Source organism: Protomyctophum bolini (genome assembly GCF_963924005.1).
Source record: "Protomyctophum bolini genome assembly, chromosome: 6".
Lineage (NCBI taxonomy): Eukaryota > Metazoa > Chordata > Actinopteri > Myctophiformes > Myctophidae > Protomyctophum > Protomyctophum bolini.
In genome coordinates, this window is record NC_137867.1 from 8,150,021 (window position 1) to 8,222,109 (window position 72,089).

At 43.8% G+C, this 72,089-nt stretch overlaps 3 protein-coding genes across 3 annotated transcripts; all 3 read left to right on the forward strand.

Annotated features, from left to right (window-relative positions):
• Positions 1–9,582: 9,582 nt before the first annotated feature.
• Positions 9,583–10,764, forward strand: LOC308316866 (kelch domain-containing protein 3-like; the record flags this gene model as incomplete). Its single annotated transcript, XM_080765654.1, has 1 exon — positions 9,583–10,764. The coding sequence occupies one exon, from the start codon at positions 9,583–9,585 to the stop codon at positions 10,762–10,764; it is 1,182 nt and encodes a 393-aa protein (XP_080621780.1).
• Positions 10,765–15,982: 5,218 nt separating this feature from the next.
• LOC308316867 (kelch domain-containing protein 3-like) lies at positions 15,983–17,146 on the forward strand (the record flags this gene model as incomplete). Its single annotated transcript, XM_080765655.1, has 1 exon — positions 15,983–17,146. The coding sequence occupies one exon, from the start codon at positions 15,983–15,985 to the stop codon at positions 17,144–17,146; it is 1,164 nt and encodes a 387-aa protein (XP_080621781.1).
• Positions 17,147–41,336: 24,190 nt separating this feature from the next.
• On the forward strand, positions 41,337–42,475 carry LOC308317209 (C-type lectin domain family 17, member A-like). Its single transcript, XM_080766062.1, has 4 exons — positions 41,337–41,485; positions 41,598–41,731; positions 41,901–42,010; positions 42,277–42,475. Exons 1-4 carry the CDS (start codon positions 41,362–41,364, stop codon positions 42,410–42,412), a joined length of 504 nt encoding a protein of 167 aa, XP_080622188.1. The 5' UTR covers positions 41,337–41,361; the 3' UTR covers positions 42,413–42,475.
• The last annotated feature ends 29,614 nt before the right edge of the window (positions 42,476–72,089 follow it).

The window sequence follows — 72,089 nt, forward strand, 5'->3', positions numbered from 1 at the left end:
ATTAGCATTGCCAATTACTTTCTTTTGTCGAATATTTGGAATTACATCTTTGGTTTGACTACATATATGTGATATGTCACAATTTGTTACTCGACTGGTTTTTATGTCATATTGGCAAATTAAATGAATAGTAAAAAAAATGAAGAAAAATAGACACTAAGCTCAGGATAGAATTTAACAACCCACCCAATTAGTCATTTCTGGCCTCGGGAAAGGCCTTTTTTTGTGACCAAATCGTAGTCAAACAGAGGCTGCTGTGTCTCAGCCAATCACAGTATACCATCCCCTCGGGCTATGGGATGTAAAACGACACTGCCTGGTGTCCATAGTAGCGTGCACGGCAGAGAGAGAGAGAGAGAGAGAGAGAGAGAGAGAGAGCGGCAGTACTGAAGCATGTTTATGTTGGTCGCATGCTTATGTCTCACCTCAAATGTTTTCAGATACACATTTTAGTGCATTGCTGAAGTTTACACTAATCTTGCACTAATCTTGAATTAGGTAGAGTAGCGTCCTCTCCATAATCAGCTGTGTGTGGAAGAACATGAGCTATGGGAATCACACAGCTGAACGAAATCATGATTATTCATAAGGGCTCGCTGATGACACAAAGTGATTATATTTGCGGCATCTATTGTTAAATATATCTCCATTATGACCACAGATATGCTCTAAAAGTCTAAACGTTTGAGAAACATGTGTTCGTTTCATGACTGCTTTAAGAAATGTGCGTTTTATTATTTTTGTTAAGAAATCAACATTGCAATCATGACAGTTGTCCTCTCTCCTTTGATGAAAAAAAAAACTATCACGACCTGTTTGTCTTCAAGAGGTCAGGAAAATAAACCAATGTATTCATGTGAAATGAACCACTCATATAGAGTAGTCCTACAGGAGGCTCCACCTTTTGGTTTTGGCAGTGCCTTCATGTAGTTCTGTACGTGGTTCTCAAAGTTTGGTCCAGGGACCCTATAGCTGCTCGGTTCCTTTAACTCTGAGAGTGTACAAAATAATAGTTGGGACGGATGGGCGATATGCGACACGGTAGAGCTCTTCACGGGTCCAAAAAGAAAGGTCCCGAACCCAATAGGTGAGCTCTATGACAAGATACATGGCATGACGGGCACGGAGTAGGAGAAAAAGGGCTCCATTTCCGTCCATTTACTATTTTGAAAAACATTTTTGAATAGTTCAACTATAGTCAATCTACATTGACACTTCGTGAGCTTGTAGACTGACCATTTTAACTATTCAAAAATGTTTTGCAAAATAGTAAAAAAATAAAAACGTTCACTCAGCCCCTTTTTTAACGCTGCAGCTGTTTCCAAAAAAAAAATAACGCAGTGCTCCAACTGAAAACAATTCAAAATATTATACGCTATAGGCTCTGAATGGCGAGGAAGAAAACATCTTGGTGGACTGGCAATGGTTATTACATTTGTGTGTATTTCATTTCAAGGACGCTATACGTAACTGAGTGTGCAAATGGAAGCCAACTACAGTGTAACTCTGTGTGTCTGTCATTCTGCTAACACTGAAGAGAGAACGTGGGGATTAAAGCCACCTGTTTTGTTTTATTGTAAATTAACATAGAGTTGTTGTTATGTTTTTTGGTTAATTAACAGAGTTGTTATATTTCGGTTGATTAACGGAGTTAATTAGCCATGATGAGTAAAAGAAAAAAAAAGGTTCACTCACGCATTGTCTCGCTGACCTGGAACTGTATTCACCAATCAGAGTGCTAGGCAGTAATTTATGTGGACATTAAAGAGCGACTGTACAGCAATGTTAATTATGTGGACATTAACGAGCGACTGTATACAGCAGTGTTAATATGTGGAAGTTGTTGTATGGGTGTAACTCCGTGTATATATGTCACAACATGGTACCATGACATGAAGCAATGTTTCTCAGCAGGAGGATATATTGCAAGTCCCCGCCACCTATAACAAATTGACAAAACAGTGGGAGCCAACTTGTATTTCGCTAACCGATAACAGTGCAGAGGAGCGACGTCAATGTTCTCTGTTGGGAGCATGCAGGCGGGTGCTCAGATCGGTGAACCAATATGATCCGCCGCCGTGTTTTCGCCAGCGCCCGCCCCTCTCTAGACCACACAATCACACAGGCTTGCGGCAGGCTATGTGCACGGGCCCTGATCCAGACAAAGGTTGAGAGCCACTAATTAGATCAACGAGCCTCCTGTTCTTTTCCTAATTCATGGGCTTGGGCTTGGCTCCCTCCTATTCTGTCTCTCTCTCTGGACTATTTCCAATTATATCGTTGAAATCAATTTTTCATTTGTTATTATTTTATCAAGCCGTTTAACTGTACAAGTTATTCTACTCAAGCACTGCCGAGTAGTACTATAGTGTCCACCCCTGGAGGATATTCTGCATGAAATAGCCTACGGACTTTGAAGAATGGATAAAAACGCAAACAAAACATGTCCACAAACAACGTAAATAAAACATTGTAAACAAAACAACTTGTCCGCAGGCACATTAAGTTCCTATACATCACTGTTTCTCAATGTGTGTGTTTTTATAGGACCAGCGTCCAAATGGACCTGTAACTCTCTTAAGGTCCATTCATTTGGTTCCATTTGTACATGTGTACATGTTAACACCTGTGATTTATAGTGAATAAAAACAAATACAAAATCTGTAGCCTAATGCATAAAACCCTTGGCATTAAAAGGTTTGATAATCACTGAAACCATATCTTCGCGGTTAAAAAAATCAAATAAAAGCACTACGCCAAAATGTCCCGTAAGGGTCCATTTGGCTACATTTGTACACTTTCTGAGTTACAGGCTAAAAAAGGTCCAGTTTGTGGTCCCCGCTGCAGTCAATGTTGAGGAGCAAAGCTATATTGTTGCTGTCGACTTCGTCATACTATACTTCAGTCAGTACAGTGCCTCACAAAAGTAGCAAAAAGTGAAATTGAAAAGTAACAGTTTTGGACATACAAGGTTTCCACCCGACAGTATGCATCATTGAGATCAAACAGCAATTTGTTTTGTGTTCGCCGACATTCTAAACCTTTATATTTCGGGTTAAAAGAGGAGCAAGAAGCAAAACTCATCCTGTATTGTGTTTTTCTTTTTATCTTGATTTCATTTAATTTCTTTTTTTTCATTTTTTTTTTTGTTCTTTCTTTCTTTTTTTTTAATCTCCTCAGTCTGTGTGTCAAGCTCTAGAAAAATGTATTGATTGTGCGACGGTAAAGTGGAAGGCTATACAAGAGAAGAGGGAGGAATTATACAACTGTACAGCCAAAAGAAAAAAATAAAAGAGAGAAAAAAAGTTGTTGCTTCAATGAAAAGCTCTTTCAGTTTGATCAATAAAAAAAGATGTCTGTGAATTGTCGTATTTTTGTTGTTTTTGGTTATTTGCAAAAGCTGGGTTGAAAATGCAGCGGGAGGTGAGTGATGTCAGAGCACGGCACAGGCGTAAACAGCACTTCCGCGTACGTCTATGCCTTGGCCACCTGAATGGGCGCATATTTTGTGCACCTCCGTCTCTCTCAATTGTAATATTATATAAGATACAGTAACTATAAGTAAATAGTAGAATTGAGAAAATGGGAAAAGAAAAGAATGTTGTTTTATGGTTTAAACATATATTTTTTAAAGATAGTGTAATATCTGGGAACCAATCATTCTGGGACAAATGTGCCTTGTGTTATTTACATACAGTAGACCTATTTTAGCTCATCCTGTTTCCACCTACGTGGGTGTCGGCCTGAGACCCTCTTCTCCAGGGTGATGGTTTGTTTACACTCCTGGAGCCTCTCCTGTGGCTGTTTGTATGGCAAAGGAGTTTGTTGACACGAAGAAACAGACTGGTTGATCAAAGGACTTGTCTCCAAAGTGTATGCAATTTGTGTCAACACCCCTACACCCATGTAAGATGCTTAACAAGCTAACCAGAATGTTAACGGTCAGTCAGTTGTGCGTAAGCCTTGTGTGTGGTGCGCGTCGGCCACTCTGGCTGGCGTGGGCCTTAAACCTGTGTCGTGCTGTACTTCGCTGAAATAAACAACAACATCTCATCTGCTCCGTCTGCCGTGACAAACTTCATTGGGTGCTCTCCCAGTTTTAACAGTATGATATGGACCAGATACAACAATAGGCTTACAGTTACAAACAGATTCAGGGTTGGGGTTAGAGGTCATGTTTAGATTAGAGTCTTGTGGCAATATCACACACCCAACAAATTGGTATGCTCAACATAAATATAGTATTGTAAACCTGTGTGCGTGCGTCCGTGCGTGAATGTTTGTGCACGTGTGAATGTCGAATGTGTGCGCATGTGCGTTGGGATTGGAAGTCACTGTCCATTAATGATTCAATTATTGAAGAGATTGTGCAGGGGGAGATAATTGCCTCGTAACTCAGGTGAGAGATGTTTCACAGCAATTAAAGGCTGATCACAGAACAATCAGTTTAGTCTGTTGTCCCATCCATTAAAGCATGATCACTATAAAGTGTCGCACACTCAATAGGGCTTCTGCTTAATTGGAACTCCTTGATTCAAGTAAATCGGATGTTTCAGCAGGTCAGTTCGTCCAACCCGGGTAGTGCACACGTCACCCCTTATGTCCGTGTACCAGGTGGCAGGGTAAAGGTGGAATAGGACCCCATGGCTACTGGGTCTCAAAAATGTCAGAAACTTGTGGGGCTAGTCATCATGTGAATCTAGAGTGTGTCTGTTGTGTTGTATCTGCCGTATGTGAGTTCAGTTGTTGTAACAGGGAACAGTATAAATGTGTATGTGGCTCTTGATCACTTCAATAATCCCATGAGTGAATTTGCTATTTCCATTTGGTTGGAGATAGAGCTTTTGGGCTTTGACATAACAGCCATCGATTCCAATGGTTCATTTTCAATAGAAGGCTGATTGACATTAGTTTATGTACGTTTGTTTCGTGGTAGCTGAGGTTTGTTGTGAGTCGTTGTGTATTGTTGTGTATTGGCATGGTGGCAAAGAATGTCCCTATGTAGGTATTTTCTTTCTTTCTTTCTTTCTTTCTTTCTTTCTTTCTTTCTTTCTTTCTTTCTTTCACATCTGTCCCCTCCTCCCCCCCCCCCCCCCTCCAAATCATCTAAAAGCTCAAAATGCATTGCGTTGGGATTGTAGACCAGCCATTTCTGCCAAGTTTTCACCTATGATTATGGCAAGACTATACTGGCACTATAGGGATCATGCAGTAACTGGATGTTTACCCTAGTCTGCAAGCAAAAGCACTGTAGTCTTAGCCTGGCTAATAAGCCAGACTGAATCAGCCGTTGGCAAAACGCCCCCCAGAAAAAAACGACATGCTATATAGTTCATGGTTTCGGAAGACAGACTATAGTCTGTCCCCCCAGTGTCCCCTCAATGCCCCCCCAGAGCCCCCCAAGTGTCCCCCCCCCCCAGTGTCCCCCCAGTGCCCTCCCAGTGTCCCTCGAGCGAGCTACGCAAGTTACGTTCACTTCATGGGGCCAGTCCAATGGTGGAGACGTCTATTGAGAATGGGGACAACCAACTGGGACAAGTCCTGGACCGGAACTAGGCATACATGCATTGGACTCAGGCAACAGCCCAGCTTTAATGATCTTAAATCCCTTTATTTTAGATTGTTTTGTAGTAGTAGTAGTACAACATAAACATTAAAGAGACTTTAGCTGTTACTGTACAATACTTTAAAACAGTTTGCACTGCACATGCTTAAAATAGCTCTTATTTGCGCCGCCCGCATTGAAAAACAATGTATTTCCAACTCCAGCTTGTCTCAGTTCAGGCTGCATGAACAGCGCTCGAGCGCTCGATTTCTGCCCCCTCTATATCGTAACTCTTCTATCAAATGGCTCTGGCGCAACATTACGCACATGATGTCACTGAACGTCCGTCCACCTCCATGAACGTGCTGGGGGTTTGGTTGGCTCCCATAGTCAGTCCCAGGTGGTCGTTTTCACCTCCTGAGCCGCTGCCAGTTGCCACCCACAATGTCCCCGCGATGAACTTTTGCCATTTTAGCTTTGCAAGTTGATGAATAATTTAACAGCCCCATTAATGTGTCACCGCAGCATGTCAAAGCAGCCTGGAAGGAGACCAAAGTGCATTTATTAACAAGGAAGCTTAAAACCCACAGAGAAACACCATGCTGACCCGGCAGAAGACAAATGACACATCCAGTAAGCAGTAACTAATGAAACTATACTGTTTGCTTTTTGAGAAACGAGCTGTGGTCGATACAAGATGTATTTATATCAACGAGATGAGTGACGTCTTGTGTTGTCATTAGCCTAAACAAACTTTAAAGTCCGTAGACTTGGCTTTCATAAAGTATATTTTATTTGACCCTAAACATTAGACTTTGGTTGTTTCAGACCAAACAGAGTGAGCGAGTGAGCGTGCGTGCGTGCGCATTTTGCATTAATGCTCTACTTACAGTGACACCTTCCCGATTGCTATTCAGCTATGCACAGTTTGTGCTCTTTTTATATTGTAATATAGCTACTTTTACTGAAATAAAGACAATAATAATAATCAGAGTAGTCCTTCCACCGTAGGCTATATATAGCGTGACTTACGTTGTAAACACTTCCGTTCGTCCCATGGGTTTTAGAGTGTTTTCTGCTGTGTGTGTGTATGTGTGTGTATATTCTGTTGGGAGCCTGTTTTCTGGCAGAACTGGGCCAGTCCTGTGTGCACCCTTCACCTCTCTAATGAAAATGATGCACATGTTACCGTGTGTTCGTTCACTCTTTGTGCCCGTTATAAAATGTTTCAAGTGGAGCACAAAGTGTCATCTAAACAAAGAAGCTTGTGAGACCATCAAACTAAATTGTGTGTTTTATTGAGGGCAGCTCCATGTGTTCCCCTGTGACATGTGTGTGCTTTGATGTATTAGTCAGAAGCAGTGATTCTCAAACTTTGTCATATCAAGATAAGGACCCAAATTAAAAATTAACGGGATATAAAAATATATTCAATGTTTAAGGTTTTCAACCTAATTCAAGAAACCAACCAGTCAACAAATGAAGCCAACTGTGGATAAAAAAGTTGGGAAAAAAAATTGACTTGAGTTGGAAAAACTGAGTTGTTTCCTTGATGGAAAAGACTTTACAATGAGTGTCCCTCACTTCACACGGGTGTGATTTATTTTCCCAATACGACTACTGTGCATACAGAGCCTATTGCAGTGGAGTGGAAAAAGGACAACATTTGCCCCTGAGATGTAGTGTACTGATAAATAAAATTAAAATTAAAACAAACAAAGTAAAAAAAAAAAAAAAACTCAAAATTGTACTCGAGTATACATTACTCGTGGTAAATAATATACTTAGTTACTTATTTCCGCCACTGGGCTTGATGAGGCGATAAGCGAGGAGACACACAGGAAGGTCAGTCTAATGGATGTGGAAAGGTCATCCTCTGGGGTATCTCTGTTTCACATCAGATGAGCTCATAATTATTCTCACAGTGACCTTTCCATGGCCATACATTGTGCGAGTCGATCTCTCCATGGATGTGCATGCATGTGCATGTGTAACGCCCGGGGAATTGAACCCCCGGTCTCCAGCCTGGGAAGCCAACATCTTATAGCCACTACACTAGAGTATTTAAGCTTTTGGTCATCAGGCACACATCTCACAGTCACACTTAATGGACTTTAATAAAATAAAAAATAAAGAACACAACACTCATGTGAAGTGAGGGGCTCCTGGTTTGTTTAAGGTGCTTTAAACAAAGTCTTGGCTAATCTATTCCGCCACATGACGTCGCATAAACAAACACCAGTAAGACGCCCTGAGGGTTCCTGAGCGCGACCTCACCCTTGCCTCCGCCTGGGTGACGGCAGACGGAAGACTGCTGGGTGAGCACTGGTGCTTTGGCATGGGGGGCCAGTTCAACATGAAATGAATGCATTATGTACTGGCCAGTGGCCGAGAAGTGATTGGAGCGTGTCTTGAGTGTACAGGGTTTGATGAGGTCAGATCAACATATGGAATGTCAGAACAGGACGGACGGGTGGTGAAGGATCAACATATGGAATGTCAGAACAGGTCAGCTCCATATATGGAGATCTAAGGGTTTGAGGTCAGATGTAGAGTTGCTGGCTGGCTCCATATATGCAGATCTATATGTGAGTCTTCTCCATGTATGGTGGTTATCCAGGGTTAGATGAGGTCAGTGTCGTGATCTTCATTATGGAGATGGCTATATACTGTATGGTGGCGTGACGTGCCACGAGGCGTGACCATATATGGAGGCGTGACGTCACGAGGCGTGACCATATATGGAGGCGTGACGTCACGAGGCGTGACCATATATGAAGGCGTGACGTCACGAGGCGTGACCATATATGGAGGCGTGACGTCACGAGGCGTGACCATATATGAAGGCGTGACGTCACGAGGCGTGACCATATATGGAGGAGTGACGTCACGAGGCGTGACCATATATGGAGGCGTGACGTCACGAGGCGTGACCATATATGAAGGCGTGACGTCACGAGGCGTGACCATATATGGAGGCGTGACGTCACGAGGCGTGACCATATATGGAGGCGTGACGTCACGAGGCGTGACCATATATGGAGGCGTGACGTCACGAGGCGTGACCATATATGGAGGTGTGACGTCACGAGGCGTGACCATATATGGAGGAGTGACGTCACGAGGCGTGACCATATGGAGGCATGACGTCACGAGGCGTGACCATATTATGAAGGCGTGATGACATGAGGCGTGACCATATATATGAAGGTGTGATGTCACGAGGCGTGACCATATATGGAGGCGTTGGCTAACTAACGGACGGATGGACGGGAGACTCATAGTAAATGCGACAGTAGGTCGCAATTAAACGTCTATAGACTTGGCTGCCATATGACATTATTCCGAAAGCAAGGCGTTGGAGGGGATAGCCGCCCATCAAAATGCGAAGTGACTTATAATCATGATGGACATGTACGATGATGAAGTCAAGCTAGGGTACACAGTGCACTGAGCCACATCATTATAGGTCACCCACTTCCCATTGACTTCACCTGGACATTTGTATGGAAGAAATTATCCTGTAAAAAGTCCATAGACTTTTAGTAACACATGATGTCACGGGTGGCACACACACAGAGTCACACTAGCGCCGCTAAACTATAGCTCTATATGTATTCTCTGGTGCAGTGGTTCTCAAACATTGTACTGTCAAGGACCACAACGGATCGCCGTTTGAAAATATAAGATATTTAAAGAAAGAAATCTCACTTGTGTGACGTGAGGGGCGCGCTGATCATCATGCATCACATTCTGTGCTCAGCTGTTTGTGTGCTCCTACACACAAACACACTTAAACTGTGCATTCCGGGCCCATTCTGCCATTCTGTCTGTCTGTCTTTCTGTTTACATACCACTAACCAACTTTTCCGATTGGCTAACACAACCCGCGAGCTTTGCTGATTGGCCAAGCTTTGTATACCATTTGTGCCCACGTAACCAATATAAGTGAGGACGCGTGTGACAGAACTCCCTTTCTTCATAGAACGAGACAGCTCCAGGTCCATTGTGCTTTGCTGTGGTAGCCCTGCTGCGAGATGTTGCACTGCATAGTGCACCTGAAGGGAGGACCGAAGAGAATGCGTCATGCTGCGGTGGCAGTGGCCCACAAGGTGTACTCGTTTGGAGGGCACGACATGGAGAACATCTCCGTGCATGTCTTCAACACAGTGTTCTTGCGCTGGGTAAAGCTGCCCCCAGTGGCGACCGGAAGACAGTATCCCATCGAGGTTCCATCCAAGCGATCGGGCCACACAGCCGTGCTGATAGAAGACATCATCTACATCTGGGGCGGTTACACTTACACACGGGAGGACAACGCACTCTACGCATTCGACGTCGACACCCACCGATGGTTCCAGCCCACGACCTCTGGGATTGTCCCGGGGGCGAGGGAGGGCCACGCGGCCTGCGTCCTGGGGAAGACCATGTATATCTTTGGGGGATTCAACTATAACTCTAATTACACTAATGACATCCACATGCTGGACACCACCAGCATGGTCTGGTCTTTTATCGAAACCAGAGGCATTCCGGCAAACACTTCGTTGTGTCACTCCGCCACCATCATCGGGTCGATGGTGTTTGTGTTCGGGGGTAGAGGGGCTGAAACGAGGGGAGGACAGTTGGACTACAACAACGACATAAATATGTTTGACACAGAGACGAACTGCTGGCTGAGTCCCCAAAAACAAACCGTCTACTGTATGCCAGAAAGGCGCGCCTGTCATTCTGCCTTTGCCTACAATGGAGAGCTATACATATTTGGTGGCCACAACTGTCTTCTGGACAGGACCTTCAATGATCTGTGGAAATTCAACACAGAGACGTTTGCGTGGAAGAAGCTCGAGCTGAAGGGTGAAGTCCCGAGTCTGTGGATGTCTAGGATGTGCTGTTGCATGGTGGGAGATCGTATCATCTTCTTTGGAGGATACAGATACACGTCGGCACCGGCAGATGCTGAAGATCTTGATGAGGATGATGAGGTGTCTGACCTGTACATCATAGACTTGATGTACAGGTCAGACACCTCATCAGGTCTGAGGACCTTATGCAAGCTAGGAGTCATTCACTATGGTCTGGAACAGTCAGACCTTCCAGAAAGCGTCAGATGGGAACTAGCTGCCATGACTACCAGAAGAAATAGCATAGTGCACAACTTAGCAGCGAACAACTTCCAGGCAACGGAACAGACGGAAAGGAGGATAACAAGGCAATAGCCACACTTCAAAAGGATCCCTTCATTTGCATCGGAAAGAAAGCAGAGCACAGGAATGTGCTCAGTGATACCCACCAGGAAGTAAACAGCATCACACAGGAGAATAGAGAAGTCTACTACCAAATGAACTGTACCAGGACACACGCGAAGATGAGGATCTCTAAGAATAAACAACTCCTACACCCAGTTGATCTCGTGCCTGAAGGAACGTAGGAACAAAGATGCTTTGGGCAAAGGAACGGACAGTTAGGAAGGAGGACTGATGGTTTTGTTTTTTTTAAACAAAAAAAGGAATTGACGTTGAGGTGTTGTCTTTAATGTTTTTTTTCCCCTGTTTTTATTGATTTACTGCTTCTGTCACGCATGAGCCGATTTAACGAGCTATGAGATCGGAATTCCAGATTTATTAAATTGGTAATGTACACTCTAGTAATCCAAATATAGTAGGCCTACCTCTATATTTGGATTGCTAGAGTGTACATTCAGTACATTCAACACTTACTTTGACAAAAGAAAAGCATTTACAGCATTTTTAAAACATGCTTAATAGGCTGTCAGGATCCAAGAAAAAGTGCCTAGAAAATGAATTCCGTTCCCACGTCATGGGCACTAGACCTACAATTTCACTGCATCTTTGTATAGACAATACCCTTCTGGACTTTGGGTTAAAAGTTCTCTTCATAATGCCCTGCAGTATTCTGTCACAAGCCAGTAATGCATAATAAAGTGTATAAACAAAAAACGAAAATCTTGTGCTGCTGTTTTTGCTTGTAAAATGGGTTGAATTGGGTTAAATACAATATGAATATATATAATTACATGGGTTAATACAATGCACTGCTTCATCTCTCTCAGCTAAGGGGTCCTTGACCTGAACAACGTTGAAGACACTTGTTCTATACATTTTAAGTATACAGCATATTTTTTCAAAACAGCATTCTAACTTACTGGTAGAGTGTTTCCCTCTCCGCTCTGGCATATACATATACATATACATATACATATACATATACATATACATATACATATACATATACATATACATATCTCAGAATAGCTCAATACCCTGCAGTCATGCACACTTCCAGGCCATATCCCACATTGATATGTGTGAACCTGTTATAATGATTATAGGAAAATATTTACCACATGTTTGTAGTTACTGAATAGAATACCAGTGAGACGCCTGGGGGGGCGAGAAGCGACCTTGAGGTTGCGTACACTGGCCATATATGGAGCGTGGCTTGAGTGTACATGGTTTGAGGAGGTCAGATCAACATATGGAATGTCAGAATAGGTCAGCTCCATATATGGAGATCTAAGGGTGACGGCGGTGGCAGTGTCTTGGGTGTACAGGGTTATGAGGGCACAGGTAGGGGCTGGGCCTTAATTCTCAGGCCTGTTGAGAACTCTACTTTTCGCGGCTGCACAAATAACTTTGGGGCAGGCCCGTCTAGAGTTTAAATGAACAGGTATCAGTCGAAAGGGAGATATTGAAGAGAAAGGATGGATGGGGAATGATCAACATATGAAATGACAGAACAGGTTCTGACATAATATCCATATACTCAGGCATGCAAAAGTGTAGCTTTTCGGCGAAAATCGCCGTTTTTATCCCAAATATAGGACCTGTGTGATTAATGCAAATCCGTTAAAAAAAATGTTTGGGTGGGGTGAGGGGGTCTGTGGGTGGGGGTGGAGCCCGAGCCCACTGCCTGGAGAATTATCTGACGAGACTGACGGACTAGTCTCGTGAGTCGATCACTAATGATTCTGAACGATATTTCTGCTTGCATCTGAGCGGCATGATGTGCGCCGCCGCTGGTCGCTGCGCTTGTGTGGACTCAAGACTCGGCGGGAGTTGGGACAGACGGTCCAATTTTGACACACAGTGGCTGCAGCCAGACATGAGCCTAAAGAAATCGTAGGCGCAGACGTCTCGGCGGTTTTTAGACAGCTGGTGGATGGAGAAAAAGCTCCACGTCCGCCGACGACTTGCGCGCAACGGCCAGCCGACAGCTGACGCTCTCCTCTGCGGCAGAGACAGCTGCCGACAAGCGTGTGTCACCCGGCAGTGATAGGCACTAGCCAATGGAACAGATGCAGCCGCAGCCCATCCACTGGGCGGGTATTCACTTGTAGTTTTCTTCTTTCACGGAGTCAAACGCCCCCTGGGCAGTGGGCACCTCGAAGTAACATTCTGTCCACTCCAAATTGTTAACAAAACATTGAAAAATCGTCTGAAGAAATGTAAAGCAGTGGTTCTCATGTTTGCTTCAGATCACCCCTGTAATCTTTTCATCCATGGCACCCCTGGCTGAATTACATTGTCATTTACTGTAACCCTGATCCATGATGACATTGAAAATAACTTTATATTTATAAAATAGCGCGTTCACTTCACCCTCCACTGCCCTTCTCATCATCAATAACCTCATTCTCCGTGGTGTAGTGGTTAGGATTCTGCGCTCTCACCGCGGCGGCCCGGGTTCGATCCCCGGTCAGGGAACACTGTTTTATGATGAATTCCTGTTCTGTTCTTTAACTATATAGAAGTGTCTATTTATACGTCTCTAAATGTTTTGATGAATTGAACCATGTGGACCCTGTTGTAAACAAGTGTAATGCTTAATTGGGTCGTTCACTCACAGTTAAGAGTATTTGTATTGAGTTTGTGCTTGAAATGTATTGTAATTCTGCAAACTGTTAATAAATATTTAAATCAATAAATCAAAAATATCCTTCTCCTTCTCACCGCCGGGTGACACACTTCATTTTTATGCTTGTCGGCAGCTTACATCTGACGCGGAGGAGAGCATCAGATGTAAACTGGCCGTCGCGCAAGTCGTCGGAAAACAAAACTATTGTAGCCTCGGCAGGGAGGCGAACCAGGGTTGCCAATTCCAAAGGCATATACATTAACCACTCGACTAGAGAGTCATAACTTGACAGCCATGTTGCAACGCAGCAGCATATAGCCTACACTAGAATGCGCCTTTGTGTCAACATCTTGTCACTCACTCACTTGTCACTCTCACGCCCACTTCGCCAACCAAGAAATAGAAGACTACATGCCATTGAATAGGCTTCCGGGTGCGTCCCCTCTCGGGACCGCCCACTTTCCGCAGAGTAGAGCGGAGACGTCTGCGCCTACGATTTCTTTAGGCTCATGTCTGGCTGCAGCCTGTCTGTGACTCGCCAGTCAGTCCCATAGTTTAGCTGCTACAAGTTAGCATTAGCAACGTTAGCACCTTGCGTTATACTGTCTGTGGTTGTGGACACGCCGGCGTCAGTTTCTCTCGCTTTGTGTGTGTGTGTGTGCGCTCGTGTGTGTGCATGCATGCGTGCGAGTAAATAAATAAAGCACGCGCACATGTGTGTGTGTGCGTGCGTGCGTGTGAGTAAATAAATAAAACTCTTGATACATACAACTTGTAGTCCTACATCCCCCCCAGGGCTTATACTAAATGGATATATTAAAAAAGAAACCAGCAGCTACTGTTGAATAAGGAGAGGAGGTTACTCTACATGTCTTAAATTGACTAAGGCTAAAATATTTAAGTAAACATTTTATTTGTATTATAATTTATTATTTTTCCAGTGAATATAATTTCTATTTTACATGATGTGAAGAGTGTAACTGTAAGGGATTTTGAGATGGGAGTGCGAGTGCTGGACCTGTTTTTTTTAAATCACACCCGTGTGAAGTGAGCGGCACTCTTTAATATCATCATACATCATCCATTCATTGTCATTTTTGTGACAATGAATGTGTAGGATTGTGTAGGACAAAAAGCCGAGATATGACAATCATTCTCCATTCATTGTCAATGGCATTTAGGACACAAATCTACTGAATATAGGAGGGGCTAGTGCTCCTCGAGGGGCTAGTGCTCCTGTTGGAGTAAATTAATTGTTCTATGACTATCGGGACATGAATGTTAACATCTTGCTCAATACTGACTATAGATTTGTACTGATTTAGTAAATAATCATCTGTCATTTTTGAGTGGTGCAGCCACTCAACCACACTATAGACAGCTACAGTATGTGTGTGTGGCTGTGTCCCTGGCTGTGTCATTGGGTCTGTTCCTGGCTGTGTCCCTGTGTCATTGGGTCTGTCCCTGGCTGTGTCCCTGTGTCATTGGGTCTGTCCCTGGCTGTGTCCCTGGCCATGTCATTGGGTCTGTTCCTGGCTGTGTCCCTGTGTCATTGGGTCTGTCCCTGGCTGTGTCCCTGTGTCATTGGGTCTGTCCCTGGCTGTGTCCCTGTGTCATTGGGTCTGTTCCTGGCTGTGTCCCTGTGTCATTGGGTCTGTCCCTGGCTGTGTCCCTGTGTCATTGGGTCTGTCCCTGGCTGTGTCCCTGTGTCATTGGGTCTGTCCCTGGCTGTGTCCCTGTGTCATTGGGTCTGTTCCTGGCTGTGTCCCTGTGTCATTGGGTCTGTCCCTGGCTGTGTCCCTGTGTCATTGGGTCTGTCCCTGGCTGTGTCTCTGTGTCATTGGGTCTGTCCCTGGCTGTGTCCCTGTGTCATTGGGTCTGTCCCTGGCTGTGTCCGTGTCATTGGGTCTGTCCCTGGCTGTGTCCGTGTCATTGGGTCTGTCCCTGGCTGTGTCTCTGTGTCATTGGGTCTGTCCCTGGCTGTGTCTCTGTGTCATTGGGTCTGTCCCTGGCTGTGTCCCTGTGTCATTGGGTCTGTCCCTGGCTGTGTCCGTGTCATTGGGTCTGTCCCTGGCTGTGTCCCTGTGTCATTGGGTCTGTCCCTGGCTGTGTCCCTGGCTGTGTCCGAGCACGAACATAGCGTTATAGCATTTGTTCACCACCAAGTGTCACTGTTGCACAGCCTAACACACAGACACACAGGCCGTGTGTGTGCGTGTCCGTTTCATAACGTACTATGATCTTAATAATTATTAATATATATTTTTTAACCTGGCCTGCACGCACTATGTGCGGTGTGTCAGTGTGTATTATTAGACTTCAAAGCATGAACAGCATACACTACAGCACTTTCAGTCTGTCTGTCTGTTTACATACCACCAACCAACTTTTCCGATTGGCTAACACAACCCGCGAGCTTTGCTGTTTGGCCAAGCTTTTCATACCATTTGTGCCTACGCAACCAATATAAGTGAGGACGCGTGTTACAGAACTCCCTTTCTTCATAGAACGAGACAGCTTGAGGTCCATTGTGCTTTGCTCTGGTAGCCCTGCTGCGAGATGTTGCGCTGCATAGTGCACCTGAAGGGAGGACCGAAGAGAACACGTCATGCTGCGGTGGCAGTGGCCCACAAGGTGTACTCGTTTGGAGGGCACGACATGGAGATCATCGATGTGCATGTCTTCAACACAGTGTCGTTGCGCTGGGTAAAGCTGCCCCCAGTGGCGACCGGAAGACAGTATCCCATCGAGGTTCCATCCAAGCGATCGGGCCACACAGCCGTGCTGATAGAAGACATCATCTACATCTGGGGCGGTTACACTTACACACGGGAGGACAACGCACTCTACGCATTCGACGTCGACACCCACCAATGGTTCCAGCCCACGACCTCTGGGATTGTCCCGGGGGCGAGGGAGGGCCACGCGGCCTGCGTCCTGGGGAAGACCATGTATATCTTTGGAGGATTCAACTATAACTCTAAATACACTAATGACATCCACATGCTGGACACCACCAGCATGGTCTGGTCTTTTATCGAAACCAGTGGCATTCCGGCACACGCTTCGTTGTGTCACTCCGCCACCATCATCGAGTCGATGGTGTTTGTGTTCGGGGGTAGAGGGGCTGAAACGGGGGGATCACATCAGTTGGACTACAACAACGACATAAATATGTTTGACACAGAGACGAACCGCTGGCTGAGTCCGCAAGAACAAACCGTCTACCATATGCCAGAAAGGCGCGCGTGTCATTCTGCCTTTGCCTACAATGGAGAGCTATACATATTTGGTGGCCACAACTGTCTTCTGGACAGGACCTTCAATGATCTGTGGAAATTCAACACAGAGACGTTTGCGTGGAAGAAGCTCGAGCCGAAGGGTGAAGTCCCGAGTCTGTGGATGTCTAGGATGTGCTGTTGCATGGTGGGAGATCGTATCATCTTCTTTGGAGGATACAGATACACGTCGACTCCGGAAGATGAAGATTCTGATGAGGATGATGAGGTGTCTGACCTGTACATCATAGACTTAAGTCCAAGTCTGAAGACCTTATGCAAGCTAGGAGTCATTCACTATGGTCTGGAACAGTCAGACCTTCCAGAAAGCGTCAGATGGGAACTAGCTGCCATGACTACCAGAAGAAATAGCATAGTGCACAACTTAGCAGCGAACAACTTCCAGGCAACGGAACAGACGGAAAGGAGGATAATAAGGCAATAGCCACACTTCAAAAGGATCCCTTCATTTGCATCGGAAAGAAAGCAGAGCACAGGAATGTGCTCAGTGATACCCACCAGGAAGTAAACAGCATCACACAGGCGAATAGAGAAGTCTACTACCAAATTAACTGTACCAGGACACACGCGAAGATGAGGATCTCTAAGAATAAACAACTCCTACACCCAGTTGATCTCGTGCCTGAAGGAACGTAGGAACAAAGATGCTTTGGGCAAAGGAACGGACAGTTAGGAAGGAGGACTGATGGTTTTGTTTTTTTTAAACAAAAAAGGAATTGACGCTGAGGTGTTGTTTTTAATGTTTTTTTCCCTGTTTTTATTGATTTACTGCTTCTGTCACGCATGAGCCGATTTAAAGAGCTATGAGATCGGAATTCCAGATTGAATTAAATTGGTAATGTACACTCTAGTAATCCAAATATAGTAGGCCTAACCTCTATATTTGGATTGCTAGAGTGTACATTCAGTACATTCAACACTTACTTTGACAAAAGAAAAGCATTTACAGCATTTTTAAAACATGTGCTTGTCGTTCCAAGTGAGAGAGTATATGAGAGGCCCCCCGGCTTAGATGATTCAAAAGTCAGAGATTTGGCCACATTGCTGTGTCAAGGAAATGTGGAATGCTTGTACATTTAAGGACGTCATAAACCAAGCCATGAGAAGCTGTTTTCTGTGACCTGTGACATGTGTGGTCTGGAGGTCTCTGATGTCATGTGTACAAGACCCACCCACCCCTGGGGTGGGGGGTAATAATGTATTTAAGCTGAAACCTGACTGAGATGTGTTGAGTCAGTACGGTGTTCCATTGTAACGCTCCACTGCTGTCTCCGTATTCGAATACATTCTATTCCAATACTCTGAAACTCTGAATTGTGTCTGTCTCATTATTGATGTTTCAACTATGTTATGAGTGCTCACCGACAGATTTCTTTAACAGCTGCGTCATGTGGCGGCAATCAAAGATGCTCAAAATGTGGGGGGGGGGGGGGACGACATGATCTATTAAAATGCAAAGCAACTGATGACGAGCCGAAATGTTGCAACGGCAACCTTTAGGGGATGCCCTCACTCTGAGAGGGCAAAGCGTGTTCAGGACGTTAAAGAACAGCATAACAGTTTGTATGCGGATGATGCGCTAAAGAAAGTAGACGGGAAAAGTGACAATAAGTCTCTGTGTATGTTGGCTCTGCTCAGATGTTCTGTAATGGCAATTTTAATTTCAACTACAGTGCCAGATATAATGCATTATATTGTGTATTTATCTTCCTTCCATTAAGTCTCTTTGCTCACCAATGTGCTCAGTCTGATTCATGCAGCTGTCAATCTAACAGCTGACCTGACTCCTCCACGCTGTCAGCAAAGGTATACTTATTTGTGTGTCGCCCTTATCTTTAGAACAGATCCTTATATGACCAGTTGGTATAGCATCTCTGTTAGGACAAGACTATAAGAACTGTCTGAGAATGGGGTTGGGAAGGCTTGCGCCCGGAGGGGCTGCTGGAACAGGCAAGGAGGAGGCCTGTCCTTCACTCTCTGTATATTGTTTCTCTGCTGAATCTTCTTAATAAATTATCTTTTCATGTAATTCACTTTAGATAGTATGACGTAACTCAAGTCTCACCACTTGTTTAAGATTAGGTTTAGATGCCAGAAAATAAGCTTTTGAAGCCCATTTGGAATGGTAATACTGGAATTTTAACTTACTAGATGCTATTGCACGTTACTAATATTTTAACTTACTACGCTAGAGTTGCTGAGGGAACATAGGACTGGGGGGACGTAGGACTGAGGGAACATATAGCTGAGGGAACATAGAACTGAGGGAACATAGGGCTGAGGGAACATAGAACTGAGGGAACATAGGGCTGAGGGAACATAGAACTGAGGGAACATAGGGCTGAGGGAACATAGAACTGAGGGAACATAGGGCTGAAATAACATAGAACTGAGGGAACATAGGGCTGAGGGAACATAGAACTGAGGGAACATATAGGGCTGAATGGAACATAGGGCTGAGGGAACATAGAGCTGAGGGAACATAGAACTGAGGGAACATAGGGCTGAGGGAACATAGAACTGAGGGAACATATACAGTAGGGCTGAATGGAACATATAATAGGGCTGTTGGAACATACAATAGGAGCACTTTATTTGCTCCGGTTGGACGAAGCTAGAGTGGCATTCAGACTCTTAGTTTTGTTTTCAGCACAGACACATATTTCACCTCTATCATACCAAATCTATATTTCAAAATGTGTAAAAAACTTGTCTAACACACACACACACACACACACACACACACACACACACACACACACACACACACATTAATTCAGCTTTGAAAATAGTTCGCTGCCGGTGATGCCAATACTAATTTGTTTCTCATTTGGAAAAAAAATAAAACAGGGACAGATTTTTCCATCTGATCTTTCATTTTGGCAATTTGTTGTGATACGAAAAATGACTCGCACATCATTTATTCATGTGATGACAAGCTCTTGAATGCAAAGGCGGCTTCTCCGCTGTTTCATAAGCACGCCAGATGAGCCCATCAGGAGCTATAGAGACTGTAGCATCGCCTCTGTTTGCCATAGCAGACAGACGTACGCTGGCGTGTGTGTGTGCGTGTGTGTGTGTGTGTGTGTGTGTGTGCATGTGCGCGTGTACACGTGTACACTTGCATTACTATACTTGTGAGGGCCATATGTCCCCACATTAGGTTCGCATATAGTCTAATCTCGGAAACAGACATCATGTGAGATTCCCCACAAGATAAATGGTTGTTTTAATATTGATAAATATTTTTGATAGGTTAGGTTTACAAAGGAAAAGGATACCTGGCTAATAAGCTGTATTATGCCTTAAAACGTTATAATTGTCTTCTATAACTAGTCCTATAAACCCAGGGATCTTTTCAAGAAAAGATTCAGGTTGGGGCTATAGAATTAGGAATTTAGAGGTTAGGTTTAGGGGTTGGGGTTTAGAATGACACCAGATTTATATACTTTGTCATGCACAAAAACTAACCAATATACAAGCTCACATGGCATGTCAAGCTGCGACACATTTTGGCTATTTTCCGCTTTAGCATCGGGGTTAAAAATGCAAAACAAAATGGCATTGATACAATATTGCTATAAAACATTGAGGTCTTCAAACATGTGTGTGCATGTGTGTGCGGTCACGTGTGTGCGTACACGTGTGCATGTGATTGAGCATATATATGTTTGCATGTTAAAGTAGGAAAAAAAGGGAAAGCTCAAACAGACGAACGGTAGCTGCGGGACTCCCCTCTCGGGGGGATCATGTGTGCTACATCTCCCCCTCTGATGGCGGGGCCATGTGTGCTATAACTTCCCTCTGATGGGGGTCATGTCTGCTACAACTCCCCATGTGTGCTACGGTGCCGTGTCATTAGTCAGAAGGTTCATTGTTCCGAAATAATCTTCGGACTAACGGGACTTCGGATCTATGGGCAGTCCCTTGTGCTACAACTCCGCTCTGATGGGGTAGGGGGGTGTACAACTTCCATCTGATATGGGACATACGATAACATTGTTAAATTATAGCAATGACGGACTACTGTATAATTGTCTCCACCAGGCCAAAGGCATGGGGAGAGAGTATGTTTTGCACTCCGTCCGTGTGTGTTTGTGTGTGTCTGTGCGTGTGTCCGTCCTTCCTTCCGTCCGTCCGTCCGATACCAGCTAATCTCCGGCACCATTGGCCCGATCCATGCCAAACTTTGCACACACACTCCCTGGATGCCAACGACGAACCTCTGCGCCAAATATTCCTCAACGGCATGTTATAGCGCCACCATGAGGCCGATTTAGGCAAAACACATTTCTGTATATTACTCGTACACATTTTATCCATACATCACACAATTCGGTATACACTATCTCCATAGTCATGTGATCAACACGGATTTCCAAACTTCCATCACATTTCCACTAGGCCGAGGACGACATGCAACTTTTTTTCTCCAAATCAGCCTCATGGTGGCGCTATAACAGGGCAATTCCTGTTTTTACCTATAACTGCATCGATCTGTATGCAACTTATGTACGTACACTCCCTAAAGGCCATGGAAAAACATTTTCTCTGCATCCTTCTACATCTGCCGGTTATAGCGCCACCATGAGGCCGATTTCTGCAAAACACATTGTTTATGTTAGTCGCACAGATTTTATCCAAATCGCACGCAAATCGGTACACAAGAGAATTGTTGCAAACTAAAAAACATGTTTATATACTCTTAAACATTTTGCGAAACAGCGGTAAAATAGGAGTATGAATCTGCCCTCACACAGACCATGCAAATAATAGCCTACTGTACTGTATGCAATACCCTGACTTGCGGGGTCCCCCAGGGCTCCATACTTGGTCCTATACTGTTCTCTTTATATATGCTCCCCCTTGGCAACCTTATCAATAGCTTTGAAGGTATTTCCTACCATTGCTACGCGGATGACACTCAGCTATATCTCTTCTTCAAATAAAACAACCTCAGTAAACTCACAGTCATGCACGACTGCTTAAAGGGACACTTCACCCTTTTTGCAAAGAAATATATGTTAATGACGTTTAGAAGCTTTAGATCACTTTCCTGGGGGGTTTTATGTGTGTAATATGTGGTTTTAGATATTTTAGATTGTAGCAGTGAGCCTGTCATGGAAACTGGTCTCACTACCTTCCTGGACTACAATTCCCATAATTATTTGGTGCACTGCTCCTCCTTGTGGATAGGGGGGAGAGCTGTCTTACTGAGACAACATGTAGTCCAGGAAGGAAGTGAGCCCAGTGTCCATGACATCAGAGACAACAGGCTCACTGTTACAATCTAAAATATCTAAAACCACATATTACACACATAAAAGACCCCCAGGAAAGTGTTCTAAAGCTCCTAAACGTCATTAACATATATTTTTTTGCAAAAAGGGTGAAGTGTCCCTTTAACTGCCATTAACAACTGGATGGCTCACAATTGTCTACAACTTAACCCCGATAAAACGGAAACACTCATCATAGGCCCAGAGACTTCTTCAAACGCAATTCAGCTGTCCCTCGGTCCACTCGCATCAAACGTAAAATCTGTATAGCAAAGAATCTGGGTGTGTATTTTGACAACCACATGAACCTTGAGTTCCACGTTAAGAAAATGACCTTGCACGCTTTCATATCCTCCCCTCTGGACTATTGCAATGCACTCTACACCACTCTCAGTCACTATCCCGACTTCAACTAATACAAAACTCCGCAGCCAGAATCCTCACAAACACAAACCGCAGGGCACATATAAGTCCAGTATTAGCCGCACTACACTGGCTCCCTATTAAAGCCAGAATTGATTTTGAAATACTTTTAATTACATTTAAAGCTCTACATCGTGCCTCATCGTGCCCCCCCCCTTTTCCCCTCACTGTATATGTTTATTTTCCCTTTTTGCTTCCTTTATGATGAATTCCTGTTCTGTTCTTTAACTATATAGAAGTGTCTATTTGTACGTCTCTAAATGTTTTGATGAATTGAACATGGTGGACCCTCTTGTAAACGAGTGTAATTCTTAATTGGGTCGTCCACTCACAGTCTTTGTATTGAGTTTGTGCTTGAAATGTACTGTAATTCTGCAAACTGTTAATAAATATTTCAATCAAAAAATCTATCAATCAATCAATCAATACTGCCTCCTAAAACCATGCAATGTCAGACCTCTCAGGTCCTCCAACAAAGGTCTGCTAGAAATACCCGCGTACAAGTTGAAAACTAAGGGTGAGCGGGCTTTCGCTGTGGTAGTTCCTATACCCTATACGGAATGCCTTGCCTCTGGCATTGAAAAATGCTGAATCAGTCGACTGTTTTAAGAGACTCCTAAAGACTAATTTATTCCGTAAATATTTCTCCCGTGTACCTTTCACCTGATTCTTTTATAGCCCTATGTCTTGATTCTGCCTTGTTTGTTTTTGTTCTGCTCATTTTATATTGGCACAACTGTATTTGTTCTGTATTTTTCTGTGCTTCTCTTTGTTTTTACTGTGTAAATTGTTCAGCACCTTGTAGCTTTGCTTCGAAAGGTGCTTTATAAATAAATTGTACTTACTTACTTACTATGCACACAAGAAGAAAGAAATGTATTGTATTTCCATGGTTTTACTGAAAATATTGCACCTGGCTATACAGCTGCTATTGACTGTGAATACATACCACCAACTTATAGTGATACAGTTCCTCAGTCCCCTTAAAAAGAAAAGTTTATTCTATAATCTAAACAAAAACATCCTTAAAGGTAGAGTAAGTGATTTCACTTAATTCAAATATCACTTATTTATTTGTTTTGTTGTGATAATCCTCTCTACTATAGAGTGTGCTGACCATATAAGGAGTTCCTCCCTGTCCCCAGTTAACCCCTGGGGGGTCAAAAAACCGTAGGTTTCGTTTTTGACTCTCTATCCTGATTGGACGAATGCACAAGTTCATGCCTAAGGTGTTAAGTGGTGCGTTAACGTTCATGTTCAGCACCCCTTTGGCAGAGCCCATAGATCGGCGGCCCTGTTCGGCACCCTAATAGCCGGGGAGCCACAGGCCCAAAAGCTGCCGTACTTTAAAAAAAAATAGTGCTACGACCCCCTGTATAGGGTAGGGGGATATGACATAATAATGAGGAGACAAAAGAAGATTTGTTTATTTTCTCTCCTTTTTTTTCTTTTGACAGAGACAAAAAACTTGTCAATTATTTGTTGGTTCAAAGAAATAATGGCTTCAGGGTGTCTGTTACGTTGAAGACAAATTCAAAGTCCCTACAAAGTGGAAACAATAATACAGTTATATACTAACCTCACTACGCTAACTAACAAAAATGCAATAAATGGTATTCAAACAAAATAACTATATCAAACACCCCTACGGGATGCTAAAGCAGGGTTTCACATTACATGGGATAATACCAAAAGTACCTACAATAAATAACTTAGGAGCTGACGATCAAAATAAGAGCAAATTCTAGAGGTTACTTACTTAAGAACTCAGAACTGACATGAAACTATAACAAAATAGAACTTACTCAAAGGAACTGAAGAAACAAAATGGCAAAGCAAACAAAAGAAAAGGCACCATGGGTGGAGGACAAGAGGGATGGAGTCTCTGCTGCAGAATTAGCATGTCGTTCTCACAGCAGTCAGGACAGACTGAGCACTTTTATAGACAGCAGGGCCATTACCCAGCTGCTGGGAACCAATGAGTAAGAAGGGGCAGGTCCAGTTATAGGACCTGTCAATGATTAGCCTCGGCCCCAGGCTTACTTATCTGCGAAAAGAAAAGCCTGGTCACAACGTAAGGCAGAGAAGCTATCGGCCAACCCGCACCCGGATACAATATTTTCCCGGCCAATCACAACACTTGTTTAATTTGCGGAGAATGTAAACTGATATGTAAAGCATCAACGTCATTTCCTTGAGCGATACTTCGGCTAAAATCCGCAACTTCCGCCCCAAACAAATGATAGCCTCTACAGCGTAGGTCTTGCCCGCAGGGTGGTCAATGATTGCAGCCACCTGCTTTCAATGTCATCAGCACCACAACCATTCTCTACACTCTCCATTCACCTCCATTCATGACCTTAGAGAACACAAAAGGGAAACGATATGCCCTGTCTGTGGCAGACAGTGTGCATGTTGCATCGGACTGGACCCACAGATAGTAGCAGAAGTCATCATTGCACACGATGCCTGGACTACAATCAGAATGCCAGCCATTCGCCTTCCTCGCAAGACGTCATATGGCCAACTCCACCAAGGCCAACACTCTGCAGGGGGGGCCGAAAAAGAGGCTGAAGGACCAACTAAAGACCACGTACCGTTAAGAAATGTGGAATCAAACGCCCTTCCCTTGAGGATGCTGTCAACAAGTATAGTCCAATTGGCAGAGGAGGAAAGAAGGAAGCATCGCCTGGCAAAAAGTCAGAGAAGGAAGGCTGCCAAGTCTGCACCTGCCCCATCGGCAGGGGGCGGCCTTAAGGATCGGGAGGCCCCGTTCATGACGTCATGATTTTAATAATTAATAATTATTACAAAAAAAAAGCATGAACAGCATACACAGCCAAGTAGAAAATACACAAAAGCAGCCTGCTTGATTTTTTTTTTTTTTTAACTTTAATTTTAAGGTATAACTGTAAGGCAGCATGGGCTATACAATGATGCAATCGCAACTGTCAGCGCTGCTAGTGCAGTGAGTGCACACACTGGGAAGTGGGAACAATTACAATTACTACTACTACTACTATTTATTTTTTACAAAATAAATAGTAGTAGGCCCCTGGATGCTCGAGGCCCGTTTCAATTGAAACGATTGAAACATATATAAGCAAGCAAGTAAAAAGTAAGTGCGTGCGTGCGTGTGTTCTCACCATCCATTCTCCAAGGAGGATGCCGTATATATACACACACTATGTGTCATCATCCTAGTGTACGTGATGAATATCAGCTTCACAGTACAGATGATTAGATTGTTAATTAATGCAAAATCAATAAAGAATCGGTCTCATATTACATTATTCATTCTCCTTCACGTGCCCTCTCTGTTTCACTGTACGCACGCACGCACGCACGCACACACACACACACGCACACGCACACGCACACACACACTTCCTACATAGACTATAGAATGCAGTGTTCTTGGCCTCGACGGCGTCTAATCTGATGCTGGCATCGTCAACCTATCTAATTGCCGCCGAGTCTGCCAGCTTGGACCAGTGTGTTCATCGCGCTGCATCCACGTGTAATTAAACTATTTTAATGGGGTAATTCCCATGGAAAACATTCGCCAGCCTATAGTGCACTCTGCCCAGCACCAGATTGAAGGGTTGTCCAACATGTGCACGCGTGCCAGTGCAAGGCACGGTGTGTGCGTGCGTGCGTGCGTGCGCGAGCATGAGTCAGTGCGTGCGTGTGTATGTATGTATGTGCGCAAGCATGCGTGCGTGCGTGTGAGTGTGCGTGCGTGGGTGCATGCGTGCGTGCGTGCGCAAGCATGAGTCAGTGCGTGCGTGTGTATGTATGTGCGCAAGCATGCGTGCGTGCGTGTGAGTGTGCGTGTGCTTTAATTACTGTATTAGTAAGGGCCAAATGTTCCCACAAGTATCGTAACATTTTTAGAAGTGAACATTGTGAAGACAATTTGGTCTTCTACTACACACTGCATGGTGAATACTGTGTTTGTAAAATGTTGATGTATTGTACAGTACAGTAAGGGACATTTTTTATGCACAGGCAAGCTAGGCAAATCATGCCTATGATCTGTCATAGGGCCCTGAAAAAAAGAAAATAAAAAAGTAATATTAATGACATCATCATACTGCTGAACATGCTGTATACCATGAGGCTGTATAGCCAGGTGCACACCTGTGTCAATGACACGATTTGAAATGAGTTAACTATAGTCTGTGTAACACTGTCTCCGTCTGAAATGATGCTGCTGTAAACTGCATGAACAACAATCAAACACTAACAAAATGTGCGCATGCAGGCTTTACCTATGGGGGGAGGTGGGTGGATCAGGCTGTGCCTATAGTAGGGCCCTGAGTATAGTGATACAAATGTAATTTTTGTTAAGAGTATACTTCTTCTCCCAGCGCTGGTGAAGGTTGACGGTGACGGATGCTGCAGTTTGATCGTCATCGTGTGATTGTTCTCCTCCAATAGCGCGTTATCTACCATCCACGCAACGCCACACACACACACACACACACACACACACACACACACACACACACACACACACACACACACACACACACACACACACACACACACAGAGAGAGAGAGGGAGAGAAAAATATGCTTTGGATTCACACACTTTGATTCAATGTGACCTTTTATGGCGTCGGCGAACACTTTCCATTTTCTTTCCCCTTGATTACATTTTTCACCTGGGTATGAACTGCATCACACGTCTATACTTACCAGTGGTGGACAGTAACTGAGTACTGTACATTCACTTGAATATCTGTACTTTACTCTCACTCCACTATATTCAAACAAACGCATACTGTATTGGCTATTGTCTGTCTGGCTCCCATGAAGGGGGACAAGTACATGTACAGTATGAGTTTAGGGCTGTGGCGATACATTTGAACGGAGATACGATATACGTATCACGACCCATATGGCTGACGATGCGACACATGGACGATATTGGTTCATCTATATGGCGATACGAGTCAATGGTTTTTTAAATTGATACAGTGACTATTTAGCAAGGAAATTAAATCTGTGTGAAACGTGTGGATAGAGTATAGGTTTTGAACTAAGGGAGAAATGTATACCAGAATAGTGCGCGGCTGCGGTGCGCTCGCGTCTAAAGCCCTAACCACGCCAAAAGGGGTCGACTCCTTGGGGTCCCAACGGTTGCAAGGAGTTAGCGCTAAAACCGTCTCGACCTTTTTGGTGTGGTTTGGGGCCATTGAAGTCCATGCGTTGAATCATATATATAGGGGTCAACGTATGGGTCAACGTGCAACGAGACATATCACACCGCAGGGACAACGCTAAAACCGTCTCGACCCTTTGGTGTGGTTTGGGCTTAACGCCACGCGGTCCTTGTTGTTGTTCCGTGAATATTGTGTGTCCGACTGAGACACACACACACACACACACACACACACACACACACACACACACAAAGCGTACATTTTGAACGAAGGCAGTGATGTGTCTTTGGCCACTGACCGTGTTTTTTCTGTGTTGTTCTGTGTTGTTTCTTCTCTGTGAATAAGAGAGAGAGAGAGAGAGAGAGAGGATGAAGTAGAGCAGCGAGCGATGTGTCTTTGGCCACTGACCGTTGTTTCTCCGTCAATTCCGTGCGTCCACTCACTCCGCTGTCGCCAAATATTTTGTATATAAAAATAAATTTAAATAAGTTTGTTTTTTGCAACTGAATGGCTGGAAAAGAGAAATGAAGAGTTTACATAGTACACATAGTGCATGCATTAACTTTCCTTAATGATTATATCTGGTTTCAGTATTTATTTATGGTGTATTTTCACTATTATTATGGTTCAGTCAGACAACTCACGAATAGATTGACCAATATTTATTACAGAATGAGTAACAAACAAGTGTGCATATATGATATTTGACTTGGCGTTCGGCTCTGCTGGATTTCTCCCTGCTCGGCACGATTAAGCAACAACATAAAGCATAAAGAGCAGGGAGATAGATATACAATAACCCCCCCCCCCCCCAATGGGGAGCATAAATAACAGAGCCCACCGGTGGTGCTGGGGTGGTGGTGGGAGAAAACATCACATACAAACCGGGAACCATGAGCACAGGAAGGCAGGAAGAGCATGCAGTTTATTGAGCTTAAGTATAGCCCGCCCAATTGGTCAGCTGACTGCCGCATCGGCGAATGACGTGTGGGACTTGCACACACTCATACGCCCACATAGTAATGGTAGCATGTTAACCCCTTGAGTATAGTATATGCGCCTTTGAGCACAGCATGAACCCCCCTCGAGTATGTCTGCCTGAACTGACTCCGCAGGCTATACGTCTCATTTATTGTAGCGGACAATTTGTATTGGGGGGGGGGGGGAGGGGGGTGGGGCGGGGGACACGGCCAAAGCATTTCTGGGGGTCCCCGGGCAAATACGTTGAGAACCCCTGAAGTAGACCACTTAGTACAATAGTATTACAATTGATTATTTGCATTGCAAAACAATTTGATGCAGATTATTTGCATTGCAAAACGATACGATACAAAGTCAAACGATACAATTATGTTTACTGTTCACATTCGATTCTTGAAATTAAAACAGGTTTTTTTCCGATGCAGTTACTATAGGCCTATATCATTACACCCCTGTGAATTACCCACTTCAGCACAATTTGTGTTGCCAATCATTTGGAAAACACGGCCCGTCTGTATTTCTACAACCGGTCCCAAAAAGTTGTTGTGGTTTTGAGTCTGTATTTCTACAACCGGTCCCAAAGTTGTTGTGGTTTTGAGTCTGTATTTCTACAACCGGTCCCAAAGTTGTTGTGGTTTTGAGTCTGTATTTCTACAACCGGTCCCGAAGTTGTTGTGGTTTTGAGTCTGTATTTCTACAACCGGTCCCAAAGTTGTTGTGGTTTTGAGTCTGTATTTCTACAACCGGTCCCAAAGTTGTTGTGGTTTTGAGTCTGTATTTCTACAACCGGTCCCGAAGTTGTTGTGGTTTTGAGTCTGTATTTCTACAACCGGTCCCAAAGTTCTTGTGGTTTTGAGTCTGTATTTCTACAACCGGTCCCGAAGTTGTTGTGGTTTTGAGTCTGTATTTCTACAACCGGTCCCAAAGTTCTTGTGGTTTTGAATCCATCGACCGATTCATGGGATACCATTCACAATATTTCAATAATAATTGATTGTGTCTCTTCCTCTCCTCTCCTCCTTTAACCCATTCTGACTTGAGATCAGATTCTAAAAATGTCTTCTACATCCTGACAGTTTTCTGAAAAAGCTGTTTCTATGTCAGTCGTTCTTCGATTTTTCAAAAATAGCAGACCTATACAAGCGTTACGAGCTTGTAGATCTGCTATTTTTCAATAGCTAAAGCACGACATCATGCTAACACCAAAAGGGGTTCCCGCCCCGAAATGGGTTAACTGCAATTATGGGCCTGCACAATTAAGAATTTCACCCAGAGCAGAACAAGACAACCATTGAATCGCCGCAAATACATATCGAATAGCCCTGGTCAGTGTTTCAGGGGCTATAGAGCAAATATACTGATAAATATCATATACTGTAAATCCTGTGACTCCCGCGTCATCCTACATTGTTGTTGCCCCTTTTACATAACGACTGTAATACAGTGATTCTGAAACGGTGTGTCGGGATCCCCAGGGGGGTCCCCACATGAGTTATGTGACAATGTAAGGACTTTTAAGACCTACAATTGTCAAATAATATAACTCACTTCACGATATGCATCTGTGGAACCAAGTCAAAATGCCGATCAACTCCTACAATCGCAAGTGCTTGCAGGGTGGAGGCGGGTAGTCCCCCGTTTGAATATATTTTTGGGGGTCACGGCCTGAAAAGGTTCATCTAAAGGTTAATTTAATAAACAGATCTACAGAAATGTGAAGGCCATCTAATCTCCCCCCTGTGCAACACCAGGGCTGAACCGAGATCAGTGCAGTTCGTGCAAAAGAGAAAACCAAAAGAATAAATCAATTGCTACTTGAAGGTCGGAATGTGGGAGAAACACACCCGAGAGAGAGCCAAGACTTTTGTCCGACATGATAAATTATCTATTTCTGAGATTCATTCGAGATTGCACAAGACCGGATTTCTCATTCAATAACCCATTTTAAGGATGTAGAGCATTTTCTGGATTTTTGGAAACGCCACATTCATAAATATTAATTATATTGAATTGATCTCTCTCTCTCTCTCTCTCTCTCTCTCTCTCTCTCTCTCGTTCCATCCGATGGTGTTGGCAGCTCTGTTTAGAAGCAACTTAACCTCCATCAAGATGATGGTTCAGTAATTAAATAAATACAAACCTTGTGCCCCCCGCAGCCTGTTTCCATGACACCCGTTATTTCCCCCCCCCCCCCCCCCCCCCCCCATCACGTCAACACAACAACTCCCCTTAGCGATGAAACAAACTGCAACGTCGTCCACATAATGTAATTCAATCCGAAGCTCGAAGCCGGTGGGTCGTGAAATGTTTTGGTTCCGCGTTTATAATAACCAAACGACGACGGGAGGTGTGATGCGAAATCGACGCCGTGGAGCCCATTACAATTTCAGTCATTTCACTGTTATTGCACCCGTGACGACCTTTATCATCTGCCCCTTAAATTTTGAGTCATGGCTCTAAGTTAATATTTTCTGCATGAAAAGTGTAACTTTCAGTCATCTAGGGGGAAGGCGAGTATTTATGTGCATATATGCTCTTGCGTTGCAACACCCCAATACACATGGATTTACCTATAAGGGATGATTCGGGCTGTGGATCATCCTCTCCAGAATATTTGGCCTGCATAATACTGTATACCATGTAGGTCTTCTCCTTCTTTCTTCGTGCATCGTCGCCACATGTCCAGCTCAAGTTTCACAACGCCACGCCATTGTCTCTGGTCCCACGTGGAAGGTGGCCAGCCTCTGAAGGAGGGTCTGTACAGTGGACAGGTGGTGGTTATGTGGTCGGCGGTCTGCTCAGGCTCGACACACTCGCATTCCTGCACTGTCTGCCCGGAACCCACTTCTTCATGGACGATTTTGCGTCAAAACCCCCGAGTACACGGAGACAGTTTAGCAGGGTCCAATGCCCCGGCGAGTAGGTGTTCTCCTTTCGACTCCATCTCCCGGGTCTTGGATGTAGTGGGTGCAGACGTGTTGGCTCAGCCGACTACAACGGAAACCACCCACTTCCAGGTGGTTCCCCTGTGGACGGGTCCCCCGCAGGGATTGGATCCATGAAAGCATCTCTTGTGCTCTCCTGTTGGTGGCGGGACTTGAGTCCGCATGGGGGCGCTGCCTTAGTTGTAGTTTCGTGCAGGATATGCCAGTCGTGTTCTTGGGCTTTCCTCGCGAAAGTGCGATGGTCGCGGCCTCTCGTCCGGAGGCAATTCCCGCTAGGACCGGCAGGTAGGACACGGGGGTTGGGCTTCAGGCAGCCAGTTACGATCCGAAGGCATTGTTGGGGACAGGATCAACCTTCTTCACGTGTGGACTTCTGCTCACAGACTGGAGCACAGTTACTCGGCAGCAGAGAACACCCTGCAGGGCTTGTGTGGAGATCCGGGGTATAGTGTCCTGGCGGAGGCTCCACGAGTTGTGCCAGCGAGGTGGCAGATAAGCGAGACCCTTGATGATACTTTGGGCTGTATTTTGCGTGTCTTAAGTACCAGGTCTTATTCCCTAACTTGAGTAAACTAAAGACCCGGAGGCGTGATCAATGCCATTTGGCTATTCTGAGTGGCCAAAGAGCATTGATCACGCCTCCAGGTCTTTAAAGCGGGTTTTGTTTGCACGTTGGAAATCTGTGAAATCAGTATTCTGATATTAACCTGTGGGCCACATTATTGGTAGCTGCTCGTAGAGAGACACGCATTTCTCATTAGCCAGATTCCTTTTTTCCTGTTTATTTTTTTAGCGCCCTATACTACTATGCAAGCTCCATGTGCCGCGCAATATGAATATTATTTTTCATAAAATCGATGCCCTACAACAGTACGTGTGTGTGTGTGTGTGTGTGTGTGTGTGTGTGTGTGTGTGTTTCAGCTTGTGTTAGATGTTATAGAATGGGGAGTTCCAAGTTTACTCATTTCTCTGAAAGTAAACTTCATGATATAGATTTTTTTTAGTATAATCCACGTCTGCATATATGGTGTGTGTAATACATACATGCAGAGGAATGCATGCAGTAACAGCATGATACCCTCGTGCAGGTTATGAATCGACAGGTCTGAAATTACAGCCAGGAAATTACTGTTTATACAATGTGTCAAATTGATGTTTCAATTTGAAATATGGAGATGAACATGTCTGCCATGGGGAACTATATGGAATACTGTCTGTCACACTTAATATGCATCCGATAGGAGGCAATGGCAGCAGGTGTGTGTGTGTGTGTGTGTGTGTGTGTGTGTGTGTGTGTGTGTGTGTGTGTGTGTGTGTGTGTGTGTGTGTGTGTGTGTGTGTGTGTGTGTGTGTGTGTGTGTGTGTGTGTGTGTGTGTGTGTGTGTGTGTTTCAGCTTGTGTTAGATGTATAGAATGGGGAGTTCCAAGTTTACTCATTTCTCTGAAAGTAACTTCATGATATAGATTTTTTTTAGTATAATCCACGTCTGCATATATGGTGTGTGTAATACATACATGCAGAGGAATGCATGCAGTAACAGCATGATACCTCGTGCAGGCTATGAATCGACAGGTCTGAAATTACAGCCAGGAAATTACTGTTTATACAATGTGTCAAATTGATGTTTCATTTGAAATATGGAGATGAACATGTCTGCCATGGGGGAACTATATGGAATACTGTCTGTCACACTTAATATGCATCCGATAGGAGGCAATGGCAGCAGGTGTGTGTGTGTGTGTGCGTGTGCGTGTGTGTGTGTGTGTTGTGTGTGTGCGTGTGTGTGTGTGTGTGTGTGTGTGTCGTGTGCGTGCGTGCGTGCACGATCACACACTCACACGTCACGTGCATGCTCTCACACATGGGTGTCCATTAGTCATTAGTGTATGCTTCAGTTGAGACAAACAACATATTGTACACACTGTACTTCAATAACACATCTATTGTACACAGTGTACTTCAATAACACATCTATTGTACACACTGTACTTCAATAACACATCTATTGTACACAGTGTACTTCAGTAACACATTCTATTGTACACACTGTACTTCAATAACACATATATTGTACACACTGTACTTCAATAACACATCTATTGTACACAGTGTACTTCAGTAACACATCTAGTGTACACACTGTACTTCAATAACACATATATTGTACACAGTGTACTTCAATAACACATCTATTGTACACAGTGTACTTCAGTAACACATCTATTGTACACAGTGTACTTCAATAACACATCTATTGTACACACTGTACTTCAATAACACATCTATTGTACACACTGTACTTCAATAACACATCTATTGAACACATTGTACTTCAGTAAAGCATCTATTGTATGGATTGTACTTCTGCAACCATCTGCTTTTCTGTCCAGGACCTTGTTGTCAGAGTTAATGGCGAACACAGGGTGTGGATCGGATTGACCGACAGGGACGAGGAAGGAGTGTGGAAGTGGGTGGATGGAACACCACTGACCACAACACCGTAAGACTTTACCTTCATTATTCTACTAACACATTTTAATTACATTAACCATACTTCTTTTTCACATTTTTGTCTAAATGGTAGCCTATTAAAACCTATAAATTATACTGTATCTGTTTCAATTCTCCAGTAAATGTAATACCAACAATAGCATAATTTGAAGTCACGATTTAAAAAACAAAACCTTTAGAGAAACAAAGCCTTGTTGTGAAGGTATTGTAATGTATTACACGTATCTACTTCTACAGGTACTGGTGGGGTGATCAGCCCAATAATGATGGCGATGAAGACTGTGCTATATCTGGTTATGGAAAATGGAACGACATACTATGTTCTCAACTTCACCGCTGGATTTGTGAAATAGTTTTCTAGAGTTATCTAGTGATGGTGATGTGTATTAGTTAAAGGACCACTTCACCACTTTTCAACCTATCTTCATATAATAGGTCCTCACTAATAATCATGAAAAAAACGGTGCAATTTTTTTCTAGGAGGGCTGTGGGCAGTTCAGAAACCGTCTTCCAGTGACATCATCGATGGGGAATACAAGCTAATAGAAACTGCAGGCTTTCTAGTCCTGAAAAGTTGCAATGCGAAAAATGCGCTCTCACGATAATTAAAATCTAAACATTTTTTAAACAACTTGTTTAAAAAATAAACCTAATGATGATGTCACTGGAAGACAGTTTCCTATGAGACACAGACTGAGTAGAAAAAAATCGTGCCATTTTATCATGATTATTAGTGAGGACCTATTTTATGAAGAAAGGTTGAAAAGTGGTGAAGTGGTCCTTTAAGTACAGCTCCTGATTAACCCTTTGTGGTGCCTGGTGTTGGGGTTACGACCTGGGGGGGGGGGTGCTGCTTTGCCACGCGGGTGCTCACCGATTCACAATCTATCCGCTTTTTGTTTTTGTACATCAAATACACGACCTGATGTGAGCTTGTAGATCTGCTATATTACCCCCCCCCCCTGAATAGGCATGCTGGGGTTCAAGAGGATATTTGATATATTCATTATAGAGGGTATATCTATGCGCATGACATCATCGAACCCGGAAGTTATACTGAGAGTCAAATAGACTACTTTATTAAGTTATGCGGGAACGCCTACTGACTGTCAAAAAGACTCCTTTCTGGCCTTGGCAGCCCAGACATCCAAACAGATCTGATTGCATTAACCCTCTAAGACCCGCATTCACCCATTCTGACCTGAGATCAGATTCATACGAGGTTTCCACTGGACACACACTAGTCTGATTAACCCATTCTGACCTGAGATCAGATTCTAAAAATGTCAGTCGCTCTTCGATTTTTCAAAAATAGCAGACCTACAAGCTCGTAGCGCGCCACTCGGTGGCGCGCTACGAGCTTGTAGATCTGCTATTTTTCAATAGCTAAAGCATAACATGATGCCAACACCAAAATGGGTTCCCGGTCAGAATGGGTTAATTTCTACTTGCAAAAAATAGATTTCAAGCTTACTACTACTTTGTACTACTAGGACTAAGACAAAAAAAGATGTTAAAAAAAAAAAATACATTTGGGGGATATATCTTTCACAATAATGTTCTGGACATTCTAATGATCACAAAAAAATCATATATTACAATTATTTTACCTACTTTTAGGGTCAAAAGTATTTTGCACAGAGTCCAGACATTTTTAATTTGTGTGAATTTCAGCCTCTGTGGGTGGTATTTATATGCAAATATCATGACCAATGGCATTGAAATGGCATTGCAATGAACATCACTGATGACGTTTAGGTGAAAAAAGAACAGAAAGAAATAATTAAGTAATGAATTAAAATATAATTGTTGCTGTAAAGCAACGCTGGGTCTTAGAGGGTTAAACAAGGTTAATGTTAAACTCACTGTATGAATGCGCATACCCTCTATTTAGACACATGAATAATAGCCAGCATCTGTTTTACTTTAAAATTTTATCCCACAATTGTGCAACCCATTTTGTTCACCCATTGTCATTATCTAATGTAATTCTGGACGCTACACTGACTCCCTCTGCCAACCTGGGGAGAGCAACGGACTGACCTCATGAAGATCCTTTATATGTTCCTTCTTCTGTTTAATTGTAATGCCACAGACAGATGGATCAATAAAGTGTTTGTGATGAAACTGGGTTTGGTCCAAATCAGGTTGTTAATTAAAACACTGAATGTTATAAATACGTACATGAACTCTAATTACTGACACTGTAAATTACTGTTTACATTTCTAACATGTAGAATTGATCACATCAATGTTGTGTTTGTGACACCAGGGAGTTGATATAAACTGCTGTACCTCATATGATAAAGAGGATACACTTTAGTAACTAAATTAATGTACAGGATGTGCAGTTGAATAATAAACATCCCTGAGTTTGGACTTCTTTAAATGTAGGTCAACAGATGAGGAACAACTTCAGATATTTACATACTAGTCCATATCTAGACAATACCTGTTTAAATATAATTATATGTAAATGACTTCAAATGAGAAGTTCTGAAAAGGCAGGCGTACAGAATTACACAGTGGAGGAAGTTACTACTGCATGGGGCAGATCAGCTGTTGTCACTATTTTAAATGCTATTATAAAATACAACCCTAACACACTAAGACAATTAATACCTGTTGTCAATTACACTAGTATCCAGTTAACCCATTTAGACCTGATGTCGAAAATGTCTTATTTATCCTGACAGTTTTCTGAAACACCTATGTTTCTATGTCAGTGGTGCTCAAAAGGTCAAGTACCTTCAAAATGATCTGTATTTGACCGCGGATCCCCATCTGAAAATATGTAGTCCCCGTCCCCCGTCCCCCCCGAAAGCAAAGATTTGAGTTGAAAGAATATATGCAAAGATTTGCACCACATCTTCGCACTATGAGCTTGTAGATCAGCTATTTTTCAATAGCTAAAGTATAAAGTCTGTGAAAAAAGATTTCACGTACAGTAAATTGCACCAGTGGCGTGCACAGACATTTCGAGGGGCAGGTGCTCAAGTGCAAAAAAGGGCACCTTGTGCAGCAGCGCGTGGAACCGGCCGGTTGCCTTAATTAATAGTGTGAGATTTAGAGATTTTGGGGCCTAAATAATATATTAGAAGCTTTTTATCAAGAATTGATCAATGTCACCATGGTCACCTTTTTCAAAAGGGCACATTGCCAAAAGGGCACCCCCTAGTGTCTATCTGTGCACGCCACTGCTGTACACAGACGGACGGACGGACGGACGGACGGACGGAGTGCAAAAAATACCCTCTCCCCATGCCTTCGGCCTGGTGGAGACAATGAAGAAGTCATTAGTCATGTTTAACAGTCTGTCTTATTGCTAGTAGCCTAAATGTAAATTAACCACCATCATTGAATTACGTTTCCTCTGACATTTTGTTTAGGTTATCAAGTTCAAGTATCAAGTTTGCTACCGTATACTTCACTATTCTTTCAAAGCATGCATGTCATTTTCCTCTTTTGTGACATATGAGTCTAACAACAAGTTTCAGAACCGATCAGTTTGACAATGAACTACAATGACTGAGGACGTGTATGTCAACACCGGGCCAAATCCCACCAAGAAGGTCAGATCTGGCCGAGGAGAGATGGAGATGCAGGAGAGAGGAGAGAGAGAAGAGGAGACAGGCGACATCTATCTGATTCCAGACGACCAGGACCCCATCTATCTGATTCCAGACGACCAGGACCCCATCTATGTGACTCCAATCGACCCGGACCCCATCTATGTGACTCCAAACGACTCGGACCCCATCTATGTGACTCCAATCGACCCGGACCCCATCTATGAGACTCCAGCCGACCCGGACCCCATCTATGAGACTCCAGACCCTGGGACACAGAACAACACAGCAAAAGAGCAGCTTGGAGGTAACATTATAACTAATGTTGTATACAAAAGGTTAACTAATATATGTATGGATGTTAGTGTTACACAAGGACAGTGTAGTGGTGTAGGGTGAACTCTACTACTAAAACACACATTATGTATATTCACTCCTAAAATGTTAATATTAAACTGTATATGTATATGGGTTACATGTAAAAAATGGGGAAAAAAAGGGAAAGGAATACATCAATGATGTGTCTTTGTGTCATATTAAATTGGTAGGAGATTTCCAACTTTACAAGCAATTAGAATTGCGTGATTAGAAACAATATGCCATTTAGGCATAAATGGACTGATTTTCCAATTGTAGGCTATAGGCGTAAGGGGCTTAATCATTCACCCATTTAAATAAGTGCTTTGATCTTTCTTCAGATAAAAAGGCAGATCTGGTTATCTGGCGGGTCAGAAAGGCTGAGCACTTAATTATTAATTATGCGAGATCCTTTTGGGGAGTCTGGAGGACGGACCGCAGCACACACCAGCTCACATGCCAGCCTTCATCCATATGTTTATGGTTCATTCATCAATCACTCCATAAACCTTGATTATTATGACTGCCTTGACATGCTACTGTATATCTCTCATGCAGGCATCACTCACCCACAGCACGAATGGGTAAATTAATTAATATAGGCCTAGCCTACAAACGTATTCCATTCATGGCGATGCGACTGTGATGTGTCATGTAGCCTTGAGGTGCGTGTGTGCGTGCGTGCGTGCGTGTGTGCGTGCGTGCGCGGACATGACAGCAAGGCAGGCGAGGCGAGAGGGAAACAGACAGGGTAGGCCTAAAGCTTTATTTAATTCATGCAGGTGTTCGTTAATTCAAATACCGGTATATCTTTATATATTTAAGATACAACACACTGCATTGAGTTGGGCTTGCAGTTGTAAATTGCGTGTACATGCGTGCATCTGTGTGTGTGGGGGGAGGAGGGGGGGGGGGGGGGATGGATTTATTGGCTTTTTCCATCATGTAACGGTTTCCATTTATACGTTGTTTGGTCGTATTGCAGTTATTCATGTCACAAACACGAGGGCGAGGCTTGATTTCATAGGGCGTGCCAGATTGATTTCAGCCGTCACATTTACCAACTAATTAGGAAGGAAATGAAGGAAGGATCAGCTGTTTGGGATCACTTCATAAATGTCATGCCGACCGACGTGAGTGTCTCCAAAACCTCGATAAATGAGAGCCATTGACCCTGAATGCTATACTCCATTTCAGCGCAGTCAATTAAGAACATAAATTACTTACAGTATGCCATCACAACTTGTGACTTATTTTAAATGTCTTATTTTGGGACTATACTGGTTTAAACCTACAGGGAGTGTGACGATCATGGTGTCGTATGTTTTTCAGGCTCTGAAGACTCAAAGCGGAATCTCTACTTGGCTGCTGCTGCGGCGTGTGGGTGGCTGCTGTGTGTTCTCCTATTGGCTGGCATCATTGTCCTGGTGGTACTCTGTGAGTAAAGCATTCTATTCTTTACTGTTGATGGATGTTGAGGGAAACACTTTGGGCTCTATTGTGAGGAAGGTGGGTTGGCGCGAGGCCAAGGTCAAGGCTCTATTGTGAGGAAGGTGGGTTGGCGCGAGGCATGCGGTGGACGGGGAGCTTCTAAATGTCTGTAGGTGACGTGTCTTGTTTTTCCATGTCTATACTCTATACGCACAGGTCTGCTGTTTTTCCATGTCTATACTCTATACGCACAGGTCTGCTCCAAGGTGTTTGCTTTTTATTCAAAACACCATAAATAAGACCCAACGTTTGGGCCGTGAACGAACGGCCTTCATCAGGTGATAATCGGCAGTATGTGTGACGACTCCCTTTTAAACCCAGTCGTCACATCACGTGACTGATGACGACTGCATGGGCAGGTGATTCACTGACACCAATAAGTGACAATCAATATAACAATAAATATGAGTAACCACCACAGTTTACAATAAGGCAACACAGTTTCAAAAGAACAGTTTCAATAAAACTTGCTGGTTGTGTATCATATTTATGGTGTTTTGAATAAAAAGCAAACACCTTGGAGCAAACCTGTGAGCAGACTCTCCTCTCTTCACCGTACGCAAGGGTTGACACTAAGGTCTCAGGGGTCAGGGGTTGACACTAAGGTCTCAGAGGTCAGGGGTTGACACTGAGGTCAGGGGTCAGAGGTTGACACTAAGGTCTCAGAGGTCAGGGGTTGACACTAAGGTCTCAGAGGTCAGGGGTCAGAGGTACTTGCCCATGGGGCAAGTACAGGTCATGGCCACTTGACCCCCAGAAATATCGCAGAAATTGAATTCGCGTTCATTTTAACTTATTTTTTACGTTCTACTGCTTGCTTGAAACGTTTGAAAACTGTTTTGTTTAAGTCACAGGAATACAGTAAACAATCAAGTCATCGTGTAAATCAGGGCTCAAGATTTACTTTTTTACATGGTAGCACTGGTGCTACCAGTTTAAAAATGTAGGCGCACCTTTCATTTTTTTTAATGAATAAAAACAGCACTATAACATGAAAGTAGAGTTACAAATGCATGGTAGAGGAGGGGAAAGGAACTGGTTGGAATAACGTGTTCCTTCCACGCGCTATACGTCCAACCAGGGAAACTCCCCCCTGTCAGGTGTAAAGGAGCGACTTGGACACTCAGGCATGAAGGAAGCATGAGTTCAAGTCCGTTGCTCTCCCCTTGTCCCCCATATAAAAGGTCAACCTGGTTTACTTCCTATAATTTAGCTGGAGAGGCGCACACACACGCACACGCACACGCACACGCACACACACACACACACACACACACACACACACACACACACACGTGTGTTTGTAGGACAGTATATGCGCACAATTACAACAGCATGATAGCTGATAGGGGAAACCGTTTTTTGCATGCTCTCTAGGATCACATTGCCAAACAGCACTGATTAAGCAAAACGGTCACTTATAGTAGCTAAGTACAACACTGATCTCTGATCAGTGTTAAGCAAAACGGTCACTTATAGTAGCTAAGTACAACACTGATCTCTGATCAGCGTTAAGCAGAACGGTCACTTATAGTAGCTAAGTACAACACTGATCTCTGATCAGTGTTAAGCAAAACGGTCACTTATAGTAGCTAAGCCTTTTGCGGCGCGCGCTTAGGCGTGCGGCCGCGCGCACACCCCCTACTGAACATTCCGCACCTCATACTGTAAATATCTTCCCGCGGCCTCATCAGTTTGTTGATTCTCCTTCTTACAGATGGAACGTTGATTAAAGACAAACACATCCTGCAGTCCAGTTTGGATCAGTTCCAGAACAGACATGACAACCTGACCCAACTGACTGACCATTTGGACAAGTTAGAGACCAGATTTAACACCACGACTGACCAGAGAGACCAGTTAGAGACCAGACTTAACACCACGACTGACCAGAGAGACCAGTGGAAGACTATGTTTGACAACATGACCGAACAGAGAGACAAGTTAGAGACCAGACTTGACCAGAGAGACCAGTTAGTGAGCAGACTTAACGACATGACTGACAAACTAGATGACCTGAAGATGATACTTTGTGGTCAGTGAGACAATGTTTTGTATTCAATCTAATATCATGTAGAATATAGATCATCATTTGTCATTAATCTGAGCACATGAAAACAGTGTCTAACATTATATTTTGTGGTTAGAATCACATGGATTTACATTTGGTGATGGTGTGTGCTACTACATCTCTACTGAGGGGAAGACCTGGGAGGACAGCAGAGCATTCTGTACAGCCAGACAATCTGACCTGATGACCATAAAGAGCAAAGAGAAGCAGGTGCAGTGTGTGTGTGTGTGTGTGTGTGTGTGTGTGTGTGTGTGTGTGTGTGTGTGTGTGTGTGTGTGCGCAATGCGTATGCTGTAAGTGTAACCTACTCCATCTAGTTGAGACACACATCTAGTATTGTACACATTGTACTTCAGTAACCAGCTGATTGTCTGTCCAGGACTTTGTTAACAGATTCGGTGGCGGATCCAAGTTTGTGTGGTTTGGATTGACCGACAACGAGACTGAAGGAGTGTGGAAGTGGGTGGATGGAACACCACTGACCACACCGTAAGACTTTACCTTCATTATTCTACTGAGGCCCATTCTAAATATACTCCTTCTAAATACTGACCTAGGTTTTCTGAAAAACAAATATTTAGATAGCAGCATCACATTTTGTAATACTGTACATACTGTACAGAACCCCAAAAGGTCATATTACATTATATTATAATGTAATATAATTTGAAGTCATGATTTAAAAAAAACTAAACATTCAGATAAAATCCTTGTTGTGAAGGTATTGTAATGTATGAATGTGTCTACTTCTACAGGTACTGGGGGCCTGGTGAGCCTAATGGCGATGATGGAGAAGGTGGAGATGAAGACTGTGCTGAGTTTGGTAATGGAGGATGGAACGACCTTCCATGTGGGAACACACGCGATTGGATTTGTGAAATAGTTTTCTAGAGTTATGCATTAACTAGTAATAGTTATGTGTATGTGCAGCACCTGATTAACCCTTTGTGGTGCCTGGAGCTACCACCTGTTGGGGGGGGGGGGGGGGGGTATTTTTTTTCTGAGTACACCAAATAGACAATGAGCTTGTAGATCTGCTATTTTGGGAAATATTCCCCCCATAACAGTCATGCTGGGGTTCAAGAGGATAATTCATATTTCCATTATTCATATATGTAATGTAACATGTAATCAATGTAATGTAATGTAATCAATGAATAACAGCCATCTGTTTCATTCACCACAGACCGATAGATCAATAAAGTGTTTGTGAGGAAACTGGGTTTGGTCCAAATCAGTTTGTTAAAGGACCACTTCACCACTTTGCAACCTATATCTTCATATAATAGGTCCTCACTAATAATTCTGAAAGATTTTTAAAGATGTTTGCCTTGTTTATTGGTTTTCGTTAAACAATGCCACTATACCAACAGAGAATCTACTTCTCAAAAAGGCCAACTTCTCTATTCTACTTCTCAACAATGCCATTATACCAACGTCTCTATTCTTCTCTCTCTCACACAAAAAACTATAAAGGTCATTGACCCTTTCAGTTCAACCAGGTCTTTCAGAAGGGTTCTATCTGGTGCAGAGCTGTGCTTCAGAGAATCATTTAGGAATGCTTAAACATTCTGCTGAGAAAAAACTATGTTAAAGTCACTCAACACCTGCCCAAGTTTGGGTTGTGGATGTGGGTTGTGAATTTCCTCAGCAATGACGCAGAGGAAATTCACACCACAGCAGCTGCTTTCTGATTGGCTGGGAGCAGTGCAATTTTACCACATCGCCGTTATCTCAAAGAGTCCATCTTCAAACGTCCTCTCTTGTGACTTCTGTCCCATCAAGCCGTGCAAGGAGAGCAGTCTGAAAACCCACTACGATATCTGAAGACGTGTCCACCTCAACTGGAGTCAACTCAACTCAGAAACTCAACTCAACTCAATTAAACTAAGAAACTCAACTCAACTCAATTAAACTAAGAAGCTCAACTCAACTCAATTCGACTCAATTAAACTAAGAAGCTCAACTCAACTCAATTCAACTAAGAAACTCAACTCAACTCAATTAAACTAAGAAACTCAACTAAACTCAACTCAATTCAACTAAGAAACTCAACTCAACTCAACTTAAAATGTCTGAAGACATCTACACCAAACCAAATCCGACCGACGACACTTATGAAACCCTCCCTGTTTCTGACCCCGAGAACGACTATGAAACCCTGCCTGTTTCTGCCCCTGAGAACACAGCACAGCAGGGAGGTGGAGGTATAGAACTAACCGTCTATGCAAACCTCCCAGGTTCTGACCCTGAGAACACAGCACAGCATGGAGGTAAAAAATAATAATACTATTATTACTTCTACTGCTACTACTACTGCTACTACTACAACTATTACTACTACAACTATTACTACTGCTAATAATAATAATAATAATAATAATAATAATAATAATAATAATAATACAATAATTTAACACATCTATCGTTCTTACGCAATAGCACCACAGGGCCTCTCTTATCAATGCTTTATTAGATGCGTTTAATGGAATTCGCTTTTATTCACATTATGCCTTAATGTATACAATAATAGTGAAAATGTGTCTGATGTTTACAACATTCAGGATTTAAGAAGAATTTCTTCAAAGCTGTTGCGGCGTGTGTGGGGCTGCTCCTATTGGCTGGCATCATTGTCCTGGGCATACTCAGTGAGTAGCATTTTATAAACACTACTGTATCTTTATGTCAAAAAGAGCACAGGAAAGTACACTTCAATACAAAGTCTGATATTTGAGGATTTGGTGCGTGTGTGCATGGGTGGGTGGGTGCGTGCATGCGTGCGTGTGTGTTCGTGGATGAATGTGTGTGTGTGTGTGTGTGTGTGTGTGTGTGTGTGTGTGTGTGTGTGTGTGTGTGTGTGTGTGTGTGTGCGTGTGTGTGTGTGTGTGTGTGTGTGTGTGTGTGTGTGTGTGTGTGTGTGTGTGTGTGTGTGTGTTTCAGCTTGTGTTAGATGTATAGAATGGGGAGTTCCAAGTTTACTCATTTCTCTGAAAGTAAACTTCATGATATAGATTTTTTTAGTATAATCCACGTCTGCATATATGGTGTGTGTAATACATACATGCAGAGGAATGCATGCAGTAACAGCATGATACCTCGTGCAGGCTATGAATCGACAGGTCTGAAATTACAGCCAGGAAATTACTGTTTATACAATGTGTCAAATTGATGTTTCATTTGAAATATGGAGATGAACATGTCTGCCATGGGGGAACTATATGGAATACTGTCTGTCACACTTAATATGCATCCGATAGGAGGCAATGGCAGCAGGTGTGTGTGTGTGTGTGTGTGTGTGTGTGTGTGTGTGTGTGTGCGCGCGTCTGTGTGCGTGAGTGTCTATGCGGGTGTGGTCAAATGCGTGGTGGGAAGCCTGCGGAATCAGGTTCTATCATGAAAGCTAATTTCCAGTTTTTAATGAGATATTTGCAGGAGCCGGCCCGTTTCTGCATAATGAAACTCTCCGCATTACGCAGATGAAAACGTAATTTGGTAATTGTCAGAACGCCATGCATGCCGTCTGTTACAAATGCATACAAAGTCCCATTACGCAGATAAGACGATTGGAGCTCGCTGCAGGCAGCATATATATACCGTTGCTGTCAGGCAGATATACCTTCAACCTCCATCTTTCCACTTTTTATGTTTTTTTTTTTTTTGTTTCTTTAATTTATTATTTTTTCCTAAATCAATGCCCTATACCTCGTCGCACAAAATAGCCGATCTACAAAAGCTTGTCGGCTTGCTATTTTCTGTATTTTCTTTTGAAATGTCAAAGGGAAAGTAGTTAAGTGTGTCTGTGTCTGTGTCTTTTACGAATTGATCCAATGGACGGTATGAACAAGACCGTGTGGAGTTTGTATGTTCTCCCCGTGTCCCCTAGGGTAGGTACCCTCACATATAAAACATGCAGTAATCCTGGTCTCTAATACACTGCCTCCCCATGGCTAGCTGGGCGCCTGATCTGGAGGGGAAAGGAACCGGCAAATCTCCCCTCTTGTCAGGTGATAACGACTCCTCGTGCATCAGAAGGAAGCATTATAGGTCAGGCCGTTGCTCTCCCCAGGTTGGCAGAGGGAGTGTATAGCGCCCAGGATTACATTAGACAATGTATAACACAGGGTATTACAATGGGTAATAAAAATGGGTTGCAAAATCGTGGGACAAAACATAAAAATTGGAAATGTTTGTAACTTACATAAAGCAGCTAACAGTTTAGGACATACAAGGTTTCCACCCGCCAGCGACAAAATGGTGCCATCTAGGCACACACGAGCCCTATCTAACCCCCCCCCCCCATGCACGCCTACATTAAAAGCTGTCTGTGGGGGCCTGATAAGAACCCACAAATTAATGACATTTTAATTACTGCGCCTTTCACATGATTCTCTGCCTTTGTCTTATATTTTTTTCGCAACAAAAAGCAAACCTTAGGGCGCTATAGTCGCAAGTGTCTCGTCCTATCTCTGCAACCCCCGCGTATGTCCCACAAAAGGCAACAATAAAGGGCTACACAGCTTTACACGCTTTGTGTGCCAACAGCAATCAAAGTTGGAGACACTTTCCATTGATATATCTGATCTGGATCCTTCTCGCTCTGAACGGAGATTGACAGCAGACGTATACTCCGATGCTTAACCCATTCTGAACGGAGAACCCGTTTTGGTGTTAGCATCATGTTATTGAAAAATAGCAGATCTACAAGCTCGTAGCGCGACCACCGAGTGGCGCGCTATGAGCTTGTAGGTCTGCTATTTTTGAAAAAAATCGAAGAACGACTGACATTTTTAGAATCTGATCTCAGGTCAGAATGGGGTTCATCAGACCAGTGTGTTGTCCAGTGGAAACCTCGTATGAATCTGATCTCAGGTCAGAATGGGTTAAGTAAAAGTATAGAAACACTTACAAGTACAGTAAGCCTTGCCGAGCCTACAGTATCTCCTGTTGCTATATAGCATGAGGTGGCTTGGTGTAGTCTACGCATCCTTCCCAGCATCCTTCCCACCAGTGTTAATTAACCCATTCTGACCTGAGATCAGATTCATACGAGGTTTCCACTGGACACACACACTGGTCTGATTAACCCATTCTGACCTGAGATCAGATTCTAAAAAAAAATCAGTCGTTTTTCGATTTTTACAAAAAATAGCAGACCTACAAGCTCGTAGCGCGCCACCCGGTGGCGCGCTATGAGCTTGTAGATCTGCTATTTTTCAATAGCTAAAGCACAACATGATGCCAACACCAAAATGGGTTCCCGTTCAGAATGGGTTAAAAATGTAAAAAATGTAAGCATTGGCTTCAAAATATGCTTTAGAGTGCCAAAGCAAAAGTACCATTATTCAAAGTTTGGCCAACGTTTTATAATAGGACGGTGACAATGCGACAACGGCTATTTTCCAAGAGCCAAAGTATAAAATAGGGCTATAGTGATTCATTTACAATATATGCTCTGTATTAAAAAATGTAAATCTAGAAAGAAATTCTATAGTAGACATGCAACACTTGTGTGACTGAGAGGTCATTTCTCCCACATTTCTCCCAAATCTGCATGTGACAGGCCGTCTGCCCCACGTGGAATACTATCGCCATTTTATTTTATTGTGTCAACTAAATCCTCATTAATGCAAACTATAGATTCAACATACTCAAACCTGCATACATTCTAAATACGCCCCCCATGGACTGTTGCCACCTTCAATAATAATGATAATAATAATAATAGTCTTTATTGTCTCCACAACATATGTTTTTGATGTCAGTCATGTACACTTGTAGAAACCATTATTAATTCTACTCGAGTTGGAAGCAATTAAACGACTATTGAGACGCTGTCCACCTCATGAACAGCTCTCAGCGGGTAAATGGGGCTGGTCAAGGTCTTAGGTTCCAACTCAGATATTTTTTATTTCCCCTCCCGGATCCCCCTGGGGTTTAACCCATTCTGACCTGAGATCAGATTCATACGAGGTTTCCACTGGACACACACTGGTCTGATTAACCCATTCTGACCTGAGATCAGATTCTAAAAAATGTCAGTCGCTCTTCGATTTTTCAAAAATAGCAGACCTACAAGCTCGTAGCGCGCCACTCGGTGGCGCGCTATGAGCTTGTAGATCTGCTATTTTTCAATAGCTAAAGCATAACATGATGCCAACACCAAAATGGGTGCCCGGTCAGAATGGGTTAAGAGGTTTTAAGACCCATTGTAACCCTCAATGGCTTCCTTTCTGAAAAATAACATCATTGTAAAAAGATTTACGCGTTTAGATATTCTATTTACAATGCTATGTGGACGGGAGCTTTTGCCACTTGGATCCAGACGTAACGTGGCACTACAAAATGACGTCGGGACTTAAATACTGAATAGCTATACGAACACGAATAGCCCGTGTCCGGGGGAGGGACGCTGGGCGGGGAGATGATATTGGTCATTGCACGAAATCCTACAGGTTGGGGCGGCACCTGTCAGCAGGAATTGTTGGGCGGGAGGAGTATAGGACAAAGGCACTGCACGTCCCCCTCCTCACTGGAAGGCAAGCCTGTGTGTGGGGTAGGAATCAATTGGCATAACGACTATACATTAGGGACAAAAATAGGTAACGGAAAGCAAAAACTGTAAATACTCAGGCAAATGTGCCTCAACATTGTAACGTAACTTTGGTTCTTGAGAAAATCTACTTTGTTACTGCACACTGCTTGTACGTACTATCGCTGAAGCCCCCCCCGCACTATCCCACAAAATGTCTACAAAACAGGGAATACATTTGCACGCGTCGTGTCAAAATCGATCAAAGTGGAGAAGGTTTCCATTGATATGGCAGCGGAGGAGCACGACAGTGGAGTAATTAGTTACAAGTCATTAAATCAATAGACGAGGGGCTTTTGATGGCTGATGAGTGTACAAGCACGTCTGTCCCATAGAGTATTAAAAGGATAGAGACTAAACTAGCGCGAAGCTCCGCCCCCCCCCCAAATTTTGGTGTCCAAATGCGGAAGTGCACCCAGAGTGCACCTGGGCTTTACATTGGGCGCTCGGTTGCACGGGGTTTCCTTGTCAAGAATCCACGGGTCCGCCTGCAGTCCTTCCTCTTACCACTAGGGCCCAGCGCTTCAACATTGGAGTGCATAGCTGGCCCCTTGGTCTGTCCCCACCACCTTTCACAGACGCTCGTCAGTGTCGCAGGCTCGGGGGGCCTGCCAGGGGACCATAAATGGACACGTACAAGTACAGGGCTGTGGGCAGTACAGAAAGCTCTCTTCCTTTTAGGGGACACGGTGGTGGACTCGGTAGCGCTGTCGCCTCACAGCTAGAAGGTCGGGGGTTCGATTCACACTGGGGACGTGTTCTCTCCTCCATGTCATCTGTGCCCACACTGACGGTATAGGGTTGGCGAAAGGGCCTTTCTGTGTGGAGTTTGCATATTCTCCCCATGTCCCTATAGGTACCCTCACAACAAACATATAATCCTGCATGGTCTCTATAAACTGCCTCCCCCTGGCCAGCCTGTTGGAGGGGAACAGACCTGGTTGGAATAATGTGTTCCTTTCACACACTACCAGGGCAACTCCCCCCTGTCAGGTGAAAATAAGTGGTTTTGACTCCTCATGCAGTGAAGGAAGTATGAGGTCAGTCTGTTGCTATCCCCAGGTTGGCAGAGGGAGTGTAGCGCCCGGCACGACATTAGACAATTGACACTGGGTGGAAAAAAGAAAAAACGTTTTATATTATGGAAAATGTAATAAAAAGGAAACCCGTCTTACAGTGACATCATTTCTTTTAAACAAGATTTAAAAAAAATGTATTTAGATTTGTATCATCACCAGAATGATGGCTTATGGAATAGAAAGCCTGCTGTTTCTATTAGCTTGGATTCCACATCAATGATGTCACTGGAAGACTATACCGACGATGACATGGGGGAATCCAATAAGCCAATAGAAACTGCATTTGTTTTATTCCAATCAATCCGGCTGCAACCATTGCATGCATTGACTCGCTGTCCTTATTTCTGGCATCTGTGTGTGTCTGCCCGTGCAAATGGAGCGTTTGGCTGGTGTGTGGGCTGTTAAGTGGGCCCTCGTTGTGTTTTTATGCTCCCCTCCTGTTCTCAGCACTAAATTGGGTAAAGGGGAGACTCTTTTCATCCAGTTTGCCTTTGGAGAGTCGAAGCCATCTGTCTCGCACACCATGAACCACACGCTGCTGGCTTCCCGTTTGCTCCGCTTTTTAATCTTCATCTTATTGTTGTCACCAAGTGTTATAGGTAAGTGGTGGTCAGCCCCATTATATTAATCATTTTTTTCTCCCCGTTTAGTGGTTTTGCCAATTAACTCGTTTACTGCCAGCATTGATTTAGTCTGTATAGTCCCTTCCCTAATCTCACTTGTTTATAAATCACTCGTAGCCTGTGTATGTCTTTATGACCTGACGGAGATGTAATCTGACATGTTCCATATTAAGGCAAAAGGACGTCATCCGAGTTGCTCATAGGGTAAATTGTGCCCTCACTTCTCAAGCACATTACTATATACCCCCCGTTTTTTGAGCATGTCCAAACAGTTAAATGTGTATTTATTTAATATAATATATTAAAAGAATAGTGTATACATAGGTATTACATTAAATGGAAACAGCAGGGGTTTCTCTGGGGCTGCCCGGGGGACACATATGCCCACAGAGGATGGCCTTGACCAGTGGGTGACCTGTGGGTTCCCTGGTCATGCCATAGCAGCTCATGAAGATCGCGACTCCTGTATGAATGTCTTCATCTTGCCAGTTGAGGCTATAGGAGGCTATATGGGTGCCTGTGGTTTGAGGCAAAAAAGTTAGCCGTTTCCACTTTCAGCCCAGTGGCGTTTCCAGGAATTACATTTTGGGCAGGCAAGAAATACATTTTGGACAGGCAAGATGTGTTAATTGTCGTCTCCCCGCGCACAATCGTAGCACTAAAAGGTTTTCAAAGAGATATACCTGCTGCCAGACGAGTAGTATACAAAGGCTGAAAGGCCAGCATTTACATTCCAGTGGGTGATTGAGGGTCGCCAATCAGCTGTCCACTAATAGTTCTCATGTCTTGGTTTTGTCCTTGTCATCTGCCCCCACTATAGCTTCGCTTCTCCGCCTTTTCCCATACATTATTCCATCCTCACTTTCTTCAGCGCCTGACCTTTACCTTGTCCTTGTCCGACTCCAGATCTTCTTCAGATGCAACTTCCTCATTCATCTCATCGTCAGTTATACAGTCGGGTTGTATCGCTCCTTCTTCGTCCCTTCCCGACAACCTCCTGTGTCCTCCGTTTCCCCAAACACTTGTCCTGCTCCTGAAGCCATTTTCAAACAAACCGCCGCCCTTCCAGCCTTCTCTCTCTCTCTCTCTCTCTCTCTCTCTTGCTCGACTGACACCAACAATCTGCTCTGTGCCCCTCGACTCCATTTCCCGGGGGCCATGTCGCTCTCGACCAAACAGTATAGTTCACCAGAACGATCCTCTTTAACTTGTGCCTCTAACTGGGCACGAAACCTTTCCTGGCGTAGAGCTGCAGGGCAGGGCAGGCTTTTGTATAGCCTCTGGAGCTGATTGCTGACGCCGATCAGGTGGGGAGATTGGCACCATGATTCACCTGTGCTGAGGTGTGCTGTGGTGTGCTCTGGAGCCCTCTGGTGGCGCTGAACGGCACCGCACAGCTCAAGGGATGGGGAGCAAGTCATCTTTCGCGCAGACAAAATGAAAGCCTGGGTATCGAGGCTAGGGCCATAACATGGCATGTCTGATTTTGTATTCTGTATTCACAGTGTTTCTAATACATCTGTGTTGCATCTGTCCAGCAATCTAATAATTCACTCCACGCACGCACATGCACAAGTCATGTTTGCTGGCTTTTGCTAACTTTATGAAAGAAATATATAAATATGTAAAGCTACTTCATAATGAAGGGATTTCTATTTTAAATTAGCTAGAAATTGAAAACTTGCTTTCATTAGAATTTCAAGTGTGTGTGTGTGTGTGTGTGTGTGTGTGTGTGTGTGTGTGTGTGTGTGTGTGTGTGTGTGTGTGAGACAGAGAGAGAGAGAGAGAGAGAGAGAGAGAGAGAGAGAGAAAGAGAGAGAGAGTGACACACACACACACACACACACACACACACACACACACACACACACACACACAGGGAGGGAGGGAGACAGAAAGAGAGAGAAGGAGAGATAGGGTTGCATTAGCAGGAAAATGACATTAGTGAAATAGCGATCAGATTCTCTGCATTCGCTGCTGAAGAGTCTTCGTGCCCAGAAACTAAGAGCAAATATACCCCTAATTGAAAAGCCAGTAGGGGAATGGGATTAAAACTCATTGTAAATGAGCTGACAGTGCATTTTATTCAGTTTTGCAGTCCTGTACTCATATTATCTTCTACTGTCGCTGTTGTTTTTCTCCTCTGCTCAGCTCGCCTTCATTACTTATTTATGTCTTGCATGCTTTTATTTTATTTTTGCTTGTGGAACTGTCCTGGGATTACTGTACTGTGAACAGAATCAGTGAATCGCTATAAGCAGCTGAAAATATATTTAATTGAAAGAGTTTGTGTACAATACAGTTATCAGTGTTGACGGGTCAAATCACTTTGAAACCTATATAGGCACATCATAGTTCAAAAGTAAGGTTTATTAAATTTTGATGCTTGTCTCATTTTTGAGGGGCACTGGCGCTTTTCAAAATTGCATAATGTGAGAGCCAATTCTATGGAATTTTAATGTTAGTTTAGTCTAATTATAAATTCCCTGTCGCAAGCCAAGTCTATGGACTTTAATGTTGCAGTACATTTCGAAGGTCTTAAATGGACTTGCTTGCAAAGCGGACTGTTCGAAGTACTGTTCATGATGTAGTGTGTTTGGTGAAACAGTCTTCTCTGTTAGAGCCTCACATCACTGGAATAGCCTCCCTTGCCAAAACACAAAGTTTAGAATTATGATAAGACCTAAAAAACCTTTGAAAAATAATACTATTCGCTTTCAAACCTATATAGTTTCAATTGTCACGCCGATAAATAGGAACTAAATGTCCCTATTCCATTGATCCATTGATCCAAGCCCGGAACACAACCAAAATGAATTGATCATTAAAATAAACATGCTCTGGACAATGCTAAGTGGTCAGACGGGTGGTGCCGCAAATTCTTTCCAAGATGTCATCACGTCGAGAAGTGCCGTCTTTGATAATGCGTCTCTTTGCCCTTTCCGTCCGTCCTCCTGCATATCGGTGTGAATCTGAAGCTCTCCACTCCATCATGCATCTCAGCCCCTTCCGATGTGATTAAGGAGACCGTCCTGCCAGCTGGAACCAATCGATGGCCGCTGGTGCCGAAAGCAACCGACGGCGCGCATCAATTCGTCAGGCGAAATGAGAAGACGGATAATTCTGTCCTTAACGAGCCAAGCGGGCACTCTGCAGTGGCGGTTATCACGTCTGGCCACATGCTCCATGAGCCTGTTGCGTTAACGAGCAAGTGTTTTGGAAAGTAACTACCGTATATAAGAATTTTTAGGTACATTTTTTCAATTCTTCATACTGTCTATATGACTTGACATGGCTCGTTGGGGAGCACAGACCAATTATTTGCATGTAATCAATTCCCCATCAGATCCCCGAACGTTTTAGCCCCCTAAAACGTCCGGGGATCTGATGGGGGAATTGATTATATATCTGATATAATTTCATTCAACGTCCTCATGTGTGTTGGCTGCATGGCAGGTGCTCCCTGAGGCGAGGCGTATATATTGCGCCTCGTAATGCGCACTGAGAATATAGTTTTGCGCACTGCCAACTAATCTCGGCCGTGCTATAATTATGTGCGCGACACCTTCCCGCGACGGAGCATATAAATTAGGCTTGAGGTGCTGCAGCTGTGCTATAGCAGGCAGTTAGCGGACAGGCGCTCCACTGCTGTGATTACCTATAAGGGAGCACCCCCACCGTTCTAATGAGTTCGACTGGAGGTGTTGGTTTGGAACTTTGGATAGCCTGGAAACCAGACGAATCTCCCACAGTAATAAAACCATCCCAGGGGCAGATTGGTCTGGCACTCCTCACGAGTTTGAATTAGATTCCGCTCCCCTCAGAGGTGTGGGTGACCAATCGGAGCCCACTATTCAAAGTGAGATATTTTTTTTTGCTGTGACGTTGCGGTTTGTAACCGGCCCGTGTTAATAAATCTTCCACACCAAAGTTCCAAGCTATATATAGTGTTTGGAGGACAACTGCTTTGAATTGCTATTTTTGTTTACAGACAACAGAACATCAAGGGGTATTTATTTCAAGAGGGAGCGTTCACAGGAAACATCCATTTATACATACGAGTCATGCTGTGAACACTTTTATATTGCATCTTAGTTATGACAAAGTTGTGATAATATTGGAAAAGGTGTGATGTGCCAAAAAATCCCAGGGCACACCTAGATACGCGGGGGGACAATATGTAAATATATGACAATATACATACATACATACATACATACATACAGTCTGCGGTTGGGATGGCTTGGGTCCCTCATAATTCCACGAGCTTTGCTGACACAACGATCGTCATACAGGGTTTCGATGGGGGGGCTGGACTTTATGCATGCAGTCCAGTTAATGCTGGTTCTCAGCCAGCTCAGCAGTCTATTGGGCTTGGATTTGAGGCCCTTCAACCTGCCTGCCTGTCTTGAGTCCCCTAAGCAGCTACGTACATACTCATCCTATTTCTGTGTACCATGAGCCTGCCTGCACTGAACCTGGCCCGGTTAACACCCAGTCTATGAGCCTATTTGCTTATTTCAGTAGTAGGGTCCAAATCCCAGTATATACTGAGCCAGCTGAAGACCCATATCTGGGCAAAAGGCTGGCCCGCGGAGCTCCTCGTAGTACCACCAAACGAGCAAACCTCTCCTTGGCCATTGCCGTAGATAGATCAATGGCAATTGCGGTTTTCGATCGATCAAGCCATAATGCTACTTACGTTAGCATCGGGTAGCTAGATGTTGTTGTCACAACTCTGGCTCGCAAATCTTTGATCGTCTGCACCATAATAATCCATTCTATATCTGTTTCTTTCAATCGCCTGTATCTCCTATTCGTTGTCCCAGATGGCATTTTTGGTCAAAACAACGTACGATGTGCATGGAGCCCTCCAGTGCCCCGGTATAGAGCGTCGCAGTCCCGCCCCCCCTCGAGAGTCCAGGAAAATAAATTAATTCATTTTCCTCATAGGCATTTCTTAAAGTATTTATTTAAAGACGGTTACGCCGCGGACAAAGCCAACTCGGATCGTGACAAATCATGACAATGAACACAATATTTTGGGCCGATCAAATCATTAGAAAGAAGAAAATAAAGGCAGGAGACAACACTATTTGTTTTGTTTTTCTTCTTATAAATTAGTTGATCGGCCCAAAACATTGTGTTCATTGTCATGATTTGTCACGATCCAAGTTGGCTTTGTCCGCGGCGTAACCGTCTTTAAATACATACTTTAAGAAATGCCTATGGGACAAATGCATTGGGATTTATTTCCTGGGCCACTCGTTGTTCTGAAAGGGGGAGGGACTGCGACGCTCTATAGATCCATCTTATAAACAAGGCCTGTCCAGGACCCGTTTAGCTTCCTAGTTTATGTTCACTGCGGAAGTTCTGGAAATGTGGCTTTTCAAAATAAAAGCTCAACAGGGAAAAATGCTAGCGTGAATTAGATCCTAATTTGTCAAATGCTAGCGGTCTAAGTGGACAGGACAGGTAGAGGTAGACTGATAGCCTATATATATATATATATGGTTTTCATTTCATTATTTAATGGAATGAGAGTTGGCGAAAGAGAAACTTTACGCCGTGCAGCACGCAGACTGCAGTGACAGCCTGATTGGCGACGGTCGGGCAGCGGGGGGGCACAATGTGTGATGATGGTCGATGATGACGACATGACGTTTGTTTTCTGTCTGCTGCTTGACGAAAAGCAGAATAAAATACAGAATGGCATCGCAGACTGTTACTGTTTTATTGACGTGACATCATGATCCAAGCGAAGAGGATGTGGCCCCGCGGCCGGTTGTGTGTTGAAGGGTGATCAACGAACGCTGATCGTCAGCGTGGGCCAAAGTGAATCGATCATTATGGAAGAGGCAGAAGTGGGTGTGTGGGTGAAAGAATCAAAGTGAAACGACGCATGCTCTGTTTTGTGTGCATACTGCGGAGTTCATTTGTATGCAGTGTATAGGAGTTGCAAATGGAGTGATATGTTCAGTGATTCTGTCATATTGTAAAGGAGCTGCATGGGATAAAAAAGGAGGAAGAAACGACGAAAAAAATGAGATTTGATCGTGCCGTGCCTCCTCCTGCCTTTAAACTGAAGCTATTATAGCCTAGAGACAAAACGTTTGCAAAGCGCATGACGCATCAATTTATATGCCTAAACAAGCTTGATACAACACTGTCACTTCCGAGGCTATTATAGCAGAAGCAGATGTGTGTTCGTATGGATGGATGGATGGATGGATGGATGGATGAATGGATGGATGAATGATAGTATACTGATCAGAATTAGATAATTCCGAGCAGAATAATTCATACATGTAGCCTAAACATACAACATAATTTATATGACTTAAATTACTTTTTTATTTTCCTGTACATTTTCCAGACAGGCAACCAACCATATGTTGTTGATTCTCCTTGTCGATCTGAATATTAATTGATTTACACTACAGCCTATAAGGGCCGATTCATACTCCTATTTCACCGCATGATTTCGGCTCGTCAGACATTTTCAGTACCACCGAAGAGGCGACTTTAGGACGGTACCCCCCCCCCCCCCCCCCCCCCCACCGAACCTCAAATAACGTCACATTGTAGGCTCTACATCGCCGAAACTGACTTTCATTCGGCTCTAAAATAGGAGTATGAATCGGCCCTAACCTTGCCTCTAAATCAGAATATATTCATGAGCCGTCATCGTTCCCTGATGAATTGAAAATGGAGAACCCTAATGTGGTCTTAGTGATTTTTCTGTTTTTTGTATTGACCTGGTACACTTCTAACTGTACCCATTCTGTGAATAAAGATGTCAATCAATCAATCGGACAGCGAGTAGCCTAGCCATGTGTTATTGACCGACTCACTGGTGGATTTATTGTTGTACGAGAGACACAGCATATTTTTTTTGTTTTTTTTCTTTTCTAGTCAACTAGTACAGGTAAAAATCACTAGTGTGACGTTGTCTGATAAGGTGCCTGTACTATACTGTAGGTCATTCATGAACTTCTTCTGCTTCCTTCCTTCGATCTATACCCCACTACATGTCAGAGGCAAATGTTGAACTTTCTTTACTCTAATTATTTGACAGCTTTAGTTACAATTATGGACTGAAGCCCAATTTTATACTTTGGTTAGTCAAAAATAGCCGAACTACAAGCGCCACATCGCGACAGCTTATATAGAGCTGCTATTTCCAATTAATATTTTGGTGTCAATACTTGTTGTGAGCTGGCAGGAAGCAAAACCCTACAGGCCCAGAAGAAGACGGAGAGCTCTGGTGAACGCCCTTTATGCCCCTCAGCGGGGGTAAAGAGGATTAAGTCAAGTATAAGTCAATACTGTTGTACTTTTACTCAAGTGACATTTTTTGAACACAGACCTTTCACTTGTAACAATTGTTTTACATTTTCTATCTTTTCTACTTGTACGTACGTAAGTACTTTGTCCACCTCTGACGGACAAGCTAAGTGGGAAGCTGAGTAGAATGCTGTCGGAAGCGGGATGACGGCTGTAATTCCCTCCATGTCTGGACCGCCTGATAAGACGTATAGGCCTAGATTAAGATGAACAACATCTCGCCCCTTCTGAAGGGCTTATTATTTGGAACTATGTGCGTGCGTGCGTGCGTGCGTGCGTGCGTGTGTGCGTGCCATGACTGCAGCCGAACACTGTGCCCCAGCCTTGAGTAGAAGCCCACATGCCAAGAAGGGCTTGACATGTGGCAGCTACCCTCGCCCAGGCATGCTGCCGTCAAATTCTGGATCAATCGGCTATTGATAAGGCAAATAGGAGTCGAGCCAATATTCCAGGTGGTGATGGTTATATGCTTACATGATATCATGGGTAGAAGTACAATAACACTCAGTTGGTGGTACAGTAGTTCTGCCAAGAGCACAGGGCATAAATCATAGTTATAATGCATGCTGATTCAAGGACAAACTGAACCATAACAAGACAGGCTGTACCAAAACATCTAGGCCTATAGTGAAGACATCTGGGGCTGTATTTTGCGTGTCTTAAGTACCAAGTCTCATTACTTAGCTTAAGACCTGGAGGCGTGATCAATGCCATTTGGCTATTCTGAGTGGCCAAAGAGCATTGACCAGGTCTTGCGTTAAGTAATAAGACCTGGTACTTAAAGGTGATATAGGCAAGTTTCCAGTGTTTGTACACAGAATTGATCGAGTGTTTCCAAACAAATTAAAATCTAGCTCCACCCCCCTCCCCCCGTCATTCTATTGGCTGAGCCAGGTCACTTCAGGCTATGGGGTTGTTGTTGCTGCTGGGAGGGACGCTATGGATATTGCGCTCGTATGGCTAAATATGACATTAAAAAATTATGAATTTCTATCGATATCATAGTTACAACAATGACATTGAGTTGACATGTTTTTTTAAGGGTAACTGTAGCGTAATCACAATATCACAAGACTGACACGACGAGTCCCGCAAATGAGGAAGTAGGAAGTACTAGTGGAGCAGACTCACTGGCTCTCAATTCAATTATCTTTCATTTGTAATCGTGCATAATATAAAACATATTGCCCCTCAAATGCCCCAGCCACTACAGCATCGTTCATGTGAACTACTTTGTCCACGGTTATTCATCGCTATGATGATCAGCGACGGCTTGTCACCGTTGGCGAGCACGGGTTGAATGCAAGCTTCAAGCCGGCCGGACCACCAAACCATGCGCTATACATAGCGATTCTCATAATTTCAACAGGCTTACATATTACATCATAAACATACTATTTCACATGAACAATGGTGAAACTAAGATATGGGGATAATATTATACTTGCAAATTGCAAGTATAATATTATCCCCATATCTTAGTTTCACCAATGCGATTTCATTGCAAGTTGCAATGAAATCGCATTGCGTTTTCATTATAATACTGCTGGGTCGAACACACAGTCACAGCCTCGCGCTGCAATTGGCTAAGACTCCGCGTCACCCCCCACACAGACCCTCCTCCCAACACGACGCTTCCGTCCCGCGACATAAACAACAGTGGATATAAACAGATACAAACACATAGAGGGAGACAAAGGGAGAGTGTATGTCTACAGGGCAGCAGCTCAGCATCAAAATATAGGGGAAGATAGAGGGAATAAGGCCACAAATATAGATAGATAAATATGTTGATTTTTGGCTGAAAACTTGCCTATATCACCTTTAAGAAACGCAAAATACAGCCCCTAGGCTCTTACAAGCTAACCTGACTCTGCCAGATGGGGGCGGTATTGGGTAGCCATGTTCCCCAACACAGCTTCCATCTGAGATCGCTCAGGGGATTGAGCTAACGCGAACCGCTCCGGCTCGAACCAATCAGCGTGAGCTAAGGGCGGGATATGTGCGAAACCGGTCGTGACGCTATATAGACACGTCAATATGACTGGTTGTGTTTGCACGCCCACACGGTGTGATAGACAGACGGTCCCAACACAGCCCCGTCATCGAATTGGCTCCCAAGATCCCTGCAGATCCCAATAAGCTGTGAAACAAACTTGTGTAGCAAGCTTCTTGGATCTGGCATGTTACTTACAAGTTATACCAAATAGCACGATGTGCTATTAGTAGTATCATAATTGATGGTAAAATAAAATATAAAGGTTAGATATAAGCAACCATAATTCATTATTTCTTCCTCACAAGGAATGACTGGCACATGCGGCATTAGACAAAAACCATAAGGCAGTGCCTCAAAGCAGACTCGAGTCCTGCTGCCACCCCTATACTATAAAACGGCAGCAGACAAGATGCTCAGTTCTATCCCTGAGGACCGGTCTACAAACGCATGCCTTCAGTATAAGGGCAGCAGCGGTGCCACAGAAAACCCATTCATGTTTCCCAAAGGAAATAATCAAGAAATCGATGGTTTTAAGCATGGAACCAAGCTCATCCGCATGCTCCTGCCTGGTTATTACATTTGATTCTGTGTTTCTTTGTTTAAGTGGTGCAACCACTTCTACAACCAGCTCGCAATGTCCATGTACCTGTTTGTGTGTATAGGTCAATGAGCACGAGTGGTGTGCGCATGCGTGCGCGCGCACCACTGGTGTGCGCACGCACCCGCACCCGTGTGTGTGTGTAGTGCCGTGCATGTGCGCGTGCGCCACTGGTGTGCGCACGCGCCCGCACCCGTGTGTGGATGTTGTTGCGAATAGCGTCAATGCTAGCGAGCTAAAATATAGCCATCCTTGCTCTAGAAAGCACCAATGTTTCCATCTAGACCACCGGATTATCAGCAAAAACCTCCGAAAATCGCGATATTGGACCAAACCATGGAGAGCTCCGTAGATTAGGAGTTATTCAGCTTTTAGAGAGGGGAGTGGTCTCAAAACTGGAACTGCAGCAGGCAGGCGACATACTATGCGCGAGCAAGAGAGTGCACCGCTGGTGGGCCCAGGTGAAATTCATGAATTGATTGACGTATAGAGCCGGTATACCACAAGAACAGCGCGAGGGCTATACTATCATAGGAGCCGAAGCAATCATTATATCAACGCGTGTGTCCTTCAACACGCCACTGAGCAACTTCAATGAATAGCAGGGGGGCTATTCGTTGCGCTCCTCCGCCGCTCTCTATCTATATTATAACTATGCGCTCCCCCTGGGGACTCGGAGGCAGACCGCATGCAGAGCACAGAGGTGATTATGGACAGGCAAAAATCCCTCAACAAGCGATACCTGTGTGCTTGTACATCGGCACTTTTTTGCTATACAGTACATTTGCATGACACTCTGGTAATTTGTGGGGGAGAAAAACTACAACTTTAAAAGAAACTTTGAAATCTGGGAGCACTAACTCCCAGATTGGGAGTGTGTGTGTCTGTCTGTGTGTGTGTGTGTCACACTGTAACACCACCCGCCCGCCATCAGAGGGCGCAGCTGTATCGCACAAAAAAAAACTTAAAAAAAACGCGCACACACACATACACACACTAAAAAATAACTTAAAAAAACGTAACTTAAAACGTCATTTATTCTATCTACGAGCTGCGTTCGCTTCCCGCATTTGCGCGTCTTACTTGTATTTAGTACTGTCACCACTTACTTTCGTTGTTTAGCAGTGTCCCCATGCAGAGCTGGAATATAGGTGGCATCTTTTTATTTATTTTTTCAAGACTTAAGTATGTAATGTGTTAAATTGTTCGATTCACTGATAGTATTCATTGCTATAGAGCAGGGGCTCCCAAACTGTGGTGCGTGCACCCATTGTGGTGCGCGAACGCCATCTAGGGGGTGCGTGACATGAAAAGGGTAATGGCAGTTTTATGGCGTTATTTAACACAAACGGCTAAATATGTTAAGCCACTGTTGTAAGGACATGTATAGAGCAGGTGCGGTAGTATACAGCAGCATGTCTCTCAGTGCAGTGACATTGGGTGATTATTTGCCATAATAATAATAATTTAAAAAATGTAACATTTTCAGACAAATACAACAAGACCGAGCGTTGGGGTAACAGGGGGTGCACGGGCAAAACAGTTTAAGGACCACTGCCATAGAGTGTTCAGTAACAGGGGTCTCCAATGTCTCTCCAAACCGAAAATGCCTGTTCAGGCAAACAAGTGAGGGAAACAAAAGAGTTTTTATTTATCTTTTAATAACTCGACAGACTCCGGGAGCGTGGTACGAAAATAAATCCCTTCCGCCAATGAATCAGCCTCATTAATCTTCTCTGGCTAATTAGAGACAGCGTCAACACCTGTATACCCAATCCGGCACAGTTGAACACTCTACCAACAAGCATCCATCACCACCATGACAAAAGAGTCAACCCCGCCACCTCTACTCTGGGGACAGCCGTGGAAGAAGTACTCACATTATGTTGTTTATACTTAAGTAAAAGTAGAAATACAACAATATAAAAAACACTCTCTACAAGTATATCTTTTTTGTGATCAATCATTTCCCGCTATTGTAATGCATATCGTGCATGACTGTTATAAAGATTTTGTTTAAAAAGAAAAAAAAGCCTTCAGCACTGCACTTCCGCCTTCATTGGGATACACGTCGCTCTAATGAACTGCAACGGCCCAGTGAGCCATCTATTTTTTTTAATAATATCTATGGAATGCTCTGCAGAGGACTGGAGGGGACACAGCAGGAGGGAGCAGCTGATTGGTCACCGGTGCTGACATCAAGCGCTTGTAATTTTGGATCAGTGAAGCGGTTTGGTTGCGCCGTATAGAGTCTGGCACCCGCACCGGGAGACCCCTCTGTGCACGCCAGATGGTGAGACCTGCCTCTTTAAGGCTGGCTGCTCTGCCAACAGGCACTGCCTGCTGAGCCGCAGGGGGTGTGTGTGTGCGTGTGTGTGTGTGTGTGTGTGTGTGTGTGTGTGTGAGGGGGGTGGGTATAGAGGCTACCGGGACTCCCTTTTTTTGGGGGAGGGGGGCCGACATCAAAGATCCCGAAGTGGAGTGGGTGGGGGGTGTGGGGGGTGTGGGGGGAGGGGCGAACCACCGTATTGTGGGGAAAACATTCACACACATGTTGGGATTTTTGGGAACTTTTGGGAGCATTAATATAGTGTAAAAAAAAAAATCCAAGACATTTTTCAAAATGTTTCAAAAATAGCGAGATCGCACTGTTCCAGAGCTGCTTGTGAGCTTGTAGATTGGTTATTTTCATTGCCATTCGTAGTACAAGTAGTAGTGGATTACACACACACTGCATGTGCACTGTACTGTGCATATGCGCGACTGCACGTGCGTGCGTGTCTGTGTGTGTATGTGCGTGTGCATACGTGTGCACATGGGGGGGCCGGGGGGGGGGGGGGGGGGGGGGGGGGTTGGTCTCAGCTTGGCTTACATGTAAGAAGGGGGCTCCAAGGAAATACATTGTGTTCAGTGCAGTGGAAGAGTATACTGAAATATTTTATTCATGTAAATGTAGCAAATATAATACAATATTTACTATTTACTGTACTTACAGTAAAAGTGCAAAGGCATTGACGTCACAATACTATACCAGCAAGTAACCGGCCAATTACAAAACGTGTCGAATCATAATCGAAAAATATGTAAGCCCACAACGCGTTGCAGTTGAACACGTGAGCTTATAGATCAGCCATTTTTTGAGTATAGCCAAAGTATTGTTTCATGTACGTTTTGTAAAAAAATAAAAAATAAAATCTGGAAACTTGCAGTGACTAAAATAAACTACCGGTATACTAAAGCTGTCAAATAACTGAGATGTAGTGGGAGTAGAAGTATAGGCTATACATGCAGTATCCAAAAATATGCATAATCAAGTGTAAGTAATATAGCAACTCAAAACTGTACTTAAGTAGAGTTCTTGAGTAAATGTACTCGGTCTAGTTCCCGGCACCTGCCTATTCCTGTGTGCTTGGGACGCCACCACGGTACACAAGGCGTGTTGGTGGTGGACTAATGAGCGCCACAGTGCAACGCAGCGCCACTCTGTAAGCGTATACATGTTGTCACCATGAATATATTAGTCTTCTTTTTATATCCCGCTGCCCTGCTCCATGAATAATTCATAACTGTCACCTGGGCGCTATGTGTCTTATAGTGACTATAACTCTGCGTGTATCGCATGCAGTCACTTCTGACCCGGCGAGGAGTTGGGGAGAAATACCGACACACGCGCGCACGCACGCACGCACGCACGCACGCACGCACGCACGCACGCACGCACGCACACAGGGACGGGTCAGCCGAATGTGTCCGTGTGTCCGTGGCCAGGCTTGGCCTTGTCCGTGGCAAATGTTACTTCTTCAACATTATGGTGTTCTCATTTTGATCAAAAGGCCCAATTACTGAATGTCAGTCTCCAGGTTTTCTTCAGAATGTATATGACACTGATTTACTATGACACTACGGCATGCACACTATAGTCCACTATAGTTCTCTCATTTCAAGGACACCACCATATAACAACTCTGTTACGGGTCTGAAACACTGAGTGTAAAAATGGAACCAAATGGACCTATAACTTTATGGGTCCATTTGGTTCCACAGTGTAGATTGAGGCCCCCGTCCCCAAAACAACATTTGTACACTCTAGAGTTACTATAACATACTAATCAACTAGAGCTGGTTGTCTGGGTTAAGGCTCATTCATAGTCTGGATTTCCGGTGGTGAGGTGACCACACCGAACTACAACAGCGGTGAAGAGAAAACCGCGGTGAAGAGGCGAAAAAATCCAGACTATAATATGAGCCTTTAGATTCCGCCGCCGGGGTACAGAAATCTCGGAACAAAACGATGTCTGGGTTGTAAAGCCAGGTATCTCTCAGAATATCTGGTTGTAGAGCCAAATATCCTGTCTCGTACGAAAGGCGATGGATGGGGTCTCTCGCGAGGAGCATAGCAAATACTGCTATAGCCTCTATTCTCAATGCAAATGCCCACTTCAGAGCTTAGCTGGATGCTTGTCACGGTGACAATGCCAGTCGGCTACATCCATATATGGAGTTCTATAATAACCTGATGTCACTAGATGTCTCTGTCGTCTCCATAATATGGAACTATGCCTTTGTTACAGATACATAACTCCGTCTTTGAGAACCACTGCTCTACTCCATCTCTGTTTGTCTATTATTTACTAGCCTTTGGCTAGTAAATAGTTCAATACTGTAAGTTATGTTCTCACGCTGCATGGAACATATTGTCTCTCCCATGAAAAACCTCTCCCTGTTAGAAATACTTATTTTATTGCAGCAACAGGCTACAGTTTGTGATGTAAGAGCCTGCAAATCCCATCTACTTAACTAAAGTTGCTCTGTCAAATGTGTACTTTGTAGTTAAAGTAGTTGAATACTTGCTTTAAAAACAGTATAATAGTATATAAAAAAGTTCAACTTAAAGTCTGTTTTCTTTATTAATATCAATGCATTGCTGCATCACAACACACTTAGAGCTTGTAGATCTGCTACTTTCACTTAATTGCATGTTGAAAGCAGCAGACATGTAGAGAGGGAGGGAGACCCGCATGTCCAAAATGCAACGTTTCGGTCACTTAATTAACGATTAATGTCTGTTTTGCCAAACTTACAATATTTGTATGTCATTTTCTACGTCTTAGAAATGTAGTGGAGAGAAAGTATAGCTAGATATGCACACATATTAGTATAGCGTATATTACCCGTAACCATAAGACACCCTGAGACTAGCGAGGTTGTGCTGAAACAACAGGTCTGGGAATGCCCAAATATGGACCGAACCTGGCCTGAAATGTTTCCGGGCGTAAAATGTGTGCTAATAATAAGTGATGTCATGTATGGCTATTCAGGGGTTTGATGTGTTCAGTGTTGTGATCGTCATACAGTAAATGAGACGACCATAGATGGAGCGTGTCATGAGGCGTGACGAACTGACAGACACGAGGCGTGACTGACTGACATGAATTGCAGGTTTTCACAGTAAACTGCGACCTACAGTCGCCATAAGTATACAATACCCAAGTACATTTAGACTTATATAGTTACCGTCCGCCGTATGCGTGTGAAATATAGCGTGAGTTTGCCGTTGAAAACGACGATTAATTAATTTGAGGTTAATTTGATTTTATCATTCTTATTTAGTTAGAGAGAAAGGGAAGGGGGTTAAAATTGATTCATTAATTGTGAACCGCGTCGTGCGGAAAAATAAATATCTACACATTCTGAGCGGGCCTCGGAGAACTATATCACACACTGGATGGCCGTGAAATCTGGTTTAATTAGCTCATGTAATTGCAGCCATTTACATCATCAGCCTCTCGCTGTGACCCAGCAGTCGTTGTGAATCCGATGTGCCTCGCCAGCGGCTGCCGCGCTGCCTGCCTACACACCAGCCCACGTTCGTTCATTCCTAATTAGATTGATCAGATTGACGAGGCATTTAGATTGAGCGTCAAAAGGGAGACGATCAGATAAGGACATCTTTGTTTACTGCAACGCATATACGCACAAAGAAACCATTTAATCAGGAGTAGGATAGTAAGGATGTACCCATGCGGTTGATGTCAGCGGTTCTCATAGTGTGGGTCCCGTGGGGGGGGGGTTCCCAGAGGATCGGCTCCCATTCAACGGTAAACAAACCAACATGCAGACGCAGGGCATCTGTACATTTCTAAAGGGACAATGCAAGGACTTTTAGTACCAAATTGGCCACATATTGTCAAATGTTACATAAGCAAGAGGCAAACATTGTGAGAATAGCCGAACTACAGAGATTGTAGTTTGGCTATTTAAAGAAATATGAATCGTTTTCTTTTTTTAGCTGAGAGAGAGATTAAGCAGGGCCCATGCACTACATAATAGTGTGTATGCAATTGTGTCGCTGATTTCATATTTAACATAGATTTGGCAGGTATAGCTTCGTAGACTTGCTTGATCAGCAGTGTTGTGAAAAATGTGATTATTTCTTTGCACATTGTTGTATATCTACATTGCGATGCGTTGTGAGCGTGTAGATGCCAATGTACTGTATATACACAGCAGGTGAACAGGCGCTGTTGCTATTTCAACTCGTTTTGCTGGGGGACCCTCTGAGAGAACCACCGCTCTAGTCTGGTTAAACTCTTGCTTCTCTCCTGGTCTCTAGCGGGTGAGGCTACAACGTGGGAAGTCACAGCAGCAGCTGTCAAAACAACATCTGCTTGTTGAAATGAAATGCTGTTGTCTCGGAGCACCGACACTGTCACTAATTTAGTTACTGTCCATCACTGGTTGTTGCTGCTGTGTCTCTGTGTATATAGCAAGGGGTTCCCAAACTTGCCGCGATCCCCCAAAGTAATTATATTTGAACCCGGCCCCACCGCCACCACCACCCTAACAAGCACTTGGAATGGGCTATAATGCACACATGCCATTTTGGAAAGAACTTCCCTATACTTCCTTCACAGGTGTCACCAATGACACTAACGAAGGCTCTGTTCCATTCTGGTCAAACAGAGTCAGGGTGCTGCTATTGTGCGTGTTGGCTCACCGGAAACACTCCGCTACACCAGTGGGTCTCAAAGTGTCCTTGAGTGGGTTCCAAACACAACAAACATGGCTGACCGTATCGATCTGGCTATTAAATTGCCCTATGATAATAGTTTATTTAGAGAAACGGCGGATTTTAGAATCATCATCATCATCCGACATATTTTACCGCGTTTGTTTGCATGCTAGCAGCGCTTGTGGACCGTGATTGTTTGGTTAGCAACCGGGTTACCCGCAATGCTACTATGTTGATTGGTTGGCGTCAACCAATCGCCAAAGACTACCGCTTTGTCAACGCCATCCCGGAAACTCCTGCCGGGGACTGCCCATAACTCTGACGTCACGTTAGTCTGACATACGTGACCGGTTAAGACTCACGCGTGGCTGGTTAAGACTAACTTCGACATACATGGCCGGTTAAGTCAAACTCGTGGTCGGTTAATAATAACTAGAGGCTTCCAGTTCTGGGTGAGGTTAGGTTTAGGGTTAGGTTATAGGATAGGGCTTTCAGTCTCAATAATGAAGTGAAACGAAATGTGACACAGGCCAGCACTTTGGTCCTCAACTCGGCAGAATGAAATGGTCGAAATGGTCGAAATAAAATCGTTTTTTTTTTTTATGTGATTTTCTTTTTTTTTCATATTAACAGAGTTTGAATGTTGAAGAAGGTTTTTATTCCAACAGATTGTTCATTTGGGCAAATTAAACGTAGGCCTATACATTTATATGTCAAAGTAGGCTTGTTTTTTAACAATGTTTTGGGGCCAGCGAAGCGCAGTTCTGAGATTTGCATGTTGTTTTCGATTGGTCCTGGGATCTCTTTGTCCTGAGGTTTCACGCTCTGGTCACCGCCCATTAGCGTGCTTCTGTGTTTGTAAACATGGCTATACTAGTATGGAGGAGCTGAATGAAAAGGAATGAAAATGAAGGCTTCGTGTCAAGCTACATTTCTATAGTGTGTGCTGGTTACTTTTGTCGTAATGGTGTTATTATTAGTTCTTCATTTTAGAGGCATGGGAATTGGCATTAAAGTGTCGCTTTAGAAATGCGCAGGTATACCCTGTAATTAAGCTGTATGTTGGCTTGTTTACTGTTGTTGTTGTTGTTTATCCTGGCGCTTCGCCCAGGTGGATGTGGTTTTCACGGCTAGAATGTATAAGTTATGGTTAGGTTGGGTTTAAGCATAGCTTTTGTGAAGTTAAAGGTTAGGGTTTAGGCTCCATCTGGGCGACATTTGGGGGCGAAAGAGGGAGTGCCGAGGATGAACGTATGCAGACGTGGTGTGAACTCTGCATGGCGATACAACTACTAGACTCTACGTGTACTGTACTGTACTGTACGTTACTGATTATGACCACTGTCATGGTCTGGTCTTATGAAGTACATGAAGTACAGATGTAGAGGTGTAGTGCAGTGCCTCACGGTGCCACCATTTTTGTATTTTTCCAGTTTTCCATGTGTCTATGAGGTGACAATACTTCATTAGACACCCTGGAGTCGTTTGTATATGTGCAATGGTGTGGTAACTTTGTATTTACGGTTTCTTCCCGGAGGGCTGAACCCTTGACAGCCAAACGGGCCAATTTAAACAGTAATATAGTGACGTCACACTATGAGCCCCTCCCCCTTTCTTTATCATACAACTACAGCTGTGGGTGCGGCTTCAGTTCAGGTGGATCACCACCCATCACCACCCACCCACCAGGCAAACCAGGCATACTTAATGAACTGGTGGTGCGTGTCCACATAAAAGCGTGATTTTAACAAATACTGTACACTTTTTGGAAAAAAGGTCTTCCTTCTTATTATTATAATATTACCTGATGATCATGTTTTATAGGGTGGAAAAAAAGTCGTGGCACTCCATCTTTAATGTCTCCCATCTAATTCTGTGACGGAAAGCATCGACTCAATAGAGTATCCATGACGTCCTGACGTCACTCCGTTATCCCCTGGGTCACGGAAGTATTTAAATTGACCACAGGGTCATCTATAGCATCGCGTCATATAAGAACTGTGCTCCAAATCAGCCGGGGGCGTCGATTCTGTCAGGCCCATGTGACTCTGTGTCGGTTTAGGATATAAAGTTACATTTGATAAATCAATCAATTGACATAGTTCCTATTATATGGCATGACGCAGTTCAGAATCCATGGTATTTTCAATGCAAGAATACTCGAAGGTAGAAACATTTTGGCTTTTAAATGCTGTAGAGTAGACCATGATTAAAGTATACCTTGCCCTCTTGGGCCCCTCTTCAGCATTTATTTCATTATTTTTTTTTCATTACATATTTTGTGCTCAGATATTATATTTTGGGAGTGCTCTGATCTTTCCTCTCTTTTGGAAATTGCTCTGTGACCCAGGGGGATAGCGGCAGTGATGTAGGACTTAGGTTTTCTATGAACCATCCATGTGTATTTTAGATCCCTCTGTCCCTCTATCACAGTATGCGTGCGTGCGTGCGTGCGCGCACGTTCAGGGCAAGCTATAGTCTCGATACCCAGGCTTTCATTTTCGTCGGGGCAAAGCAAACACAATGCGACCCACTTCTAGCATGTGCTGTTGAATGGAGGCAGTGATCCAGACTTTGCAGATGGCACATTCACACTCATTTATATTCATTCCACATAAATGTTACAGTCACGTCGCTTCCAGCATCGTATACCGTAGGTGCTGTTCATTTATTCTTCCGCAATTTAATTACAGCAAACACTAGGAGGGGACAATAAATTACTGATATATGTGTATACAGTGCATACACGTATTGACAGTGCGCATGTGTGTGTGTGTTATAGATTTGTATGTTTCCCCTTTTTGTAAATTGGTGCCCTTCCGCGTCATACAAAAGTATTAACCCATTCTGACCTGAGATCAGATTCATACGAGGTTTCCACTGGACACACACTGGTCTGATTAACCCATTCTGACCTGAGATCAGATTCTAAAAAATGTCAGTCGTTCTTCGATTTTTCAAAAATAGCAGACCTACAAGCTCGTAGCGCGCCACTCGGTGGCGCGCTATGAGCTTGTAGATCTGCTATTTTTCAATAGCTAAAGCATAACATGATGCTAATACCAAAATGGGTTCCCGTTCAGAATGGGTTAATACTCGCAGGGTGTCGCGGTCCGACACGTTGTGAGCTTGTAGATGTGCTTTTTAAAAGGCTTTTAAAATGGTAACACAGAATGAATTAAGAGATTAACCCGATATAGACTCAGTGAATACGGTCTTGCGATTGAGAAAGGCAAGACCTGGCTTCCAAGAGAAAACAGACTGTGCACCCACTGCACACACAACGAGGTAGAGACTGAGCTACACTTCCTAACCGTCTGTCCACTGTACCAAGACATCAGAGACATATAGGCTACTTTCCACGGATTACAATCACCCAAAGAGAGTGAAGTACGACAATGTGCAAACACAGCATGCGAGATCTGTGAGCTGCTGTGACAGGAGAAGGATGTCAAATGGAATACAAGCACCTTAAGGAATACAAACCATTATGTGTACACTGTTTATCAAAAGTATATAAAGCTAACGTATTCTATATGGATGCATATTGTATAACTACTGTATCTCTGACAGACAATGCACAATCCTTTCATAGTTTCACAAGATAGCATCACCCAAAGTGCTAATATAACACAGCTCTGTTTACACCTTTATTTGCTTCCTATTTATATCCAATTTTTATTTGTAAATACATTGTTCTTTTTTGAATAAAGCTCCTTTGACTGACAGACAGACGGACAGACAGACAGACAGACAGACATGCACGTGTGCACTCCCACGCACGCACACACACGCACACGCGCACACGCACACGCACACACACACGCACACGCACACGCACACGCACACGCACACACACACACACACACACACAGTCAGCAGATGGAAGGTGTGCTATGAAGTGAAATCAAAGCACAACTCAATTGGGCGGATCTCCCAGGACTTCATAGAAGCCACAGAGAGTCTCTATAGCTGCATGTTTCATCCGCTTGTCTGTCTGCAGCGACCCGCCTTTTCTTTCAAGTATATAATGACATTGTAGCCCATGTGTGTTTCCTCGCAATCCAGAACGGGTCACCAGAACTAATTGCTTTGGCACTCCTGGTGATCCCTGCACTGCCGCGAAAGACCCCCCCCCCACACACCCCACCACCACCACCACACACACACACACACACACACACACACACACACACACACACACACACACACACACACACACACGCGCACGTGGGGAGCAAGCACACACGCAGAAAATGACATTGGACACACACACACACACAGGATGACAGTGGCTCAGTTAGAGCTATAGAGCAGTATAGTTCTCTTCATGGCCCAAAGTTTTGGGCCGTGAATATTTGGCTCCCCTCTGAAAGTCTTTTGTGCCAGAATTAAGAGAAGATTCGTGCTAAAGAGGTCACATGCACCTCAGGTATAAGATTTGACCTTTGATGCTAATAGCATATGCATATACTGTATGGTTGGCCAGCATGCACACATCGCTTGTTCTTATAGTTTTGGAGATGTACAAATAAATGTACATAATTGCTATTTCAAATTCCCAGGCGTGCACTTACATGTGTACAGTACAGATACTCGACAACACCGTCTGTCGGGTGGAAACCTCACTACTGTGTATGTATATACAGTATGTACAAACTTTCACGATTCACATTCAAAAGCATCAAGAGTATAGAAGATCTACAAGCTTCGAGCGTGTGTGGTGGATCTTTGATGGTTTCTCGTGACGCTGTAGCATGATCAATTTACGAGCGAAAGGGGGGGGGGGGGGGGCGGGGTCGGGGGGGGGGGTGAAGACCAGCGTGGGTCACATTAGCGCCACAAATTGACTTTAACCCCTCGTTAGACCCCGACGTTCAGTGCGAGGGCGTGGCGTTTCATCTCTCACTCACTTAATGTAAAGAGGCATTTCGGGTCGAAGGGGCAGCGCAGCCGTGGCGAAAATTAAAAACACGTATACATTGGGTGATAAGACAAAGTGAACGCATTGTATCCCCAGTAGAGTATATATGACATTTTAGGTAAAGATAACAAATACTATACAGTATTTCATATTTAAGCAGGCGTTGACGTGCACTAAAGGGTTGCCTGGAAAAATAAATGCTATAGCGAGGGACTAGTGGAAAAAGAGATCCATAGTAGAACCAAACGACGAAGTCAATTCATGGTTGGTTGGATGGTCGACTAAAATCATATGATATTTAGTCGACTAAAACTAGACTAAAAGTAAAGCGTTTCAGGTAACTAAAATAGGACTAAAAGTAAATGAAATTTGATTAAAAAATAGACTAAAACAAAGG

Excerpts from the sequence above, each read along its gene's own strand:
- LOC308317209 (XM_080766062.1), top strand. The coding sequence starts at position 41,362 with ATGTTTGACAACATGACCGAACAGAGAGACAAGTTAGAGACCAGACTT. Across the intron at positions 41,732-41,900 it reads TAAAGAGCAAAGAGAAGCAG|GACTTTGTTAACAGATTCGG; the intron begins GTGCAGTGTGTG and ends TTGTCTGTCCAG. Across the intron at positions 42,011-42,276 it reads GGAACACCACTGACCACACC|GTACTGGGGGCCTGGTGAGC; the intron begins GTAAGACTTTAC and ends CTACTTCTACAG.